The following is a 72,089-nucleotide window of genomic DNA, read 5'->3' on the forward strand; positions in this document are numbered from 1 at the left end:
ATCATCATTTTACCAATGAAGAAACTGAGGCTCTGGCAGACTAAAGGAGAATACAGTGTCTAAGTAAAATAGGTCATATAAGAAACTACATTTCTCCCAGCCACAAAGAGAGCAGATTTTCCAGCACACTGGACTTCCGTGGACTAGACCTAAACACCAGACTAGTGCTTATCCACCATTATGCCTAGGGCACAATGTACATCCCGCAGTGAACTTTAGAAGAGATAGAAGAAAACTGGGGATGGCTCCTGAATGCCCGAGGGGCTTTGGTAAAAAACTACTCTTAAAAAAGCATATGAAGGGAAGATGTGTGTGGTAGAAGTGAAATTTCAACAAAAATCTAACTATTAACCAAATGCTACCCTACATTTCCTAAAATTACCAGGGGAGGTGAAACAGAAAGACAAAAAATCATTCAATCCTTGGGTCTATTATATTAGGACTCTTGCTATTTTAAGGTTTTTCTCATATTTAATTAAAAGAGCACCATCTATCAAAAACAATGAGATACGCAATTCCATACTGAAATTGAAGAAGCTGTGGAAATAATTCTCTATATGTTTGTGCATGTTTGAATTTCCTAAATAGTTCTAGACTTTGACTTGTCCTCTGATGATTACACAAGAATTAATGGGTTAAAATAATGCATCAGAAGATGGTAGAGTAGAAGCAGATACCTGCTTGGGCTCTCCTCCCAAACCCATCAAAATACCTGTAAAGAATGACTCTATAAACAAATTCCAGAGGGCTTTGAATCACTGGCACCTGCAGTGGTTTCTGGACTTCTCAACCCACAAATGCCAAAGACAGCTTTGAAGGTCACTCACAAAGGTCTCTCACCTGCATGAGAGAGGAGCCTTGTCTGGTCATAGGCCCAGGACAGTGGCAGTCACTGCTTCTGGAGATCTCTGCCTACAGACTGTGAGAGAATCAGGCAGCTGATCAGGGTCAAAGTCCTGGGTGGCAGTCATGGGTGGCAGTCCTGGGGTAAGGAGGAGCGCTGGCAGAGAGAAGCCTCCTCACAGGTCAAAGGAATAAAAGTGTTTGTGATTGCTCTTAGAGCAGAGCACAGGGCAAGAGAGGAGTAAATACCTCTCCTTTGATCTTACCACTTTGGAAGAACTGAAAATTTGCAGGTCCCTAGAAATAACTGAAAACAGCTGAACAAAACCCCTGAAAATTGGGGCTGTTCACCCTCCACTTAACAAAGAGCTCAAAAGTCAAGTAATTGACTGGGTAAATGAGAAAATGGGGGAAAAGACTATAGAAGGTTACTTTCTTGGTGAAAAGGTATTTTCTTACATCCTTGATGAGGAGGAAGATCAAAGCATGCAACCAGAGGAAAACAAGGTCAAAGCTCCTACATCCTAAGCCTCCAAGAAAAATTTGAAATGGTCTCAAGCTATGGAAGGGCTCATAAAGGATTTAGAAAATCAAGTAAGAGAAGTAGAGGAAGAAATGGGAAGAGAAATGAGATTGATGCAAGAAAATCAGGAAAAACGAGTCAACAGTTTGTTAAAGGAGACCCCCAAAATGATGAAGAAAATAACACCTTTAAAAATAGACTAATCCAAATGACAAAAGAGGTCCAAAAAGCAAATGAGCGGAAGAATGCCTTAAAAAGCAGAATTGGCCAAGTGGAAAAGGAGGTTCAAAACTCACTAGAGAAAATAATCCCTTAAAAATTAAAATGAAGCAAATGGAAGCTAATGACTTTACGAGAAATCAAAAAATTATCAGACAAGACCAAAGAATGGAAAAAAAAACATAGTCTTCTAATGTGAAATATCTCATTGAGAAAACAGTTGACCTGGAAAATAGATCCAGGACAGATAATTTAAAAATCATTGGACTATCTGAAAACCATGGGAAACAAAAGAGCGTAGACATCACCTTTCAAAAAATTATAAAGGAAAACTGCCCTGATATTCTAGAGCCAGAGGGTAACAGAGAAATGGAAAAAAAAATCATACATCACCACCTGAAAGATATCTCAAAAGGAAAAGTCCTAGGAATATTGTAGCCAAATTCCAGAGTTCTCAGGTCAAGGAAAAAATATTACAAGTAGTCAGAAACAGTTCAAGTATTGTGGAAACACAATCAGGATAAAAAAAATTTATCAGGTTCTACATTAAGGTATCAGATGGCTAGGAATATGATATTTCAGAGGTCAAAGGATGTAGGATTAAAACCAAAAATCAACTACCCAGCAAAACTAAGTATAATAAATTAGAGGGGGGAAATGGAATTTCAGTGAAATAGAGGACTTCCAACCATACTTGATGAAAAGACAAGAGCTGAATAGAAAATTTGGCCTTCAAATACAAAAATCAGGTGAAACATGAAAAGATAAACAGCAAAGAGAAGCCATAAGGAACTTATTAAAGTTAAACTGTTCAAATTCCTAAATAGAAAGATTATATGTATAACTCCTGAGACCTTTCTCAGTATTAGAGTAGTTATTTTTATATTATATATGTATAAATGTGTATATGTATGTGTGTATACACACATATATACATGTATATATGTATACACATATGTGTACATATATATAAACATTTATACACACATACACATATACATAAACACACATACATATGCATATGCACATATGCACGTACACATATACACACATGCATGCACACACGTGCATGTATACACATGTATGCATATATATACCTCTTTATGTGTTTATGTATGCATGCATATGTATATGTGTATTTGTGTATATGTGTGTATGTGTGTGTGTGTGTGTGTGTGTGTGTGTGTGTGTGTAGAGAGACAGAGTACACAAAGTGAGATGCATATGAAGGGATGATATCTAAAAAGTTAAATTAAGTGTTGAGAGATATGTATTGGGAGAAAGAGAAAGAATGTAGTAAAGCATCTCACATAAAAGAGGCAAGACATAGCTTTTACAATGGAGTGGAAGAGGGGGGAGCTGAGAGGGAATAAGTGAGTCTACCTCTCATCAGATTTGGCTTAAAGAGGAGATAACATGCATATTCAATTGGGCATGGAAACCTATCTTACCCTAAAAGAAAGTAGTGGTAAAGGGGATAAGAGAGGGGCGGGGGTAATAGTAGGGATGGCAGATTGGGGGGAAGGGATAATCAGAAGCAATCCACTTTTGTGGAGGGACAAGTCAAAGGAGAGAATAGAATAAATGGAGGGAGGGACAGGATGGAGGGAAATATAGCTAGTCTTTCACAACATGACTGTTATGGAAGTGTTTTCCATGACCACATCTGTATAACCTATATCCAATTGTTTATTTTTTCAGTGAGGGTGGGTGGGGAGGAAGGAAGGGAGAGAATGTGGAATTCAAGTCTTTAAAAATGAATGTTAAAAATCATTTTACATTCAAATGGGAAATAAGATATACAGGCAATGGCATATATAAATCTATCTTGCCCTACAGAAAAAAATAGAAGGAAGGGGATAAGAGAAAGAGGGGAGTGATAGGAAAGAAGGCATATTGGCAGAAGTGGTAATCAGAATGCTCTCTGTCCTGGGGGTCAGATGGGGAGAAAGTTTGGAATTCAAAATCTTGTGTAAGTGAATGTTGAAAACTGAAAATAATTTTTTTAAAAAAATAAAATAATAGAACAAATTTAGGCTTGCTTTAAGTAAAATCATTGCAGAAATGAATGGTTTTCACAATTGGAATGGCCAGCCTTGGGATGTTGTGTGGTAGCCTTCTCTTAAAAGGCATTATGGCAAAGCTGTGATGACTATTTATTGGATATGTTGTAAAGGAAAATTCTTTTTCAGCATTCAATCAATTTTCCAACTCAGGGATTAAATGAATTTGTGATTTCATGAACATGTTAAAATGTACGTGTTCTGACAGAACAAGAAACATGGGTCAAGAAAAATATAGCATATCTGGAATAAGAAAAAGCTGGGCTCACATGCTATGCCATTTAATGCTCATGTGTCCCAAGGAAAGTCATTGAACTTCTGTGGCCTCAGATTCTCATCTGCAAAATGAGGAGTTAAACTGGAAGACCCATAAGGGCCTGTGTAGCCTTAAATATCTGATCTTCATTTTTAAAATTACTCCCAGTCCAGATTTTGACTTGTTGGGAGTGTGTGTGTGTGTATGTGTGTGTGTGTGTGTGTGTGTGCATGCGCGCATGTGTGTGTGTGTGTGTGCACACACATGTGTGTTTCTTTTCCTTGTGTCTACTCAGAATTTAACAGTATCAGATGCCTGAGAAAAGCATCCTTGAAATCATTGTATTACTTTGCAATCTTCCAATTTGCAGTTATTCACAGATGCATCAAGTGTAATGCGATCCATTTAGCCAGCCATCCTCCTTTATTGGCTGTGTTTTTGATGGTCAAGGACATACACTCATATTCTTGGAATGCTTCCCTCTTTCAATCACCATGCCGATGATCACTCAGGATACAAGTGGATTCTTTTTATTCAGAACAACCAGGTGGCTGAAGAGAGTTGGTTAATAAGCAATCACTGAATCAAATGCAATAATGAAGTGCCTTGAGCTTTTGTACTGTATTGCTTCATGCATAATATCTATTTTGTGAGTAAATATACAGCATGCTTCAACATTCAATGACTTTGCTGATGCCACATTTCTCTCTTTGTGGGGCGATTCAGTTTCAAGGCTCTTACTTCCAGGAGAGGCCCAGCATCTGCTAGAAGGAGCTGTGGGTCTCTGGTTGTGCAAAACCCTCACAACTACAGTGTTGAGGTCTCTTCTAACATTTAACTATTTATAATGGTGCTGATAAATTAATAGTCACAGGGAAAAGAACAACTATCAGGGAATTAAGTTTAAAAATACATTTGCCTTTATTATCTATCCAGGACAGAGAGAGAGACAGAGAGAGAGAGAGAGAGAGAGAGAGAGAGACAGAGAGAGAGAGAGAAATAAGCAAGTATACAACTACAAAGAAAGAAAAAGAAAGGAAGGAAAGGAAGATAAAAACCCTACAACCTTTGTAAGAAGCGAAAATAACAAAAAAGCACAACCCTTGAAACAAATATGAATATTCACTAAAAATCCCCATATTGGCCATGTCCAACAAAGTGTGTTTCATCTGTATACTTAGTCCATTACCTCTCCTTTAGAGGCAGGGTGATATTCTTTATCCCTGGTCTTTAATGGGGGTTGTTCGTTGCATTAGTTAGAGTTCTTAAGTAATTTAAGTGTTCATTTTTACTCTTTTTAGTATAAATTGTTCTGATTCTGCTCACTTTGCTCTTTATCACTTCATACACATCTTCCAAGGTTTCTCTAAACCCTTCATTTGATGATGTATCATAGAATGATAATATTGCCACATACCATACTTTATTGATTCACACCAGAGGTTCAGAGGAGGCAATTAGGATGGGAAGGTTTCCAAGTTCATGCCACATGAAGATGAGCTGAAAAACGGAGAGGTGTATCTTAGAGTGGGGAAGATTTTAGAATCTATATTGTTTGTCTTCAAGGATGTGAATTCAACTTTTCTTGAGAACAGCAGTGCCCAAGTGTTTTTTTTTAATTTATTTGCATCCATACTTCCTTACATAGTTTCTGGAACATAGTTGAAAAATTGATTGCTTTTGCTTGGCAGCTGTGGGCTCTAATATGAAAAAATAGTGGAAAAAAGGGGAGATTGAAAAGTGGCAAATGAATACTTGATGTGAAAGGCAACAAAATCCCCACTAAACTAAACTACACCAAAAAAAATCCATTCCATGTGTACCATTTCAAAGTCCAATGGGATATTTTAAGATGGCGTTGAAGATGAGGTGGAGAGCGTGCTGTGTCTCCTTCAGAGTCTTGAAGTAAAGGGTAGATGATCGTTTACTGGAGTTTAGGACAGAAATAATTTTAGGTATAGTTTCAGCTAGATGAAATTGTGTATGAAAGTTCCTTCTGACTCTGAGATTCCACAATTCCAATATTGATGGTAAAGTACTGGTAGTATCGTTAGAGGATCCGAAGACACATTTTGGAATTCCAAGACATTCTTATAAAATTTTATTTGCTCAACAAATTCTACTCCTAAACATATTTTTTTTAAAATGAGCTGCTTTGATATAAGATGTGAAGCTATACACACATGTATATATACACATACATATTGTGTTCATATATAACATAGGAGAACATCAGAACCTCACTTACATTTAATAAAATCTTTTAAACAATTAGTATAGACATAGTGTCCTCACTCTGGGCCTCCCCGTACTCAGACCTTCAACCAGCATTGCCACTGGCCACTTGGGACCCCACAGAGGAAGTCTACTACTACTTACAGAGTTCTAGGTGTGAGCCTCTGGGTGCCTATTCTCTTGACAGTAGCTTATGAGTCCTGAACGATGTGCTACCCCTTTACACTCAGCCAGTAAATTCAACTTCAACAAAAGCATTTACTCAAATGCAATAGCAAGAAGAGTACTTCCAAAATGTTTTCCATGAACTATGGATTCTTTGTCCCATGAATACACAAATAGACTGGGAGAGAGACTAGGCACCCATTTCAAGTACATTAGTACTGATGCTGAAGCCTAGGGAGGTTAGGGAATTTAGCAGAGGGAACCCACATCTCCAGACCACATGGCCTCCATGGTTTTTTCTTTATCCTTAGGTTTCTTGCAAACTTTGATGCCAGCTAAGACATTAATAATGGGCAAGTGACTCCATTGCTCCGAGGGGCTACTTTCTCACAGAGTACCATGTCTCCACTGTACACGCTCGCCTGGCATTTTTTGTCTATCAGGCAGTTTTTCTGTGGGTAGACAGTGTGTTGGTAAACAAAATGAAGTCAGTTCAACCAAGTTCCCTTGAAGAGTTTGTCCTTTGTTTCCTTGATGAGATTTGGGAGTCCTTGGTGACCTCCTTGTCTCAGGTGAGAGCCTAGTTTACACATGAGTTTGAGTGACATGTTTGGTACATCAGAAACTTTTAGATCATGTGGGTTTAAGTAGCCTCTTTGTGACAATTCTAGGTCACATGGGTGTGTGACGATTCTAGGTCACGTGGGTGAGTTGCTGTGGGTGGGTGATTCGCATGTGTGACTCACCCTTGACCCTGAAAAAGATATAAAACCAGGGGTTGGCTTTCTCTTTTTTGGAGGTCTTACCCATACCATGATGGTACATGTCACTCTAGGCCTGCCCTTGTTATGAGCTCCCGGGCTGAATCTAGATTTTGGTAACTATGAATTGTATTTGGTCTGTCTGTCGATGTTTGTAATTTGCTTGTATTTGCTCTGAAGTTCAGGGTACTGGCTTTTTCCCCTGAACTAAGTGAATGGTATTTGTATGCTGAACTAAAGCTTGTTAATCCCTTAGTGTTGATTTCCTTAGTGAAGTAGATCAAAAGAACCTATGCTGGCAGCGTTCTTGTTGTTCAGATTGTGTTGGTCTTTCACCCTCACAGTAGCTGCTAGCTGGATTGTTGAAACAGTCAGGTAATCCTTTGTTGGGCTATCAGGGGTGTTGTGTGCTTGATGAGCTCATTCTTCTCTGGGCTTAGCAGCTCCTGGACTAGATAGATAGGTTTGGTTGACACTGGACTGTGGCTAGGCTGGGCCAGTTAAGTCACTTGCCCATGAATGCCAGGTTGTACTGAGAAGGCTAATCTGCTTCTGGGCACGCTGGACACATGCCACATGATATCACCAGCCTCTCCCCAAAACAAAACTACACACACACACACACACACACACACACACATACATATATAGACACACACACATTTATATACACATATATACACATATGGCATGACAGCATACTTAAAATCTTATACTAAATATACATGTTTAAGTTGTTTGATTGTTAGTACTTTTCATTCATGATAATTGGCCTGAAATCCCCAAACAATTCACACCTTAATCGGAAAGTTCTCGCAATCTGTTCCCATTGGCCTTCTTATTTACTGCATTTGGCTCCTTATTAACTGACTGTCCTTGTCTTTGAAGAAACCTTTCATCCCTTTCAAAGAAAAGAGTTCATATATCTCTTCCCAAAGGTGTGCATATTTGGGCAGGAATCCAACTGTCCCCTAAGGGTATTTTGGATATTTTCTTTCCCGGAAAAGCTGTTGCCCTATTCTCACTAAATAAACTTGGCCAGATTTGGAGCCCACATTTTAAGTCTCTCATCTTGCTGTTGAAATCCCAGAAGCAGGATCCCCTTGACATTGCTGTGAATGCACCATCTTGAACGTTCTCTAAAGTTTAAAATATTTTAAAAGCTAAATAACTGGATGGAAAATAAGGAGGGAAAGCATAATTTTCAGAATCACAGAATCTCTTTGATTCCTCCTCCTCTTCCTCCTCCTTCTCCTCCTCCTCATCATCATCATCAACATCGTCATCATCATCCTAATACCACCTACTGGCCAGTTATCTCGTGATGAACCCCTCCGAATATATTTGAATAGGTGCTCGATTCATAAATGTACTGGGGATAAAAAAAAGAGATAAATGATTGTCCCTGTGCTCAAGGAGCTTCGAAATGAATGGTAGAGACAAAACACGTACAAAGCAATACACACACACACAGAATAAATAAGAAAAATTAACAGGGAAGGTACTGATATTAGGAGGGGTTGGCAAAGTTTTATCATAGAAGGTGGAATTTCAGTTGGAAATTACAAAGAGCAAGGTGGGAGGTAATCAGAGTTGAGTGCAGGGAGCATTTCAGCCTTGAGGGGGCAATCAGAGAATGCCTTTGTGGAATAGTCAGGAGGTAAGGGTCACTAGATTGAAGAGTACATGTCAAGGAGTAATGTGTAGGAAGACTGGAAAAGCAGGAGGAGGCTAGATTATGAAGGTCTTTGAAGGCAAAATAGAAACTTTTGTTATATGTTCCTGGAGGCAATAAGAAATGACTGGAATTTGCTGAGCAGAGGGTTGAAATGACTGGAAATGATTTTTTGGAAAATCACATTGGTGACTGAATGGTGGATGGATTGGAGTGGGCAGAGAATGAAGGAGGTTGGCCCCCCAGCAGGCCATTGCAATAGTTCAGGCATGAGGTCATAGTAGCTGCACTAGGGTGGTAGGAGTGTCAGAGGAGAGAAGGCGAGATGTTTAAAGATATTGTGCAGGTGAAGTCCATGTGCATTGGCCACAGATTGGATATCATAAGGGTGAGTGATGGGCTACAAGCCTGGGTGATACTGTTGACCTCTATAGTAATAAGAAAGGTAGAAGGGGGAGAATTTTGGGAGGAGGTTAATGAGTTCCATCTTGGACATATTGAAGTTAAGATGTCTACTGGAATCCAGCTCAAGATGTAAATATACTGGAGTTCTTCAGAGAGACTGGGGTAAGAAAGGCAGATTTTGAATCATCAGCACAAAGATGGTAATTAAATCCATGGAAACTGATGAGACCACCAGGTGAAATAACATAAAGGGAGAAGAGGAGAGGTCACAGAACCCTGAGGGACACCTATGGTTAGAGGGCATGATCTGGAGGAGGATCTAGCAAAGGAGATAGAGAAGGAGCTGTCAGATAGGAAGCACAACAGGAAAGAATAGTGTGCCAAAAACCTGGAGAGGAAAAGAAGACTTTGTTAAGGAGAAGAGATAGATAAACAATGTCAAAGACTGCAGAGGGATCAAGAACAATGAGGGCTGATAAAAGGCCATTGAATTGGGCAATTAAGAGATCGTTAGTAACTTTGGAGTGCAATTTCAGGAGAGTGATTAGGTCTGAAACTGAATTGTAAAGAGTTAAAAAGAGAATAAGAAGAAAGAAAATGTAGGGAATCTCTTCTAGATAGACACACACACACAGACACAGAGAGACAGACAGAGAGAAAGAGACAGAGACAGAGAAAGAGACACATACACACACACAAACACAGACAGAGACAGAAAGAGACAGAGACAGAGAGAGACAGACAAAAAGAGAGAGGATGAAAATAAGTGAAAGTGGAAAATAACAGAACAGTCAATTTGGAGAAGATACAATAGAATAGAATCCCTTGAACAAGCTGAGTGGTTAGCTTGGTTAACAAGTAAGGCCAAATATCAATGAATGTGTAGAATTTGCAATATTTAAGCTTAATATAGATATCATTTATCATTATTATCTTTTCTCATTTTCATCATCATGAAATTTGTAAATACTCTTTCATCCAAGCCATTAAAAAAGTTTAATATAGCCACAGCTAATAATGTTGGTTCCCAAGAAGCCCAGATCACCTGAACGAGGCTGCATGAGAGTGCCCCTCAGATTACATGATTATGCATAATCTGCCAGTCACTGTGGTTTTTCTATCTTTGTTTTGTTGTTGTTTTAGATCAGAGGACTTATTTGTCTGGGGGATCTCCCAGACTTGAAATGTCTTCATCCTATAGAGATTAGCTGTTGTTGCACAAATTATAATCTTTGTGGAGATGTCTCTAGGGTTACACTGCTAGTGTGCATTAAAATTAAAACTTGAATCCTAGTGATTCTGATAACAAACTACCTCACTATTCACAAACTTCAAATCTTCTCCTTGGCATTTATATAATTTATATCTCATTATATCTATATCTATTGTCCCTTCAGTTGTTTTTCTGTCCAACTCATCATGACCCCATTGGGATTTTCTTGGCAAAGATACCGTGGTATTTCTTTCTCCAGCTCATTTTACATATGAGGAAACAGAAAAAAAACAGGGTTAAGTGACTTGCCTAGAGTCATACAGTATGTGTTTGAAAATAGATTTGAACCTATCTTCCTGACTCCAGGTCTGTTGCTCTATCCATGGAGCCACCTAGATGTACTAGGTCTATCTTTATGTCCATGTCTAAATCTAATTCTTTATCTCTATCTCTACCTATATAGCCATCTCCACACTTATATCTATATAATCTGTCCATACATGCATATATACATGGATACATGTATGTAGGTATGTATGCATATACGTATCTATCTATCTGTCTATGTTGTATTGAATGCAGGTGGCTATTCAGGGGACTGATGTCATTCTGACAAGCATGGGAGCTTTTATTTAATCCGATTCTTCCCTGAGTCAGTTTGTGCCTTCTTAGTCCAAGTCTACTCTCAGAGATGCACAATATGATGCCAAATTTAGTGCACACACTTGATCTTCATAGCCTCCTGCAGCTCAGAACTTAAGAGCTCAAGCAATCTTCCAGCCTCAGATTCTCTGGTAGCTGGGATTGCAGGTATACTCCATGACACCCAACCCCTTTGAGGAAATATAAGATTTATTTAAGCCATAGTCAGTTCAGTAAGAAAGGTCAATTGTTGTTACTTTTTCAACATTATTGTTGTGGATAAACATTTTGTCTGTGTGTGTGTGTGTGTGTGTGTGTGTGTGTGTCCTGGGACACAGCACTGTCTACTTTACCACACTTACAACCCAGGATGAAAAATAATGGTTCAGGGAAGGATTCCAGGCATACTCTGGTGAAAAGCCATACTCTACCACAAAGTTAGGCATGGAATTTGGACCTTTAAATGAATAATTTCTTTATTCAGATAGAAAACATTTCAGGTATAACACTGGTTTGATGATAGAAGTCTCAAGCAATGGTTTAGTGAACTTTCTGGCTACATTTCACAGTTTGTGGGTATTTTTGAAAAACAAAAGTTTCATAAATCCTCCCTGAACAGATCCAGGTAAATGGCCAGAATTCTTTTGTAGTCATGACTTCTCCAAGACAACTGAAGAGCCATGGTAAAAAGAACACAGAAAGTTAACCCAATCTGTGAATTGCAGATTTTGTTTTGGCCCTGCTTCATGGCAGTGATTTATTTGAGCACATGACAATGTCAGCTCAGTGACAAAATGAGCCCAGAGCGATGGAGCCAAAGACTGGCATCACTATTTTCCATTGCTTAGGACTCACACAGAAACTGACATCTTTGTTGTCACCACTGGGACAGTGGCAGGAACTGTGAAGTGGCATTTGATGAACTACATGTGATAAAACTAGTGAAGGAAGAAGAAAGAAAACTGAGTTAGTTTACATTTAAACATGCACACAGAGGTAGAAGAATTCTCCCAGATACTGTCAGTTATGTTTTAAGACTCAAGTGATACAATGCCCTATTTGAACTCTTTGGGGAGAAATATTTTTATATGTCATCCAATGGATAGAAAGCTGGCCTCTAACCAAGGAAGAACTGTATTAGTGTAGGCAAATCAAAACTTTTCAGTGCTCCAGCCTCTGAAACTAAAAGTTTATAAGATGCAGAGAAGGTATCCACCTCTATTACTAAAGAGACTTTCCTTATCATGGAGTTCACTTTGCCAGTGAAACTGCAGGTTCACTCAATATCATTCATTGATAATCTTGGGACTATCTCACTTAAGAAAGAAAGTAGGTAGAGACAATGGATGGGCTGGTGGGCTACTTACTCATCTGAAATATTGCCACAAAAGCCAGAGACATTTAGCCCTGTTGAAAAAATCTGAACATTTTTATTTATTTTAAATAATATTTTCTGAATCGTAAAACATTTAATATTCAATTTAAAATTTTGATATCCAAATTCTCCTCCTCCTTCCTTCTCTCTCCCCTAGCTGAAACAGTAAGCAATTTGACATGTTTAACCTGAAAAAATATGCAAAATATATTTCTCTATTAGTTATGTTGTGAAAGAAAACAGGCAGAAAAAACACACACAAAATTTTAAAAAGTGAAAAAAGGCATGTTTCAATCGGAATTCAGATTCCATCAGTTTTTTTTCTCTAGAGGTGTATATCATTTTTCATAGTGAGTCCTTTGGAACTGTCTTGGAACTTTGTATTGCTGAGAATAGTGAAGTCATTCAGAGCTGATCACCCTAAAATATTGCTTTCCAGTTTTTTTTTTTTCAGAAATCATTCTGTTCATCCTTTCTTATAGCACAATAGTGTTCCATTAAATTCATATTCCACAACTTGTGCAGCCATTTCCCAATTGATGGTCGCCCCCTCAATTTCAAATTCTTTGCCACCATAAAAAGAGGTGCGATATTTTTGTACAAATAGATCCCTTTCCATATGTTTTTTTTAAATCTCTTTAGGATACAGACCTGGTAGTAGTATTGTTGGGTCAAAGGGTATGCATAGTTTTATAGCCCTTTGGGCATAGTTCTCCAGAATAGTTGGAACAGTTCACAACTCCACCAATAGAACATTAGTGTTTGTGTTGGCAAGCAAAATGGGCTCTTAGCACTCAGTTCAACCAAGTGCCCTTGAAGAGTTTGGCTTTTGTTTCCCTTGATTAATTCAACGTATTTCATTGAGTCTTACTAGGTGCTAAGCCTCAGGCCCAAACCCCTATTAGGTGATAAGCCTATTTGGGTGTGAAGATCCCAGGGTACTAAGGGGAGGTGCTACCTCCAGAGCCAATCATAGGAGCCTAATTTTCCTTTTCAATCATATTAGCCAATCTGAGGTAAGACCTCAAAGTTCTATTAATTTGCATTTCTCTCATCTCTTGCAATTTAGAGTAGTTTTTCTTATGATCATAGATAGCTTTGATTTTTTCAACTAAAAACTCCCTTTTCATATTATTTAGCAATTTATCATTTGGAAAATGACTTATATTCTCATAAATTTGATTCAGTTGTCTACATGTTTAAAAAATGAGGCCTTCATCAGAGAAACTTACTGAAAAATTTTCCCCCAATTTTCTTTTTTTCTTATAATCTTGCCTGCATTAGTTTTGTCTATGCAAAATAAAATGTTTAATGTAATCAAAATTACCATATTATGTTCCATAATGCCCTCTATTTCTTTTTGCATTATAATTCCTTTCCTTATCCATAGATCTAACAGGTAAATTTATTCCATGCTACCTTAATTTGCATATGGTATCACCCTTTATGTTTGAATCATGTAATATATTCTGCTATTTGCTTACATTGCATAGGTGGGCTCATCCCATTCATATATACAATTACAATTAATAACTGTTCATTTCCCTCCATCCTACTTTTCCCCACTGTTAATCCTTCTCTCTGTCTCCTCTCACCTGTCCCTCCTCAAAAAAATTTTGCTTCTGACTGCCATCTTCCCCAATCTTGCTTCCCCTTCTATCAGCCCATTCCCCCTTTAATTTCCCTCCCTTCCTACTTCCCTGAAGGTAAGACAAATTTCTATATCCAAATGCATTTGCATGTTATTCCTTCTTTGAGCCAATTCTGATTAGAGTAAGGTTCAAGCAATTCCCAACCCTTCCCCCAATTTCATCTCCAATGTACAAGCTCTTTGGTGCCTCTTTATGTGAAATAATTTACCCCGTTATGCCTCTCCCTTCTCCCAATACATCCCTTACTCTTGCCCCCCCCCATTTTTTTGGATATCATCGCATCATAGTCAACTCACACCTGTATCTTCTTATATGTATACTCCTTGTAAACTGCCCAATAATGATGAACTTCTTACAAGTATTATCTTTCCATGTAGGAATATAAGCAGTTTGACCTTATTGAATCCCTTATGATTTCTCTTTCCTGTTTGTCATTTTATGCTTCATGTCAGTCTTTTATTTCAAAATTAAATTTCCTATTCAGCTCTGATCTTTTCATCAAGAATGCTTGAAAGCCCTCACTTTCATTGAATATCCATTTTTTTTTTGCCTGATGGGACTTCAAAATCCTGAAACTGCTGCTTCTACTACTACTAATACAGCTGCTGTCTCCACTGCAGCATGTGAAGGCTCCAGACAGAACACCATCCCCATATCACAGGGTTTTCTCAGATCAGAAAAAATGTCTCATCCTGATCTGTTGTTGGCTCTAAATTTTGATTCAAGGCATTATTTTAAAGTTGTTTGGAGGGGAATGTTGGGAGACCTCAGCTGGGAGGCTGCCCCTAATCCAACATAGAGATTATAATTCTTTTTTTTTTAGATTTAAAAATTGTGGAACATCTTTTATTATTATTTTTAATTAATTAATTTAATTTATTTAATACATTTAGTTTTCAGCATAGATTTTAACAAGAATTTGAATTATGAATTTTCTCACAATTTCTACCCTCTTGCCCACTTGAACACGGCGTATATTCTGGTAGCCCCGTTCCCCAGTCAGCCCTCCATGCTGTCACCCTACACCCCTCCCATCCCCTTTTCCCTTCCTTTCTTGTAGGGCAAGGTAAATTTCTATGCCCAATTGTCTGTGTATCTTATTTCATACTTGTATGCAAAAACTTTTTGTTTGAATATCTGTTTTTAAAACTTTGAGTTCCAATTTTCTCCCCTCTCCCCCCCCCACCCATCCTCCCTAAGAAGACAAGCAATTCAGCGTAGGCCACATGTGTATCATTATGTAAAAGCCTTCCACAATACTCATATTGTGAAAGACCAACTACATTTTGCTCCTTCCAAACCAATCCCCCTTTATTGAATTTTCTCCCTCGACCCTGTCCCTTTTCAAAAGTGTTTTTTTTTTTGATTACCTTCTCCCCCTATCTGCCCTCCCTTCTATCATCCCACCTTTTATATCATTTTCCTCCTTCTTTCCTGTGGGGTAAGGTACCCATTTGAGTGTGTATGGTATTCCCTCCTCAGGTCAAATTCAATGAGAGCAAGATTCACTCATTCCCCCTTACCTGCACCCTTCCCTTCCTAGAGAACTGCTTTTTCTTGCCACTTTTATGTGAGATAATTTACCCCATTCTGTTTCTCCCTTTCTCCATCTATCAATATATTCCTCTGTCATCCCTTAATTTGAATTTTTTTTAGATATCATCCCTTCATATTCAACTCACCCTGTGCCCTCTGCCTATATATATATATATATATATGTCTTATGAATTATAAACATCATCTTTCCATGTAGGAATGTAAACAAAACATTCAACTTTAGTAAGTCCCTTGTGATTTCTCTTTCTTGTTTACCTTTTCGTGGTTCTCTTGATTCCTGTATTTGAAAGTCAGCTTTTCTATTTAGCTCTGGTCTTTTCACTGAGAAAGCTTGAATGGTCTCTATTTTATTAAAAATGCATATTTTGCCTTGGATAATGATAATCTGTTTTGCTGGGTAGGTGATTCTTGTTTGTAAGTCTAGCTCCATTGACCTCCAGAATATCGTATTCCAAGCCCTTCAATCACTTAATGTAGAAGCTGCTAGATCTTGGGTATTCTGATTGTGTTTCCACAAAACGCAAATTGTTTCTTTCTGGCTGCTTGCAGTATTTGCTCCTTGATCTAGGAGCTCTGGAATTTGGTGAAATTATTCCTAGGAGTTTTGTTTTTGGGATGTTTTTGAGGAAGCGATTAGTGAATTCTTTCAATTTCTATTTTGTCCTCTGGCTCTAGAATATCAGGGCAGTTCTCCTTGATAATTACTTGAAAGAAGATATCTAGGCTCTTATTTGATCATGGCTGTCAGGTAGTCCAAGAATTTTTAAATCATCTCTCCTGGATCTATTTTCCAGGTCAGTGGTTTTTCCAATGAGATATTTCACATTGTCTTCCACTTCTTCATTCCTTTGGTTCTATTTTATAATATCTTGATTTCTCATAAAGTCACTAGCTTCTACTTGCTCCAGTTTAATTTTTAAGGTAGTATTTTCTTCAGTGGTCTTTTGGACCTCCTTTTCCATTTGGGTAATTCTGTTTTTCAAGGCATTCTTTTCCTCTTTGGCTTTTTGGAGCTCTTTTGTCATTTGAGTTAGTCTATTTTTTAAGATGTTGTTTTCTTCAGTATGTTTTTCAGTATTATTTTGGTTCTCCTTTAACAAGTCATTGATTTCTTTTTCTTGGTTTTCTCACATCATTTTCATTTCTCTTTCCAATTTTCCCTCTACTTTTCTAACTTGCTTTTCCAAATCCTTTTTGAGCTCTTCCATGGCCTGAGATCATTTCATGTTTTTCTTGGAGGCTTTTGATGTAAGTTCTTTGACTTTGTTGACTTCTTCTGACTGTAAGTTTTGGTCTCCTTTGTCACCAAAGAAAGATTCCAAAGTCTGAGACTGAATCTGAGTCTGTTTTCGCTGCCTGGCCATGTTCCCAGCCAGCTTACTTGACCCTTGAGTTTTTCATCAGGGTATGACTTCTTGTAGGGTAAAGAGTACTTTGTTCTAAGCTTAAGCAGATGAGCTGTTGTTTTCAGAGCTATTTCTATAGAGCAACTCTGCCACACCAGCACTCCTCCTTCCCCAAGAACCACCAACCCAGAGCTGACTCAGATCCTAAGCAGGCTCTGCACTCCCACTCTAATCAACCACTTAATTCCTCCCACCAGGTGGGCCTGGGGCAGGAAGCAACTGCAGCTGTAGTTCTGTAGCTGCACCACCTCAGGTGCCCCCGAGGCGGTAGCTGAACTGGGAGCTCCTTTCACTCCCAGCAGCTTTTCCCACTAACCTTCTCTGTTGTTTTTGGTGTTTGTGGATTGAGAAGTCTGATAACTGACACAGCTCACTGATTCATGGCACTATGGCCTGTTCTGCCCGGCTCCTGGTCTGGTTGGTCCTGGCACCACCCAAGCTGGGCTCTGCTCCCCTCTGCTCCCAGCTCTGTGTGTGACAGACCTCACCCAGTGACCATCCAGGCTGTTCTGGGCTAGAGCCCTGCTTCCTTCGACTATGTGGGTTCTGCCATTTTAGAATTGGTTCAGAGCCATTTTTTATAGTTTTTTGGAGGGACTTGGTGGGGAGCTAACGCAAGTCCCTGCTTTCCAGCTGCCATCTTGTCTCTGCCCCCAAACATCCGAGATTATAATTCTTAACAGTAGTTCCAGTGAAAAAAGACTTACAAGCATTCCTGCAGCAGATGAAAATATCAACATAGGTCTAAACTGGAAGCCACAAGGCCTGTAGGATTTGAAAGTAAGATCAGAAGAACAATTGTGCTAATGGTTACCTTATCTGTTGTTCCGACCAAAAGGAAGTGAGCTATGAGAGAAGGATCAACATTGGTGTCCCAATCCCTCACTCAAGGGCTTGTCTTGAGACCTCCATTATTTCTGTGTCTCTATCTCTATATCTTTCTCTGTTTCTCTTTCTGTCTCTCGGTGTCTCTCTCTCTCTGTCTCTCTGTTTTTGTCTTTCTCTGTGTGTCTTTGTGTCTCTGTCTCTCTACTGTTCTTTATCATCCTTTTTGTGAAGTACTGACAAATATGTATATATATATATATATACATATATATATATATATATATACATATATATACATACATATTTTGTGCCTTCATCTCTCTATCTCTGTCATCATTGCCAGCTTCCTCCTGGATATCTCCACAAGTAAATCTCACTGAAACCCATTCCCCAAATCCATCCATCTTTCAAATTTTCCTTTATTCTGGGAGGGTACCACTTTATTTCCAGAAATCAGGTTTTCAAATATGCTGATATTTTCCTTTTTTGCCTCTCTAGGTCCCTTTCCCATGACTGCCAATCAGTTGCCACAATATCCCTTACATCTCTACCCTTCATTCCACTCCCACATCTATCAGTTTAGTTCAGGCTTCCTCACCACTTGCTAGGTTATGAAAACAGCCTCTTAGCTTCTCTGTGTGCCCTGAGTGTCACTGGATTCTCTAATCCACCCTCCACACAGCTGCCAAATTGAGTGTCATAAAAATCTGATGATCTTTCCTCTTCTCAAGACATTTTAGTATCTCCTCCTCACTGTACACACTCATTCTTTGTGTGGCCCTCAGCTCCTCAGTTTTCTGAACCTCGTTCTTATTACCTATAAAATGAGAAGATAATAATTGAATTTATCTCACAAGGTTATGGTAAGAATCAAGTATGATAATGTATGTGAATTTCTTTGAACACCCAAAGAAAACAAAATTATATCAATAACTGATATCCTTCTTGAATCTCAGCATATCTCAGTGGGAAAAAATAGTATGATTTCCAGTATTGAGAATGACAGACAGTTCAAACTGTAGGTTGCTGATCTTGCTATTCTAGCATGGTATCTGTTAAATATTTTTGAATGCCCTACTTTTCCTTCAGGGGCTTCTACGTGGCCCAGTGGGATAGACAACTGGGTCTGAAGTCCAAAAGACTCATCTCTTTGAGTTCAAATCTGGCCTCAGACATTTACTGAACAAATGACTTAACGCTTCTTTCAGTTTCATCATCTGTAATATGAACTGGAGAAGGATATGGCAAACCACTCTAGTATCTTTGCCAAGAAAACACCAAATAGTGTCACAAAGAGTCAGTCATGACTAAAAATGACTGAACTGCAGTTAGCCTTTCAGGTTTTGATGCCATTGACCTCCTTTTCATTCAACATGTTCATTTTACATCTTCTAGACACTGGTATCTCCGCTTCTCCTGTTATTTATTTATTTATGATTTTGTTGAGTCATCATCCTTTCTTAATATCTATTCCTTAATCGGTGTGAATATGCCCCAGGGCGCTTTTCTAGACCATCTTCTTTTCACTTACAGATCCATAAGTTCCCTCTATGTTTATTCTTGTTGTTTAGTCATTTTTCAGTCATGTCCTACTCTTCATGATCCAGTGGAGTCTCTCTTGGTCAAAATCCTGCAGTGGTTTGGCATTTCCTTTTTCAGCTTATTTTACAGATGAGACAACTGAGGCAAATAAGGTAAAGGGCCTTGCCCAGGGTCCCATAGCAAGTAAGTGTTTTAGGTGGGCTTTAATGTCAGGCAGATGAATCCTCCTCACTCCAGGCCCAGTGCACTATACATTGTGCCACCTACCTGCCCCAATATCTTCATGCAAATGACTCCAAATCAATATATACAGCCCTATTGTCCTCCAGTCCTTTGTTATCAACTACTGGTAGTATTTATCCTCTTGGATATCCTCAGCAGATCTACAATTTCGACTCACTATGTTCCCCTCTAAACTCATTACTGCTCCAAACTTTCCCATTTCTATTGAGGACACATCATTCCCTTAGTCGCCTGTGCTTGTACCCTGACTCTTCCTCATTCCTCATCCACTATAATTGATGTTTGTGACCTTGTTGTTATTCTTGACTCTTCACTTTTGCTCAGCCAACATATGCAATCAGTAGCGCCTTCCATCACTTCTGCTTCCTCAAAATCTCACTGACATCTGTCACCTCTCTACCCACACAACCACCCCATTGGTGCAGGCCTTCCTCACTTCTTGCCCCACTCCGTCTATTATAGGAGTTATTTACAGATATTATTATTAGTGGAAGTTATTGCATGTTCTCTTTTGGTCTCTTGACCTAGTCTTGTTCCTCCATAACGCATTCCTCCACATAGATGAGAAAGATTTTCTAAATAGTCTATTCTCCATCTAAATAAACTTTAAAGGCTTGTAATCAGGTTCAAGAATAAATATGGACTCCAGTTTTGTATTTAAAGAACTTCACCACATAGATTATACCATCTTTTACAGCCCTGTGACATATCAGCTTCCCCATCCAACACATGTACACACAAACACACACACATACACACACAGACACACACACAGAGATACACACACACTGTAACAACAATGCTGTTTGCAGCTACTGTGGAGGTGTATGGCCAAAAACACCAGCATACAAGCTAGCTGCTAGCATAAGTTCTCAGATCTGCTTTTCTAAGGAAAACAACTTTAAGGAGTTTACACTCTCACTTTTAATTAAATATACATATATTACTCACTTCATTCAGGGGAAGAATGCAGCACACTGAACTTCACAGAAAACACAAACAGAAATTATAAGCACAAATTATATAAACAGAACAAATAATACAAATCAGCAAACAGGGCTTCTGACTGTCTGTCCATCACAATACATACATGGATACCATAGAGAGAGGCACCAACATCTGGGTTTTCAAAGCCAGAGAAGCTCCTTAAGTGCTACGCAGAGTCTTCTCTGGTCAAATCACATGACACTCTTCCAATGAATGAGCCCCCTAGCACAATGCTAAACTCAGAGTATATATACACTTCTTCATGGTCAGATGGCATTACAACCATGTGACTCAAATTCACGTGAATTAGGCTTTCTTGTTACTTAAGCAAGTCATCAAAGACTCTTGGTTCATTCAAAAGCAAAGCTCAGTAAAAGGCACCTGATTGCCTTAGTTCTGAGGAGCACTCCAAAAGAAATAAAACAGCCAAACATCCCACTTTGCTTGTCATTCCACTTTGCTTGTCATTACTTACACACACACACACACACACACACACACACACACACACACACACACACACACACACACACACACACAAATACTCTCAGACTCCAGTCCAGTCACACTGTCCTTCTTATGGTCTCTTACAAGCTTCCCTTGATGCAGACCATCTCCTCATACCTGGACTATGGCAAAAAGCCTGGTAGATGGTTTTCCTCCCTCAAGTCACTCTCCATTCTAGTACATTCTGAACTCAATGGTAAAATTGATCTTCCTATATCTCAGATGTGACCATGTCACCTCTATGTTCGTTAAACTCCATTGGTTCCCTGACTTCTTCAAGATTGAATATTACATCCTCTCTTTGCTATTCTTATCCCTAGACCCTCCTATGTTTCCAGTCTCCTTTCAACGTCCCCTTCTCCACAAATACCCACAAAAACTCTGCATTCAGAGATTTTGTTTTTGCTCAGTCATTTCAGTCATGTCAGACTCTTCATGACTCTATTTAGGGTTTTCTTGGCAAAGATACTGGAATGGTTTACCCTTTCCTTCTCCAGCTCATTTTACAAATAAGAAAACTGAGGGAAATAGGGTAAAGTTGCTTGCCCAGGGTCACATAGGTAGTAAGTATCTGAGGCCAGATTTGAACTCAGGAATACAAGTCTTCCTGATGCCAGGCCCAGATTTACACACTATGGCACCACCAAGCTGCCCACATTCAGTGATTCTGGCCTCCTTTGCTATTCCTCACATGAGATGCTCCATCTTCCAGCTCCATGCATTTTCCCTGACTGTGTTTAAAGCCTAGAATTCTTTCCTTCCTCATGTCTTTCTCATGGTTTCCCTGGCTTCCATCCAGTACAAGCAAAAATTAAATCTTTGGCAAAAATTCCTTTCTGAGCCCCCTTCATTCCAGCATCTTTCCTCTCTTGATTATCTCTAATTTATCCCATTTCTAGTTTGTTTGTACCTGTTTTTTTCACATTGTTTTCCTCATTGGGATGTGAGCTCCTTGAGGGAAGAGGCTGTCTTTTTTGGATCCTCAGCCCTTAACATCATACCTAGCAAACCATAGGCAATTAATAAATGCTCACTAGTTGATATAAAGATCAAATTAATCAATCAAAATTGACATATATTAAGTGCCTACTATGTGCCAGACACCATATTAAGTGTTGGGGATAAAAAAGACAAAAATGAATGAGCACCCTCATGAAACTTACATTTTTTTGGGAAGTATAACATGTGGTTAAAGAAGTATATCTAAAAATTCTAGATTTTTAGGGGGAGAGTGGCAATATACCAATAGCGAAAGGCATCTGAAAAGAACCAATATTAGGTCTTTCTTTCAACATTATCTCTCACATCTTTACCCTTTCTGACCACATCCCATCAATATTCAAAATCCATCAGTGGCCATTGCTTATCTGGACTTAGAGGTTAAATAGAAATTCCTCTGACTTCAATTTTTTAATCTTTTAAAATCTTGTTTCCACTAAGTTTTCCAGTGGGAAATTGATAACATTACTGCCCTCCATGAATACCGTATTTTTATTTCCCTGGATTTCTGGTTAAGTCATGATGTTGATATTATTCATATATCTAGGCTTTCCATAAACCATTCAGCACATTCAGAATGTACTTCCTCCTTGTTTCCCCAACCCCTTCAGAATCTTTATCTCATTTCAAAGCTCAGCTCTCAGAACACATCCTTTGTAAATATTGTACCAGTCACATGGTGCTTAGTACTCTTGCCTCGCAATTTCCCTAACCCTGTTTGAGGTATCAAGAGGTTCAGTGGAGTTTGAAGCTATTAAAGTTTAGAACTACACTAAGTTTTGGAGATACCCTGTATTTCCTGTCTGCACATGATCTCTTTCCCCCAGCATAATAGAAATTTATGGAGGACATTACACGTTTTTATATCTCCCACACCAAGCCTAGTGCCTTATACATAGTAGGTACTTAATAAAAGTTCGTTAAATTTAGTTTACCTGTTTCTACTGGTGTTCTCTTTTTCTTCATGGTTGTAATATATATCAGTGTTTGTTCTTCTTGTTTCTTAGTTTACAAAAAGCCCAAGATTTCTTTTAATTAAAAAATCAAACTGTCCTCCAAATGTAATAATGATGATTCTTTCCCTTATGTTGAAATTGTAGCATAAAAGGTCAATACATATTAGATATAGACACGGATATGTGTGTATGTATATATGCATCTATATGTATCTATATCTATATATATCTATATATATGGTGTGTGTGCATATGTATACATGTATATTTGTGTACGTGTATGTGTGTGTATAATGTCTGATCTTATTACCAAATCCTCTACATGAAAATGACAATGGACAAACAACTAAATACTCATGCTGATTTAGTCTAATCTGAAGAGCAGCCTCTGAAAAGTCTTCTGCAGGTATTGCAACCTCTGGGAAGCAGAGACTTGCCACCAGTGTTTGCTGGAACTCATTCCTTGGTGATAATGGGCAGTAAAAATATTACACACATTCACTCAGCTCCCTGATTCAAGACAGCCTGAGTGCCTCGTACAAGACTTTGAAGTTTCATTTCTTCTTGTCAGCATGCTTCGCGTATAGGTATTGACATTTATTTCCTCATTTTTATCTGTATAAATGCGATGGGAAATGCTACATGCTGAAATCAATAAGATACCCAGTACAAGTCTCCATTCAAATGGGCTTGTGCAACAAGGAATTCCTTTGTGATTCCTGGGACTGTCACTGTTTACAAGAATAGGCTTTTCTCTGCTGGCAAGTCTTGCCATACATACAAAACATATTGACAGAAGCCAACCCTTCTAGAGGTTGTCTATTGCCCTGGGGCATAAGGCATTCACCAAAGTTAGATTATAATGTTGGAAGCTGTGGGATTACACATGAGAATCGCTACTGAATGGCCCTGTTGCTTAATCCTAATGGTGATTGCTTTCCACTGTACACAGAAAAGGTCTGTGTGACCAATAAAAATCCATGCAGGGACATTAAACTTTTTGAAACTGAGGGCTGTCATTCTTATTTGACAAGAATCAAAGGGCTGAGGCTAATGTAAGTGGATTTCCTCAAATGTGTAAAAAAGCAAGTTGACATTCTCACTACTTGCCTGTAGTGGCTTCTTCCATTCATGTGGAAGTGGAGTGGAGAGGGAATACTGCTGCTAAGCAAATATATCAGCAGTCCAAACCCACCATTCATCATCTACTTCTTTAGTCTCTATTTGCCAAAGAAGAAGGGAAACATAATATCTTAACCATGTGACTATAGTGTTTGTTATTAAATCATTTCAGTTATGTCCACTCTTTGTAACCTCTTTTGAGGTTTTCTTGGCAAAGATACAGCAGTGGTTTGTTTTCCTTCTCCAAATCATTTTAACAGATGTGGAACTGAAGCAAACAGGGTTAAGTGGCTTGCCCAGGGTCGTACAGCTAGTAAGTGCCTGAGGCTGGATTTGAACTCAAGGGGAAGAGTCTTTCTGACTGCAGATCCAACACTCCACTGTCCCACCTGGCTGCCCCTCTCTATAATATGCATGGCTTATTATTCTATTTAATTTATGGAAATTTATACTCAAGAAATTATTCAGAAGATAGGTATCTAGTTTCCAATGATTAATGATTTTTCTTCCTCAATTATAATCTTCCTTTCTACCATCTGTTGTAACAACAACCACTAACACCAACCTCATCATCATTGTGCATTTTTACCATATTTATCTCCATTATTATTTTTATCTTGTTCCATCCTTATGATAATTTTGGAAGGTAGATATTGTCATTATCTTCTTTTTAAAGATGAGCAAAATGATACTGAGAATTTAAGCTCCCTGGTTGTGTAGCTCAGAAGTGTCTTTGGAAGATTCCAACTCAGCTCTTTCTGACCCCAAGTATGGGAATATTGTTTACTCTACCATATAGCTTATTCATCTTGTCTTTGGTGATTGAGATTGATACAGTTCCACTTACACACCAGGATTAAAATATGTATTTTAAAGGAGACATGGTTTTATTATTAAAGTTTTCTGGTGCTAAATGGTGTATTAGATGAGGCAGTTGGAACAGGGGACCAAACATGCTCTCATCAAATATTGCATTTTCTTTGAAAAAAAAAACTCATAGTTAAACATAACACATTCTCTCTCCCTCTCTCTCTCTCTCTCTCTCTCTCTCTCTCTCTCTCTCTCTCTCTCTCTCTCTCTCTCCACTACTTAACATAAGGGAAAAAATAATATACTTTCATTGACTCTGCTTTCTTTCCTACTGAATTATTCCTCAAATGATTGCAATTAGACTTCCATTAACTATCATTTTTATTTTCTTCTTTCCAAATTCCTGTAGGGCCTCCTAGTCAACAAAAGTTCTTGCTGTTTTCCAGTCTATTTTGACCCTGTCAGCATTTCATATTATTGAACAACTTCTTCATTTTTTGCTCTTCCCTTTGATTCTATGACATTTAACGTTCTTACTTTTGTGTCATGTCTTCTCTTCTCTTTGCAACATATATATATATATATACATATATATATATATGCATACACACACACACACACACACACACACACACACACACACACATATATATATATATATATATATATATATGTATGTATATATCACCTAGGCCTAGGTCCTCTGTCCCCTGACTGCATTGTCTGTCTCTGTATGCTTGGAAAGCCTATGTAATCTCATGTTTTCTATTATCAATACTGTGCAGAACTCTCTGGAACTAATATACCTTAAAAGCAAAGGTCCTCAACCTGGTATATCTGAATTTAAATAGGTAAAATTGATTTCAGTATTATTAATTCCATTTGTAATACTATGGGTTTAAATAAATCATTCTTAGAAAAATTCAGTGTCTCACCAGATGGGCAAAGGGGTTCATGACAAAAGAAAGACGAAGAACCAACCCCTGAATTAGCTAAAATCTTATTTTAGAGAGAAGAAAACAGTCGTCTTGAGGCACCTCACAACCTGGATCCAGCCTATTTTTTCCTGGTTTATTATTAATTTATTATTATCCTTCATTCACTCTATGGTCCAGTCAAATGAGCCTTTTTTTTGGTTCTTCCCAAACATGGTCGGTGATTAACCAATGGTGGCAAAAGTGGATAGCTGATAACAGAACACGTACATGAACCAACATTTCCTGCCTGCTAGTCTAGAACTGTAGTTGCTATATCTCAGCTAGGTTTACTTGGGATGATTTACATTGAAACTATAATCTGATAGATAAAAGAAAGTCTATATGTCATCAGATCACACTTTACTACTCTTTCTGAATGGTAGTGAATGAAAGAATTCCTTATTCCCCTTTCTGAAATGCTTATCTCATCAAAAGGAAAAGGGTTTCCATTTCTTCTATTTCTAAATTTTTGAGAAGCTTCTCCTCCCAAGGATCTATTCTCTCTGTAGCCATATTAGACAGAAAGAGACAGTACTATATACACAATATATACATGCACATGTATACCTATATGCATATCACACACATGTGTATGTATGTGTGCATGTATATACATACATGTGTATGTATATATGAATATGTGTGTATATATGTGTATGTGTGTGAATATATATAAACATATATATTGGGAAAACTGAAGCTAAAGTATCTTTTATAATACTTTCTGCTGGAGCATCCTTGGGGGGAGGAACTGATTAGATCCAAAGATGAATAATAGGTTTCATTACTACAACCAGTTGAAATCCAACCCAACCCCGTGTATTCCCTTACTGGTAAGCATCTTATAAAAAGTAGATGGTACTTTTATCTCCACTTTTAGAAATTTGCAAGATTTGATGCTAAAACCAACATCAATTGAATATGAATTATCTCCCCGAGGAGTAGTCTTGGCAGAGACCTCAGGCTGGGTTAGAATGGAAATGAAAGTGGGTGACAGCCTAGGTCTCTTCTAGCTATGAATTCTATGATCCTTTGATCCCATGGCCTTCCTATATGTTTAGCAATAACTAGGTTTGGGGAAAATATACTGCTATGTCTATGAATTCTCTGAATTTTAATATATTAACCAATCAGTCTACGAGGAATCATGAAGCTCCTAGTGCATTTCACTCACTGTGGATCCAAAGTGGAGAGAGCAAGAAAGAGCTTGTTCTAGTTCAGTACATAAACTTTCATTGTAGTGAAGATTATGAAAGTATTTAATATATGTTGAATGAATAGAAGCTAGTTTTGAAAACCAAAAGACCATTATGAGGGTGTAGAGGAAAAGGCTTCCTGTAGAGAGTGATATTTCACCTTAATCTTGGAGGAAACTGGAGATTCCATGGGGTGGAGACAAGGAAGAAGGACATCCTGTGGATTAGGGAAAGACAGTTAAAAGACAGAGAAACTTTATTTGTGTGGAGAATCTAGTAGGCTCATGTGGCTAAGCTGCAAAATTTGTGGAAGAAAGTAATATGTTAGAAGAATGGAGAGTTAAAAAGGAACCAAGTTGTAAAGAAATATAAATGCCTATGCATAGATTTTACATTTGTCCTAGAAGTAATATGAAATTACTCTAATTCATTGAGTTGTAGGGAGGGAAAAAATAATCAGGTCTATGCTTCAGGGAAATTTTTGCAGCTCCATGGAGAGTTGATTGCAGTGGGGATAGGAACCGATGCATTGAGCAATAGAGACATAATCAACATTTTAGTAGAGTAAGGTTGATATAACAGAATGTTGGTCTTGTAATTAAGAACATTTTGGTTCATATCCCATCTCTGTCACATACTAATGCTATTATCTGACCAGAGTAAAATCATATTAATGTCTCAGCCTCAGGAAGATTTCTAGGACTATAAATTTGAGGAGAAATCCACAATTTTGGAAAGAGTCTCTGAATCTTGGTGGGGGGAGGGACAGATACCTGATGGTGACATTAACCATAGTTACAGTCATGGACTTTATAACCTTTAATAATTAAAATGATTAAAATAATTAATTAAATAATTCTATAATTTTTAAAAATTAACTATGTTCTCAGAGAGCACCTAGTCTATCCCCCTTCCCTTACACTATTAGACACAATATATTTGGAGAGCAAATGTTGCATACTGGATAGATTGCTGGCTTGGACTCAGGAACATGGGTTCAATTCATAACTTTATCTCTTACTAGCTGTGCGTGGCCAGAGACAAGGATTTTGTCTTTCTAGGTGTAAATTTCCTCATTAGTAACATGGCTAGGGTTGGACTAGATGATTTTTTAGGTCCCTTCATTGTCAAAGTTTACAATTTTATGATCTTAACACTACTATAGAGGAAAACCAGAACCCAGAAAGTTTGAGATAGTCACAATGTCCAGTTCTCCTTTATGAGTTGCAGTGTGAGATTAGAAATACAAAGAAAAATTAAACGTGTTTATTTTACAGAAAATAATGTACATAGGTGTTTGTATATTGTATCTCCTGTAAAATGTAAATTTCTTGAAGATGCATAATCTTGTTTTTACATTACATAATATCCCTAGTGCTTAGCCCAGTATTTAGCACATAGTAAGCACTTAATAAATGTTTCTGACTGATTTACTAAAAACACTATCCCATATCCATATGCTAAGTCAAAATTGATTGGTTCATATGAAGCCATCTAAGGTTCTGACAAAAAAAAATCCTTGATTTTGGAAAGCTAACAAATTAGAAAGCGTGTTTGTGTATTCAGTCATTTTCTAGTGAATTATAACACTTCACATAGTGATTTCATTAAGACTAAAATTTAAGATTGAAAAGGGTAGAAAGGGGCCAGGTTGTGGAGAGCTTCATTTGAAAAAAATCAGATTTTAAGATTCGTCTTGGAGCTAATAGAGACACTTATGATGTGTAAAACTTGGTATTTAGTAGTAGGGAAGATGTAAAGTTAAAGTAGACACATCTCTTGTCTTAGTGAAATTTGTAATCTGCTGGGAAGGGGAAGAATGTGACATAGACAAAGATTTGATTTGAAATCCATCTTTCAAAGGATCTTCTTTGACTTTGAATATGTGCATAAGTAAAAGCTTATTGGAAGAGATCCTTTAAGAAGACTTTTTTTCTGCATGAAATCATTTCCTTTTAGAATTGAAATACAATAAATTTACTGTGATCTAAAATTTTCCATACCTTTCCCTCAATTATGTGATTATGAAGACATGATCCTATGCTCTTCCTGTTTCCTTCTCATGACTTCATCAAAAATGCTTTCACTATATAGTGAGATTATTAAAAAAAATTGTAGAAATGGGAAAATACAGAATTATTGGTGGTTTCTCTTTTGTATTTTGGGGAACAGTGATAATTCTCTTTCTCTGAATTTATCTTTTCTTCTTTCAAGTGTCTTGAAAATCTGGACACTTAATGTACCTCAGTTCTTTAAATTGCATTGCTGTTATCTTAGACCTGGTCTATGCATGCTTATTCCATTCCAAATGTTCTTCCCAGATCTGTTGTCTTTAATCACCTTTGCCTACAGAACACTGAAGACTTTGAAATTAGTGTCCAAATGAAGTGACTCTGTGGCCATTGATGAAGAAATGTTTTGTTATAAAAGTACTGACAAAGCTTTTTTTCTTTCTTTCTGTTTTTGACTGTTGTCCTTATTCCAAGTTGTTTTTAGATGTTCTTTAGATGATCTGGCTTAATTAGAACTCTTTAATACCTTCATATACACTTTTATTTTCTTATATTTTTCATTCTTGCTGCCCATATTCTTCTTCCATTTAAATTTTTTACAAAATTGTTTATGGTCTAAACTGGTATTGCCCTCAGCAGCTATATTTCAGCTTGACAATTAAGTGATGCATTAATTGGTTAAGGTTATATTTAAAAAGAAATTATTATGTCTTATTTAGCTGGAGACAATCAGGATCTACAAGGTGTAGAAGACAGATTCAAATTAAATGGAATCTAGAACCTTGTAATTTAAAAATAATGGAAAAAAAAACATTTAAAAAGGGAGAGAATTGAAAAGAAACATGGGTCGTCATCTAAACATTTTATATTGCCAACAAAGCCCTTTTATACTTAAGTTTCTATTATGGAGAATTTCCACTTTTTTTTTGATCCTTAGAAACCATCTTAAAGAGCATGGTGGAAATCACATTCTTCCTTGAATTCAATTAAATAACATTCATGACATACATTTACATTTTTTTCTTTTATATGCCAAATGTTCAGGGATACAAGAATGAGTAATATTCTCTTTTCCAAGGATCATAGAAGCTTGTAGGGGAACCAAACATGTCCATAAATAACTATCACATGAGGTAGACTACGATTGCACCAGAAGAGAGGTACAAACAACTGCTGTAATAAATAAGACAAGGGGAGAACATGTTGGAATTGTAGATGTCAGTAAGTATAATGGAGAAGCTAGTATTTCAGTACAATTCGTGTATGCCCAGCCAGTATATAAACAAAGAAACAGGAAAGAAAATTTGGGAAATTAGAATTTCTCCATATGATAGGTATAATGTGGTAGGAGAATGCTAGAAAAGAAGTTATGTACTTAAACCTCTAAAATCTACCGTGAATTTGTGGAGGAGTCAAAAGTAGATGATAAAAGAGTATAAAGGGGAAAACAGTCAAATTGTGAAAGATCTCATGATGATGAAAAGTCAGTTAAAATATCTTGAGCACAGACAAATGAAACAAAAGAAAGAGTTACAACCAAATTTGCGATGGCCTCCAGGGTATCTAAATAATTACAAACATTTCTTAATATATATTTCAAGAAAAAAGGAAAATGAATCATTACCTATTGAAATTATCTGGGGATTTCCAAGAGAGCATGGAAACACCAGGATTTTCCGGAATGATTCAAAAGAGAATAAAAGTTGTTAAGTTAGAACTCATACCATGCACAGGAGATAGACTAAACAGAAAAAAAAATGTTGAATCCACCATGGCCAGTCTACCCAAAGAAACAAAAGAGAAAACCACTGATTGGGAATTGAAATACACAGATGTAAAGAACAACATCACTAACATTAAGTGAACACATGATCTCTCTCTCTCTCTCTCTCTCTCTCTCTCTCTCTCTCTCTCTCTCTATCTCTATCTCTCTCTGTCTCTCTCTCTGTCTCTCTGTCTCTCTGTCTCTCTCTGTCTCTGTCTCTCTCTCTCTCTCTCTCTCTCTCTCTCTCTCTATATATATATATATATATATATATATGTGTGTGTGTGTGTGTGTGTGTGTGTGTGTGTGTGTGTGTTTTCAAAACAAATATTGTCTTTAAAGACAGGATGCATACAAGGAAATTAAAATGAAAGGTATCCCAGAAAGAAAAACAAAAAATTCAGACAATCTGAATACCATCAAATAATAAATTATGGAAGAAAATAGAATGAAACTTCTGGACACAGAAAGCAAAGTACCAACTGAAAGAATCAAAAATCACTACATCAAATTAAAAAAAAATAAACAAAACTGTACGAAAATTTCAAGATATATACTGGCTATGTTTTAGAATTGCAACAAAAAACCAGCAAGTTCTGCAAGCAAACAGGAAAAAGACCTTAAAAATAAAGCAAAATAAGTTTTAACTAATGTAAGACTATTCTGTACCATTCAGATGCTGCAGAAGTTATTGGGAGGGAAAAGGAGCTTACCATGCCTCCCAATGTGACATACCCTGAAAAACTCTGAGCTTAATCATCAATGAAAAGAAGAGAGAGAGATAGAGTCAGGAAAAAAAAAGATATAAATACGTTATTTATTTTGAAAAAAACCCGAAACAATAGAAAGATGTAAAAGATAAATACAGTAAAAAAAAGAAAACAGAAGAAATGAAATAAAGAGCTATAGAAAAAAAAGAAAAAAAAAAGAAAGAAACCAATAAGGTTCAAAAATAACAAAGAACGGAGGGACCATCAAGAGATTCCTTTCTGATAGTATAAAAGTGGACAAAGGAATTTTAATAGAAGCGATGGAGGAACAGTTCTGAAACACAACGGTCTAAGCTTCTTTCCACTCCACCTACAGCTTTCTCTCTCTCTCTCTCTCTCTCTCTCTCTCTCTCTCTCTCTCTCTCTCTCTCTCTCTCTCTCTCTCTCTCCCCTTCTGTGTGTGTGTGCGTATGTGTGTGTGTGTGTGTGTGTGTGTGCGTGTGGGAGAGAGAAAGAGAGAGAGAGAGAAAATCATTGAATAAGAGGAAGAACAATCATTTGGGGAGTATAGTAATAACTAAGTTTATCTAGCACTTACTATGTACCATCTTCTGCTCTAAAAACCTTAAAATTTTTAGCACATTTCATCTTCCCAATAACCCTGGAAAGCTGGTTCTATCCTCACCCTCATTTTATAGATGAGAAAACTGAGACAAACAGAGGTAAAATGATTTGCCCATTGTAACATAACGAGTAAGTGTCTGAGGCTGGATTCGTCTTAAGGTCTTGATTTCAGGCCCAGAGCTCTATTCACTTCAGCAGGTAGATGCCACAAAAGGGAAATGTGCGACATAACCAAAGAAGTCAATAGTAAACAATGAAGGTAATGAAGATAAAATAAACTGCTCATGTCTCTTAGAAAGAAGGGGAGTTACCAAAAATGTCAGATATGACAAAGTGATGATAAAAAGCTTGGGGAAGAAAAAGAAAGGTAGAAATCATGATTCCTCGGTGTGATGGAGCTCCACTACAGAGCACTCTCATGGTTGGAAAGATATTCTCATGGAAGATAGGGAATTCACAATGGCCACAACCTGCAATTTGGTGATGCATAGAGACACTCCAACCTCTGACAGAGTTGTGCTTCTATGGACAGCACCCCATTTCAGGAGAAAAAGAAGCAGAGCCACTGAGGGGCAACTGAAATTCAGAAGTGTGTGAGAAAAGGTTGTTGTTGTTCTTGTTCAGTCATTTTTCAGTTGTTTTCAATTCTTCATGACCCCATTTGGGCCTTTCTTGGCATAGATGTTGTAGTGATTTGCTATTTCCTTCTATAGCTCATTTTACACATGGGAAATAGGGTTACTGAGGCAAATAGGGTTAAAAGACTTGCCCAGGGAAACTGAGCCAAACAGACTCAGGTGACTTGCCTGGGGTCACACAGCTAGTAAATGTCTGAAGCTAGTTTTGATCTCACAAACATGAGTCTGCCTGACTCCAGTCTTGGCAATTGACAGTGCCCCATAAGTGTTCCTATGTTTAATCATTTTTTTTCTGCAAATATTTTGCATTCATTACAGTAAAACATAAATTTCATGAGTAAAATTAGAGACATATTTCAGGTGGTGAACACCTCTAGCATGGAGAATTCTGTTCTTCCAAAGTGGTCCTAGTCCATACTTAGACATTTTTCCTATCTCCAAAGCAAAAATAAACTTGATAAATGAAAATATCCTCCCTTAACTTATACTATATTTTACAAGCCAAGGCTATGCTACTCAATAATTAGAGTATTGGGTGCTTCAGTTTAACTTGATAGTTTCTCCTGTGATCCTTTGGGTGAGGGTGTTGAGTGGGAGGTACTTATGTCTGCATAACTCATCCGTCTGATGGAGACAGAGTCACCAAAGTAGAAGATGAGATTGGAACTTGGAAAGACGAAGCAGATTTTGACATTTTTTCTCATCAAGTAGTCATCCAATGTACTTTGGTTTTCATCGTAGACTATTGAGTCATGGAATATCGCAGAATGAAGAATACTTTAGAAGGAAAGAAAAAAAAAATCTTTGACTCAGAACTGACTACGTTTTAGCCATTATACTGAGTAATAGAGGTACAAATTTAAGGAAACAAGACATTGCCTGCAATCAAAGAGGTGCTATTCTAGTAAGGGGAAAGACTATATGTATAAAAGTGGTGTACAAAAAACGTATTTGTATGGGGTGGGGGTCAGAGAATGGGGATTTGAGTTATGGCATAATGTTTGTGCTTTCTTTCCAGGAAAACTAATGTTGGTTTTGTTAGTCTTTTCAGAAGTAGAGTTGGACAGCCATGTGAGCGAGGAGAACAGACACCCTGGGGATTGACAAGCCGATGACTAGGGAATTGCTGTGATGGGTTTTGATTGAAGAAAGTAAATATGAGTAGTCACCAATCACATTCCTGTTGTAAGGGTGGAAGCTTGGGTTCTGGGCCCATCATTGAAGCTGGAAGGAATATATATATAGCATGGATATGGCCAGGAAGTGTCAGGGTGTGTCTGAGAAAGATAAGGTGATTGGAAGAGCTCATCTAGCTTTACCATTTCTTTTTATAGAAGAGGAAACTGAAGAAGAAAGCATAAATGAATGGACCCAGGCTACATGGCTATGAATTGGAAGACTCAGATTTCAAACTACACATTCTTGGTTCAGTGGGGAGCGTGGGAGGGAGAAGGAGAGATATAGAAGCAAATGAAGGGAAAGGAGATCCAGGCAGAAGAGAAAAAGTGGCAATTCCTGAAGATTGGAAGCCTTGAAATTTCTATAAAGAAACTTCCAGCAACTCCCAGGCTTGAAACCAGCAGCAAGAACATTGGAAGTCTAAGAAAGTAGAGGACCTTGTTCTTATTGCTCCATGAGCCAAAGTTTTCTTATAGTCAGAAAGGCTACAGAGCACTTACTATGAATTTTCTTAAGGCTTAGAGGCCAAGAGAATATTCCTTGTTTAAATAGCTTTATTAATGTTCTTGAAGCTGGCTAGGGCTTTACATGGCTATAGGTTCAGAGGCAACAGGTCAACATGTATATATTTATTGTGTACTATGTACTACCTGCTGGGGACACAAAGAAAGGCAACAAAAACAAAAAAGATCCCTGCCCTCAAGAAGCTTACAATCTAAATAATCTGAAGGTAGAGATAACATGCAGATATACAAATGTGATACAGGAAAAATTGGAGATAATCACCCAGGTAAGGCATGAGCATTAAGCAGGAAAGAGAAGTGGCCAGTAAGCTGAACCTGTTGTCAGCATAGGAGTTGTAATGAAAAATTCTACAAGTTGTGGTACATGATTGTGATGAAATACTACTGTGCTATAAGAAATGATGAGCTCGATGATCTTAGAAAGACATGGAAAGACTTGCATGAGATAATGAAAACAGAAAGGAGCAGAAACAAGAAAATGTTGTGCACAGTAACAGCAATATTGTTTTAAGAATGACTTTGGACTAGTAAGTCATTTTGAGTATTATAAGTACCTAAATGGACTATAAAAGACATATGAAAAAGACACAATCTGTATCCAGAGGGGGAAAAAACTGATAAATAGAAATATATAGAGAATTTATGCTTGTGTATAATTGAAAAATAAAGAAAAGAAAAAGAGAAGTTCCTTTAGCAATTCATATTGTCACTCTCTTTGCAACTAATTGTCTTAGAGAGTCCCGAAAGTTCTGAAGGCTTAAGTAACCCTGTCCTTACCCAGTGTTTCCCATATCTGAGAGAGGCAGGGAATAAATGTAGTGTTAATGGACTTGAGGCCAATTCTCTATCCAGCAAACTATGCAAACTCTCACAACAGCCCCAAATCCCAAGAGTTCTATCCAGCCTGTGACACTTAGCTCTATCAGCTCAATTACCATGAGCATGTGAATAAGCTTGAGGTCTAAGTTTCTAGACAGTGCCTTCTCTGGTTATCATGAAGTGCCAATGTCATTATGCATTTTCATCTCTATACAATGCCAGCTATAGCAAGAGGATAAGCAGAACGCACACTGCATTCACAGCAACAACGGAAACAGGATTAATCCATTTGAACCAACAACTTAGTCCTCTTTTTATGTCCATAATACAGGTTCAGCCATGCTCAGTTTTCAGGTCTGTGTGAAAGCTGTCATTGAGATTAGTGAACTCTATCTCCAAGTCAATCAGTTAAGGAGCTATTATTAGGTTTATGGTGTGTGACTGACACAGAAGTTCCAAAGACAACTACAACACACTCTTACCTCTTAGGAGCCCATTTTAGATTGGGACAGAAGGTATCATGTACCATTTCTAACCTGCCCAAGTTATGTCCCATCTAAAGGGTTCACCACTAGTACCCCATCACATCATGCATGACCTACATCCAATCCCTGAGACAACTGGCTCTCATAGGTCAGATTTTGATTTAATTTGCCTGGGTCCAGACTGCCATGTCACTTCCATATAACCTCACCTACTAAGCCCACTACGGTTTTCCAGATCTTTAGCTATTACCTTCTTCCATTAGAATGTAAGAACCTTGAAGGAAAGAGTTGTTTTGATTGCTTGTAATCTATACCTAGAGTATAGATTACAATGAATGGAAACACTTAGTAAACACTTGGTGAATACTTATGCTCTCTCTCTGTCTCCCCCCCCCCCTCTCTCTCCATTCTTTTCTTACTCTCTTTGGCTTTCTTCTCCCTTCCTTTTTGTCTTCCTTCTCTTTTGTCTCTCCTTTTTTCTTTATTTCTCTCTTTTGTTCTCTTTCTTTCAAAGATTAAAACAAAATAAAGGTAATATAATTGGCAGAGTTTAGGCGGGGAGATACTCCAAAGGCTTCATTTAAAAAATTGATTATGAGCTGTGTTTTGAAAGAAACCAAAGATCCGAGGAGGCAGAAGTGAACAGACAGTGCATCCAAGGAATAGGTGTTTGGACTGGTGACAGTACTGGAAAGGCATGGAGACAGGAAATGGAATGTCCTATATGAGGGGTATCAAGAAAGCCCTTTTAGTAAGACTATAGAGTAAATGAAGGAGAGTGATGTGTAATAAAGCTTGAAAGGTAGTTTGGGGAGAGGTTTATGTAAAGGACTTTAAATAGCACAAAGAAGAGTGGGTCTGGGACAAAACAATCCCTAAAATAAACAGCGCATTGTAAAAAAGAATCTTTTTCCTCCTCCACTTAAATGGTTGAGGAAATGTTTATAGTTAACAATGTCCTCCAAACTGTTATGATCTCTACTTGTTCCTTGATAGTCATTCCTTTTATTGAGGGTACTGAAAGACCCATTGGGTTATAATGATGAGCAGACCTAAAACCACAATCAATACCTGTGGCAAGACCATTTAGAAATTCAAACTGGGCTCTTCCAACACACACACACATACACACACAGCATGCCATAGACACATGAGCATACATACACACATGTATGTACACAGCATGCAATACACAATGCACTCACATACATGTATGTACATATGTGTACACATATAGTTAAGAGTCAATAGACCTAGGAGGCATAACTGAATATATAGCATAAGTTTCCAGTGTCAAAAATAATTAGTGTGGCCTATGTTTATGTGGTTTATGTGATATATGTTTAACATTATCTAGGCATGGATTATGGTAGCCACTTGTAAAGTCAAGGGTTTGGAATGCACCGCTACCTAATCGGTCTGCAGACATTCATATGATCCAAGGCTCTCTACCTCAAATAGCGATTTTATTTTTGTCCATGAGCATTTGGGGGGCAGGAAATACTTACTGGCATTGTCATCATTTTCCAGAAGCATTTAGCAGGTTCTTAAAGTATACCAGGAACTGTCCACTGTTCTGGGGATAAAAAAGAATGGCAAACATAGGGTACCTCCTCTAAAGACACTTACAGTGTAATGGGGGAAGTTACATGCAAACCATGCTGTACATGCAAAACCTACATAGGGGAAAGGAGGTCATCTAAGGAAAAAAGGCCCAGCAGTGGCCCAGCTAGTGGAGAGGGACATGCATATTGCACCCAGGAAGACAAAAATGAGATGGCATTGGCAGTGTTTGTATTTTCACGTGAATATCAATAACTAAAATAGGTCACCAGGTGACCTTATTCTTACCTCATTCTCACTGAAAACCTCAGAAAAATCCTGAGGGAACTAGGTTTCCACCCCTGAACCACCACTACTAGTGAAGCAAATCTATCTTATGACTACAAGAAAACCAAACAAAACAGCAACTTTATACCAGGTCATGAATGATGATTGTTTTTTGAATTTTTATTTTCAGTTCCAAATTCTCTCTTTGCCTGCACCCTATCCCTCACCAATTTAAAATGCAAAAAGTTTGACATCATGTACATGTGAGGAAATACAACACATGTTTTCATACTACTGATGTAAGTAAGGGCAAAATATGCTTCAAAACTCATTTAGTGTTTATCGGTTTGCTCTCTGGAAGGGGATAGATTTTTTCATCATGAGTTCTTTGTAATTTTCCTGGATTATTGTACTGATCAGAGTAGCTGTCTTTCAGATTGTTGTTACTTACAGCAAAATATTAGTCCATCATAGCAATAGACCATGACTTCTTCAGCATTCCCCAACTGATGGCCATCCCATCAATTTCCAATTCTTTGCCAACACAAAAAGAGAAGCTCTTTATATATTTTTCACATAAGGGTCATATTTATTTTTCTTTAATATCCTTGAGACATAGACTTAGTAATGGTATTGCACTATGGGCAAGTTAGGTGGTGCAGTAGATGGAGTGCACAACCTGGAGTAAGGAAGACCTGATTTTAAATCTGGCCTTAGACTTACTAGCTACGTGATCATAGGCAAGTCAGTTAACCCTGTTTGCCTCAGTTTCCTCACCTGTAAAATGAGATGGAGAAGGAAATAGCAAACTATTCTAATATCTTTGCCAAGAAAACCCTAAATGCGGTCACAAAGAATTGGACACAAATGAAAGAGACTAAACAAATGTTATTTGTTGGGTCGATGGGTAGGCACAGTTTCATAGCCCTTTGAAGATAGTTCCAAAATGTTCTCCAGAATGGTTGGACCAGTTCATTGCTGTTTTTCCACATTCACTCCAGAATTTGTCATTTCACTTTTATGTCATGTCAGCCAATCTGATAATTATGAGGTGGTGCCTCAGAGTTGTTTTAATTTGTATTTCTCTAATTATGAGTGATTTAGAACATTTTTCAAATATCTACTTGAATAGTTTTACTATTTCTGGCTGTAACTTTTTTCCTTCAGGATTTCAAATGTTATTCCATTTGGTCCATATATGTTTAGTATTGATATTAATTCATTGTTTATGGCATTTTTTAGCAAAATGTAGTTTCCCTGATTATCTCTTTTAATTAGGTTCATTTTTTCTGTTTTCTGTGTCTGAAATCATGAATATTTTCCCTGACTTTTTTATATCAGTTGAAGCATAATAGATTCTGCTCCAGCCACTTAAATTGTGTGTATATCATTCTATGTCAAATGTGTTTCTTGGAAATAACAAACTGTTGGACTCTGCTTTCCTATCCATTCTGATATACTCCTCTACTCTGTGGGTGAATTCATCCTATTCACCTTCACAATTATGATTGTTCACTGTTTATTTCTTTCCACTTCATTCTCTTGTATTTAGTTTTCTCTTTTTTAACTTCATAACCTTCTCAAAAGTCAGTTCTGCTTTTGGCCACTGCCTACCTTTATCTGCCCTTCATCTAGTTCTTCCCATTTTACTTACCTGTTGGAAAAGATGAATACCTATACTCAACTTTCTGTGTGTGTTTCTATACACACACATATATAAAAAATATCAGTGAGGATAATATATATATATATATATATATATATATATATACAAATGTGTGCTTTTACATATACATGCATGTATGTGTTTTATACATGTATACACATGCATGCATACACATGTGTGTGTTACCCTCAACTTAGTTTAGTCTGTCCAAAAAGGTTATACTGGGATATGTATGGACATTAAACATAGTATAGCTTTTTGGAGCCACAGATTAGAGTCGGGTGGCAGGTAGACACCAAGGGCAGATGAGCAGCCTGAAAATAGCTCAGCAAGTTCTCACACCAGAAGTCCTAGTCTTCCTTGAATACCCCATACACCAACAGGCTTCAAACCCATCAATGAGGTAGGATGATGTTTGCCCCCAAAATGTGAAGATTTCTCCTAGTGGAATGGGTGGATGAGAGCAATTTGTTCCAATGACCACTGTGCAAGTGAAGCAGGTGCTGTCGAGCACTTAGTGCTTATTCAGCCATCAAAGATGCCAAGGTCATCCATTGTATCTTGGGCCATCACCAGTTATCCTGACTTTTGTCCTGCCACGGGACTTCGACGACTCTGGAAGGGGGAGTGAGGCTGACAACTTTGTGCAACTCTGCCTCCCTTAAATCCAATATTTGTATATATGACACACAAGAAAGACTTTTCACAAGGGAGGTAAAAACGGTGACGAGGGAGTAGGCAATGTTGAATTTCCCTCACATCTATACCAGTTCAAAGCGGAAAGCATATTTTTGAACAGAGTTGAAAGGGAGCTTCAAACATTACGTACTCCCTCGTCCTCACTTCCCTGCCATTGTAAAACCTCTTCCTTATGTAATTCTTTTATGAAAGATTATTTTCCCTCTTCTTCTTCCTATTGCTCCTAGTATATTCCCCTTTTGTACCCTTCCATTTTACTTTTGTGATAATCCCAACATAGTAGACTTACACCTATATTCTCTGTCTAAGCTGAGACTTCTAACTGCCCAAATGATTATAAATTACTGAAATGTTACTTGTTCAATTATCCCATTTTGGGAATGTAAACAGCTTAACCCTATTAAGCTCCTCATGATTTATTGTTCGTTTTTACCGTTTCATGCTTCTCCTGAGTCTTACATTTGAATATCAGATTTTCACTTCTGGTCTTTTCATCGGGAATGCTTGGAAGACCTTTATTTCCTTGAATATCAATTTACCTCTGTTGGATTACAGTCTGTTTTGCTGGGCAAGTTATTTTATTTGTTATCCTAACTACTTTGGCTTCCAAGATGTCATGTTCCAAGCGCTCTGCTCCTTTATAGTCATATCTGCAAAATCATGTGTAATTCTCATTGTGCCTCCATGGCATTTTTTTCTTTCTGGCTGGTTCCAATATTTTATCATTCACTTGGCGGCTCTGAAATTTTGCTATATATTCCTGAGAGTTTTCATTTAGGGATTTATTTCATGGGGTGATCAGTAGTTTCATTTCTATTTTGTCTCTTTGGTTCTAGGATGCCTGTGAAGATTCCCTTTATAATTTCTTGAAATATATTGCCTCTCCATAATGTTCAGGTCATCCAAAAAATCATAAGTTATCCCTCTTTGATCTATTTTCCCGGTCACCTTTTTTCGTATAAGATATTTAAAATTTTCTTTTATTTTATTTTTATAGTTCTGATTCTTTGATTTTGTTTCTTGATGTCTCATTTAGTCATTAGTTTCTATTTGATCAATTTTAAATTTTAAGGAATTACTCCCTTCTAAGAGGTTCTGTACCTCTTTTACCCTGTGATCAATTCTGTTTTTTGAGGGATTATTTTCTTCAGTAAGATTTTTGTATTTCTTTCATCCAGTTGTTAATTCCTTCTTATTTAAAAAATAACTTTCTTTCATTGCACTCACTTCTTATCGCACTTTTTCCTATACCATTTTTACTCTGTTTCTAAAATCTTTCTTGTCCCCTTTTAAATCTCTTTCAGAGTTTATGATGAGCTTGTATACAATCTATATTTTTTTTCTTTTAGGCTTTGCCTGTAGATGTTTTCAAGTCATTGTCTTCTGAGTTCGTATTTTGAGCTTCCCTCTCACAACACTGATTTTGACGGTCTTGTTCTTTTTTGGCGTTTGCTCGTTTTTTTGTCCTGCCTATTTCTTGATTTTGGACTTTATTCTACAATTGGTTTTGGTTTACCTCTTGGGTGGAAGAGGATTATCCTGAAACATCATGCTTTAGGCCCTCCCTGTAATTTTCGTACTTTGTTTTGGAGGCCTTTAACATTCTGTTGTTTCTAAGATAATGTGATCACAGAGAAGTGTCATCACTTGTCTGGTCCTTAGCCCAATAGGATCCCTCTTCTCTTCCAACCACAAATGCTCCTTACTGACTTATCACTATATCCTAGATCAACATAATGGGTGATAGATTTTCCAAATGGTACCAGATGACACAAGCTAGAACAGGGGTCCCTGGTATTCTCTTTCTGACCAGGGGTTTAAACCCTTTAACTTGTCTGGGCACTGAGCACTCCCAGTAGCACTGCTGCTGTTGTAACTTCTGCATCCAAAGCCCACTGATACTGCTACTTTCACTTTGCCATGCTACTATTCAGCTCTGATCCCAGTATTCCCAAATCTACCTTTGGACCTCCTGGTATTCCTGGGCTGGAATGACATGATGATATACTTAGAGAAGCCTAGAGAATCAAATTTTAAAAAAAAAACTACTGAAAATAATAAAAAAACTTTAGCAAAGCTGCGTGATATAAAATAAACCCACATAAATCATCTGCATTTCTATATATTACTACCAAAGCCCAACCACAAGAGATAGAAAGAGAAATTCCATTTAAAGGTACTCTAGACATTATAAATATTTGGGAGTCTGCCTGCCAAGACAAACCCAGGAACTATATGAACACAATTACAAAACACTTTTCATACAAATAAAGTCAGATCTAAATAATTGGGTAGGAAAGCATCAGTTGCTCATAGGTAGGCTGAACTAATATAATAAAAATGACAATTCTACCTAAATTAATTTATTTATTCAGTTCCATACCACTCAAACTACCAAAAATTATTTTATAGAACTAGAAAAAACAATAACTGCAATTCATCTGGAAAAAACACAAGGTCCACAATATCAAGGGAATTAATGAAAAGAAATGCTAGGGAAGGTGGCCTAGCCATACCAGGTCTTAAATTGTATGAGAAAACAGCAATCATCAAAACTACTTGGTACTGGCTAAGAAACAGAGTGGTGGGTTTTCTACCCCACACCCTCCCAAACTGGCAGCCTCCAGTCGAGCACAAGTGTTAGATCTCTACCAGGTGATGCTGACAGAGAGCAGCAAGTTCACCTCCTACAATTACCAAGTTATGCCATTAGAAGGATAAGAGACGCCTTCAGAGAAAATAAGAATGTAAAGGATTCCGCACAAATACAAATGCTAGTGAATAAAGCCAAAAGAAACCTAGAAATAATTCGGTGATAGATCCTCATTAATGAAATATATTCCACCGACAAGCTTGTCATCAAGAATATGAAGATGCCCAGGACCTAATCAATGGTATGTGGCTCTAGTAGTAGCCATGGACCATCAGCAGCAGTCTGTGCCTCAGGACATCTCCCAGCATGTTTTCTTTTGCCTCTTATATCACCATTAAAAAGGCTTTGTTCTCTGCCAATAGAAGCTGAAAAACTGAAAAATGTTTCCAGTCTTTTTCTGCCTTAGTGGTAGATGATAATTCCTAAGGTTCATGTGCTAGTCAGTACAACTGGAGCTTGATGAAAATTGTCTGTTATATATTTTTACCTTCATGTTGTAGTTCATCACTTCTTATGGAGAATATTTCAAAACTGTGTTTTTTGGTTCTTTTAACAATAAAAAAGTATGTAAAAAAAAAGAAACAGTGGTGGAGTAGTGAAATAGATAAGGTACATAAGACACAGTAGTCAATGACTATAGTAATCTGCTATTTCATAAACCCAAAAACCCCAGCTTCTGGGGTAATAATTTACTAATTGACAAAACTGCTGGGAAAAATGGAAAATAATATGGTAGAAACTGGGCGTAGACCAATATCTTATACCATATACCAAAATAAAATCAAATTGGGTGCACAATTTAGATATAAAGGCTGATACTACAAGCAAACTGTGAGAGCAAGGGATAGTTTACCTGTCAGATTCATGGAGAAGAATTTATGACAAAACAAGAGACAGAGAACATTATGAAATACAAAATGGATAATTTTGATCACATTAAATTGAAAAGTTTTTGCACAAACAAAGCCAATGCAAACAAGATTAAGAGGTAGGCAGATAATTGGGAAAGAATTTTTAAAACCTGTCTCTCTAATAAGGGCCTCATTTATAAAATACATAGAGAACTGAGACAATTTATAATAATACACATTATTTCCCAATTGATAAGTGGTCAAAGGATATGAACAGGATGTTTTCAGAGGAAGACATGACAAAAATTACATATATATATATATATATATATGATTAGAAAATTTGAATATTATCGCATTGTTGGTGGAGTTCTGAGCTGATCCCACCATTCTTCAGAGCAATTTGGAACTATGACCAAAGGGCTATAAAACTGTGCATACTCGCTTTAACAATCTGGCTAGCAGCTGTTGTGGGGCTGAAAGACCAACACAAGCCCAACAACAAGCATGCTACCAGCACGCTGCAAAAGCCCAGGTTCTTTTGATCTGCTTTACTAAGGAAAGCAATGTTAAGGGGTTAATAAGCTTACTTTATTTCAGCATACGAATACCATTCACTTAGTTCAGAGGAAAAAGCCAGCACCCTGAACTTCAGAGCAAATAAAAACAATTTATAAACATGGACAGATAGACCAAACACAATTCATAGTTACCATGAAAACCAAGTCTAGACATCCGGGCAAGCTGGAGGGCTCTACAGCTGCCCGGAGTCTCCACATCAGCACGCCACCAAGAGTGAGAGCCCCTGAGCAAATAGCTCTGTCTTCTCTTCTTATACCATTTCAGATGTCATCAAACATCATCTGAATGACCAGAACTTAGGCTGCTATGATTGGTTCTTGAGTTAGCACCTCCCCTTAGTACCCTGGGAGCTTCACACCCACATAGGTTTAGTATCTAATAGGGGTTTGGGCCTGGGGATTAGTATCTAGTAAGACTCAATGAAATACACTAAATAAATCAAAGGAGACAAAAGCCAAACTCTTCAAGGGCACTTGGTTGAACTGAGTACTAAGAGTCCATTTTGTTTACCAACACAATACCCTTTGATCCAGCAATTCCACTTCTCAGACTGTATCCCAGAAAGATCATAACAATGGGAAAAGGACCTGGATCTACAAAAATATTCGTAGCAGCCTTTTTTGTGGTGGCCAAGAACTGGAAATTGAGGGGATGCCCATCAATTGGGGAAGGGCTGAATAAGTTGTGCTATATGAATGTAATGAAATACTATTGTTCTATGAGAAATAATGAGCAGGTGGACTTCAGAAAAACCTAGAAAGACTTATATGAACTGATACAGAGTGAAGTGAGCAGAACCAGGAGAAAATTATGCACAGTAACAGCCACATTGTGCAATGACTGACTTTGATAGACTTAGCTCTTCTTAGCAATGCAAGGACCTGAGACAAGCCCAAAACTCATGATGGAAAATGCCATCCACATCCAGAGAAAGAACTATCAAGTTTGAAGGCAGATCAAAGCAGACTTCTTGATGTCTTTTTTTGTTTTGTTGTGTTTTTATTTCTCATGATTCCTCCCATTCCTTCTAATTCTTCTATATAACACGACTAATGTGAAAAATATGTTTAATATGAATGTATATGTAGAGCCTATATCTGATTTCATGCCATCATGAGGAGGGGTAGCGAAGGGAGGTGGAGATAATTTAAAACTCAAAAGCCCATGGAAGTGAATGTTGATAACTAAAAATAAATATATTTTTTTAAAAAAATTCAACTTAGTGCTTAAAATAAAACATTTGGATGAGAAAGTTTGGAGAGGTCAGGAAAAATATTCCCTTTACTCTGCCATCTTGCTTCCTCTATAATTAATTTTGACTAAGAATTCTCATAAATATCATTATAAACTACACAATGTTGTGTCCTTGAGGAGCTTGGAGTCATTAAGACAAAACACCAACTGCTACTAGTTATCATCAAACCAAACCTCTAGATGAAACAAGAAATTGGTTATACACAGACTTAAGTATCTGACCAAATGATGGAACAGTTACAGGTTCATTAAGCCCTGCTAGAATGGCACCTCTCCAATAAATACATATACAAGTGTAAATATTTATATATGTAAACATGTATAAACTATAATATATAAATAGATACATACATAAACTAAATACATTTTATGCATACCCAATCACATACATAAGTATATACATGTGTATTGTGTATGCATGTGGTTTTGGACATAGCTTCACTTTTCTTCATAATAAACTCTAGTCTATGAACCAGCATTTATTAGGCAACTCTTATGTGCTAGGCCTAATACAGAACTTCCTTGAAAGGGAGATTTTGCAGCTATTAGTCCTATTTTAAATATGAGATCAAAAAGTCAGAGAAATTACGAGTGACTTCAATAAAACCACAACATATCAAACTAGAGTGAAGACTCCAGCTCAAACCTCCTAGGACCAAGTCTGGAGATTTGAGTTGATTTGATTGTTTTAGATCATGCTATGATGCATTTACAAAGACATTTCACACAAAATCGTTCTTCTTTCAACATTAAGCATCCGACTTTGTTGGTAAAACAGGATGGTGGAGGCAAAGCAGCCCTGAAACCTGGGCCTTAAATCCCTGCTTGCCCTAAAATGTTTGCTGTGAAGATCAAATGATGATGAGCTAGGCCCAATGATCCTGGACTCCTTTATCCTGGAAGAAACCATCATTCTTGACTGTCTTTGAATGATCAGAGATATAGAGCTATTGGGAAAAGTATGTGTTTCAACAAAGAATTACTCAGGAAAATAGTAGAACACTTCCAATGACCTAAGCTTATCCCTAAAACAAACAAATAAACCCACATTTCAACACCATTTTTTCTTTTAACAACAAACTTCTTCCAGGGATTCTATATGGTTAGGGATAATACCAGCATCTTGGCAGAATCAAAACTATGGGTCACCCAAAATGAAAGATGAATATTCAGGTTAAAGAACTGTACTAAATATCGTATGCATGGTCACTTATGTGTAAGATGTGAGAAATCATGAAATAGAAATGTTAGAAGAGAAGTGAGGAAGGAATTCCAGACCAACCAAAATGTTCTAGGCAGGCTTTTTCTTAGCCAGCATGAGTGATGTCAATCACCTCATAATTTCGAGTTATATCGATTTAGTCCTGGAGGAGAACATGTGTCCTCAAGGCACTTGTGTTCATTCAAAGGGCCACACTTGAAGACCAGAGGGCTACTTGGAGCCCCCAGGCCACAGGCTCCCCACCTCTGGTTTAGGCATTTCAGTCTATGGGAGTAAACTCACTGAAGGACAAGCCCCAGCTTAAAATTGAGCTTGTTTCTTGCTTCCTGAAATCACAAGGACAGGCCACTTTGGGAACACTCTTTTCTTAGGTGGATCCCTTTGCAGCTTGTGTGCTAAAACTTTAGTCTTCCTTGATGTATATCATAGCCACTGGGAATCTCCAAGTCTTCTTGTTAACATTTTAAACAATAATAAAGATAGCTAACGTCTATATAGTGCTTACTCTGTGCCTGGGACTGTGCTAAGCTCTTTACCATTGTTATCTTATTGGATCCTCATAAACACTATGGAAGGTAGGCATTGTTATTATGCCCATTTTACAGGGGAGGAAACTGAGGCAGAAGGAGGGTAAATGGCTTGCCAGGATCATGCAGCTAGTGAGTGTCTGAGGCCACATCTGAACTCAGGTCTTCCTGACCCCAAGAATCCTCATTGTTTATCCTTCTACCACCTAGTAGCCTTCCAGGCTTCTTTTCTGATGTTCATTCCTTAATGAAAAAGTAAAGAAGCAAGAGTCTACATAGGAAATATTAACTGAGGCCTCAAGTTTACAAACAGAGGTGGCCAGCATCTGGACCCAAGAATCAGGAAGAAGGTTTATTTGTTATATAGATGTTTTTCCTCTAACTTATGATCCTGATACGAATAACCTTTATTAGCTTAGCTTTCTTTTTCTTAAACATTTGGGTTTACCATATTTTGGTTTTCTCCTGGGTCTGATGTTTAAGAGTGAAACATTGGGAAAAGTCGAAGAATTGCTCCTTTACTTTTTCCGAAAGTCTATGAGGAAGAATCAGGAACAAGGACTAGGGTTTAAGGACAAAACCAAACCCACCTGACCCACGTTTAAATGTTTACATTTCTGAGCCTTCTTCCTGAAACAATAATAATTCCTGAAGCCTCAATTTCATTGGCAAAGGGAAGTAAATTCCACTACCATGTATTAGGGAGCTGCCTCAGGCACCAGCAAATTCAGTGATCTACCCAAGGTAATTCAGTCACCAAAGGTCAGAAACAGAACTAGGAATCAAGGTGGGACTCCAAGGGCAGTGAAAAGCTCTCTTTTTCTTCCAGGTGCCTCAGTTTCTCCCATGACAATGTTTGCCTTCTTCTTTCCTAATCTCCCAGAATCTCTGTATCTTCTGATTCTCACAGTATCACAGACTCTCAGAGCTGGCAGCCATCAAGCCCCACGGAAGTGCCCAAATAGCCCTCTGCAGTCCAACAAGGCAGCTGTCTTCTGTTCAGCCTTTGCTTGGAGAGGAAATCCAAAGCCTCCTGAGGCAGCTCATTCTACCTTTCTCCCAATTGCACAATGTCACCGCTGATGGTAGCTTGGGTTCAAGGAGGGGCTGGCATGAAAGACTGGGAGTCAGATAGAGAAAGAGGAAGGCAAAATAATCAGTGCCCACTAGTCCCTCATTCATCATGCTTTCTTCCCCATCCTCCTCCTTCTTCTACTCCTCCCTCTCCTCCATCTTTGTTTTCTCTCCCCATCCTCCTCCTCCTCTTCTTCTTCCTCCTCCTCCTCCTCTTCTTCCTCCTCCTCCTCTTCTTCTTCCTCCTCCTCCTCCTTCTTCTCCTCTTCCTCTTTCTCCTCTTCCTCTTCCTTCTTCTCCTCTTCCTCTTTCTCCTCCTTCTCCCCCTCTTCCTCCTCCTCTTCTCCTCCTTCTCCTCCTCCTCCTCCTCCTCCTCTCTATTTTTATTTCTATTTTATCTCTCTCTTTCTACCTCTTTTACTGCCTATCTTTCTTTGACTCTATCCCTTTCTATCTCCACCTCTCTGCCTCCCTGCCTCTCTGTCTCTCTGTGTGTGTCTCTGTGTCTGTCTCTCTGCCTGTTTCTCTGTCTCTTTATCTCTGTCTCTGTTTCTCTCTGTATCTCTGTGTGTGTGTGTCTCTGTCTGTCTCTGTCTCTCTGTCTCTGTCTCTCTCTCTCTCTCTCTCTCTCTCTCTCTCTCTCTCAATCGCTCTCTCTCTCTCCCTCCCTCCCTCTTTGTGTCTCCTATTAGGCCAATGATAGGGAAACTTCCTTCACTTTTCTTAAGCAATGTCTTGAAAGCTCTGACAACTAAAATGAATTCAGGGATATGAAAGCTCTTATAGGCCTGTTTGTACAGAGCACGTGCCCCGCCCCCTCCAGCCACTGCATTGCTTTACCGTCTTTAGTATCCAACAGTACCCTGGGGTTAATAGACCTAATGTGAGAAGTGGAGAAGTGAAGGCCTCCCAGAATCCTTTTCTCTTGGCTCACAGAAGCGCGGCCCCCACTCTTCAGGTGGAATCTAAGCAGCTCTCGGGATCCTCTTTTTCTTTTACTCTCTCCACGAAGCTTCATCCTCACTTCCATCCTGCCCATAGCTCTGTGAAGTGTCCTGTTTCCCAAGGATTCTCTGCTCCACTAGTCATTGATGTTACTTCCATTCCTCCATGAAAGGCAGAGGACTTTGCTGGTTTGAAGGCGTCTTTGCTTTCTCTTCCATATAACGAGGCAGCCCTGTGTACTCCTTAGAGATCCAGCTTCAGCGTCAGGATCGCCTGGATGGAGGCCCGCCTCTGACACATCCAGAGCTCCATGCTCTTGAGCAAGTCGCTTAACGTCTCTGTGCTAAAGGAAAGTCTTTAAGATTATAAGTTGCAAAGGAAGCAACATCCCGCACAACCCAGATCCACATACAACTTCTAATACTTAGCTGCTATGGGACATTAGGTCAGGAGTGGGGAAGCTGTAGCCTGGAGGTCTCCTATAGCCCTCTAGGGCCCCAAGTATGATCCTTTGACTGAATCCAATTCAGTCTAGGCCACAAGTGGCCTTGAGGCTGCAGGTTCCCCACCCCTGCATGTAACAACAATGTTGCAATGTTGCTAGCAGCTGTTTTGGGGGTGAAAGACCAACAATAAGAGCATACAGAAGGCTGCCAGCACAGGTTCTTTGATCTGCTTTTTTAAGGAAAGCAAACTTAAGGGGTTAACAATCTCAGTTTAATTAAACATACATATATCATTCACTTAGTTCAGGGGGAAAAGACCAGCCCTCTGAACTTTAGTGCAAATACAAACAGAAATTACAAGCATACATTATAAACAGAGCAAATAACACAAACCAGTCTCCATAGCAATACATAGTTACCAGAGAAGCACCAACATCTGTCTGGGTTAGCAAAGCAGGGGCGGGAGATCTGTTTCATTGGCTTGCCCAGAGCCTCAGCCCTCTGTCAATGAGTGTACACCCAAAAGTCAACAGGCTAACCTTCCAGTACATATAAGGTGTTTAGGACCTAGAGGACTGGGGCCAACTTAGCATTTGGGGTGTGGGAAACCAAGGTGTGAGAAAGTTTCTCAACCACCAGCAACACATTATATACAAATCAATGACTCTTGACTGCCCCAGTGCTGAGAAGCATTCCAAGACAAGAAAGATCCCACTTCACCTGCCCCATTCAACCAAAGGCCAGACTCATTAAAGTCACTTGATGGCCTTAGCATCCCAAAAGAGAAGAACAGCAAAGAGTCCTGTGCTGATCACCATTACACTGAATTAGGTCCATCCCTTCACCTCTCGGAGGCTCCTTATCATCTTGAAAATGAACACAATAGGATCTTCCTTGTGGGCTTGTGAAACTCCAAGGAGATGTTGTATGTGGAACACTTGGTGAAATGTTAAGGGCTCCAGGCTTTTTGGTTACTGTATTATGAGGTAAATGTCTTTCCATTGGAAAGGTGATGTCGATTTATTTACTCCATCTAGTCATGGGCTCTCTCAGAGGAAGTGTGAAGATGCCCAATAACTCAATCTTAGGTGTAGGTTTTACACTTAGAGAGAAAATCTGTGGAAGTTGAGTAACTTGGCAGAGCAGTTATATTCCACTAGGTCAGAGAATGCAGTTGTGGTACAGAAGTCAGGTGTCAATTATCTAACTAGTTTAGAAATGAAATTATTCAAGAGCCTAGAGCAAGTGTGAGACAAGTAAACCAGAAAGAGGAAGCACATGGAGAGTGAGGTGGGGCTGTTGGGGAGAGAGGCCATAGCTTCAGACTTAGGAATGTCTCCTTTCCTCTGTTAAAGAAAATCTCAGTTCTTAGTTTGGGTCTTGCCCTCTTCCAATAGGGCAAACTGAGGAAAGAAAGTTAAAAAGCATTTTATTTAATACACTAAGGCACATTTGCAGTTCAATCTGACTGGCCAGAGTTCAATCTGCCTGCTGCTTTTACAGACAGGAGTAAACAATTTCTATATTATGGCAAATCATTTTAATTGGTAGGGCAGCTAATTGGCACAGAGGTGATAGGGCTGGCTAGGCACACTCCTCTTCCTGAGTTCAAATCTGGCCTCAGACGTGTTGTTGGGCAAGTCACTTAACCCTATTTCCTTCAGTATCTTCCTCTGTAAAATGAAGTGGAGAAGAAAATAGCAAACTCCTCCAGTATCTTTGACATGAAAACCCCCAATGGGGTTATGAAGAGTTGTGCACAACTGAGATGACTAAACAACAAGAACTCTTTTGATTGGTGCATGTAATGAGGAGAAGATGGGATTACTGCCACCTCAACTTCTCTGCCATGACAGGATCACAAGAAGATGGGATCAGTACACATGTGCAGGCCAGCTGACTCACTGACTAGCTCTGCTCCAGTGGCTGACTTCGCATACCTCTCTCCTTTCTTTGAATGGAGGAAAGCCTTGAGCACTCAAAAGAACATGAGGAAAGTCACAATTTCATTCTTCTCAACCAGTTTTAGCAGCATCCCTGCATCAGCTAAGTGTAGCACCAACATCAGAAATCAAGGATAGATTGAAAATAGATTCTGGGTTACATTAGGAACCTTGAAAAAAAAACCTGCACTATTCCTAATGAGGAACTTCTTGAGCACCCCACAAATGGAAGCAAAAGGCCTCCCAGTAACCAGGATTCAAGTTACTCTTGGCCACATGTGCTCTCTTAACTTAGGCACTTTCCCCTGGTTGTAGGAGAATGTCAGAGACTTTTCGAAGCATATTTTATACCAATTATTTCTATTGTGGTACTTCATTTAATTTCCCCTTTCAAAAACTTCCCTTATGATTCTCAGTTGATAATTTTGGGGGATTGTGGTAGAAGCCTGAGCTGATGCCATGATAGAATTATTGCTGACTTTGCAGAGAGCCCTAGAGTCTAGAACAGATTCCTTGCTCCAGGACCAAAGACATAGTGATTATCAGAATAGGAACTCAAGAATTTATTTGAGCTCCATCATGCTGACAAGAAGTCAGTAGTCACAGAGAAAAAGAAAAACAAGACTTGGCCAAGATGAACTTGTGTCACTCAGTTGTCTGCAGGTTATAATCTGCAGGGCCTTCTTTCAAGTTATATTGATGTTAAAGGTTATGGGACTCAGTTATTTGGTAATTCCTTTGTTACTTATAATCTTCTACCAGATCTCTAATGATCATAAAAAATAATGAATCTTCTTCTTCAGGGAGACGTGGAGACAAGAAGTCCTTGTTACCATCTTACTACTGATACACACAATGTTCTGGGCAATTCTTTGAGGTTAAGTTTCCTTACTAGGGAAATGAGAATACATATACTACCAACTTGAAAAATCTGTTGTGACAGAAAACAATTTGGAAAAAATAAAGTTTCATATGCATGCATACATACAATTATGTATTTGTATGTATTTATGTACAGATATATATGCATGCATATGTGCATATATATGCATGTATGCAAGTTAAACGACGTGCCCACAGTCGTACTAAGTATCTGAAGTAGGCCTTGAATTTATTTCTTTTTAATACAAGACCAATGCTTTCACCATTATGATGGACAGGAAGCTTCTTGAGCATTGAGCACTTCACAAATAGAAGAAAAGGACTTCCAGCAACCATGTTTTTATTACCTATTTGCCATATGTATTTTTCTCTTTTATTTTCAATTTATGGAATAAAATAAGGAATTCCACAAAATCATACAATAAAAAAGATGATGGTACAAGAAACTACAAATCTACTATGCACAAATTGCTATTCCTTTCAAATATAGAACAAAATTATCATATAAGTTTCATTTTTTTCTTTACTCCCCATCCCCCCACCCTTGAGATAACTATCATTAGACACTCATAGGTAAAATTATTCTATACATGTTTCTATTTATCAGTTCTTTCTCTGGATATAGATAGTGTCTCTCTTCGTATGTCTTCTATGGTTAATTTGGATATTTATGATAGTCAAAATAACTTATTCACTCAAAGTTATTCTTAAAACAATATTTCTGTTACTGTATACCATGTTCCCTTGGTTTGGCTCATTTCGCTCTTCATTATTTCATCTAAGTCTTTCAGTGTTTTTTTATAAAATCATTGAGCTCTTCATTTCTTATAGTACAATAGTATCCTATCACAATCATATACCACAACTTGCTTAGCTATTCCCCAATTGATGGGCATGCCTGTAATTTCACGTCTTTGCCACCATAAAGAGAGCAGCTATAAACATTTTAGAACCTGTACGATCTTTTATTTTTTCCCTAATCGTCTTAGGAAATAGATCAAGGAGTGGTACTGCTGGGTCAAAGGGTACAGGTAATTTAATAACTTTTTGAGCGTAATTCCAAATGGCTCCAAAACCTTTAAATCAGTTCACAATTTCACCAACAATCAATTATTGTACCAATTTCCCCACAACTTCTCAACCAATTGTCACTTTCCCCTTCTATCATTTTTAGCCAATCTGATAGTTGTAGCATGATATCACAAAGTTATTTTAATCTCCATTTCTTTAATCAAAAATAATTTGGAGCAGTTTATATAACTATAACTTGTTTAGATTTCTTAATTGGAAAGCTGCCTGTTCATATTCTTTGACCATCTATTAATTGGGGAATGTCTCATATTCTTATAGATTTAAGAAAGTTCTAAACATATTTGAGATATGGCCCTTATCTGATAAACTCTCTATATTTTCCCCTAATTTTCTCCTTTACTTCTGATCTTGGTGAATTTTTTTAAAAAATTAATGTAATTGCAATTATCCTTTTCATACCTAACTTTGCTCTCTATTGCTTGTTTTGTTCCCACATTGTTCATGTAAGAGTAAGCCTGACAAATAAGATTTTCCATGTTCTAATTTTCTTATAAAATCTCTCTTTATATCTAAGTTGTCTATCCAGTTTGAAATTATCGTGGTAAATGGTATAAAATATTGCTCTATGCCCAGTTTCTGCCATGCTGTTTGCCAGTTTTCTTGACATTTTTTGACCAAATAATTAACTCTTATTCCAATATCGTAAGTCTTTATGCTTGTCCAATACAAGGTTATTATGTTTATTGCTGCTGTGAATTGTATGTTTATTTCATTGATCTACCTTTCTATTTTTAGCCAGTACCAGACAAATTTGATAATTACTGCTTTGTAACATAGTCTAAGGTCTAGTACTGCTAAACTTCCTTCCTTTAAACTCCTTTCATTATTTCCTTTGATATTCTTACCTTTTTGTTTTTTCCAAATAGATTTTGTTATTATTTTATTGTAATTCAGTTAAAATGGTAATTAAATTTGGATGACATTAAATATATAAATTATTTTGGGTAAAATTTTTATTTTTATTATACTGACCCTGCCTACCCATGGAAAATTAATATGTATCCAATTATTTTAATCTAATTTTTTTGTATAAAACACTTTTTATTATTTTCTTTATTTAGTTCCTGGGTTGGTTTTGGCAGGTGTAATCCCAAGTATTTCCTGCTGTCTAGTTATTATATGTGAAGTATCTTTTTCTATCTCTTTTTGCAGAGTTTTGTTTGTGACATATGGGAACGCTAATGATTTATATGGATTTACTTTATATCTTGCTACTTTGTTAAAAATTATTGATTGTTTCTATTGGCATGTGTTTTCTAAGATTGAACTCACTTTCCTCTGGAATCTGCTATTTTTTGATCACATTCAGAGATAAATGGTTCATTAATAACCTGCCACTATTCTTTCCTACTTCCTTACTTATTCTTATCTTATTCTTCTCATCTTTTTGATAAGTTTCAAACATGTGGTGTATTCTTATATCGATCCTGAGTTCTTAAAGGTCATGCTAATAGTGTATAATACATTATATATAACACAGAACTAGAAAGGCTTCTTGTCTGGACCTCTTGATGGATGTGTGAACCATTCACCTGAGGATTTACCCAACTAAACTGAGAGAATCTCATTACCATAATGTTGGCAGTCAGAGAATGATATTCTTTGTTAGATCCAATTCCACTTGTATCGTGATCACAACTGCCATGCACCTGTTCCTTGTACACCATGTAATGGCTGTCTTTAATTGGTCAGAAATACTGGTAATCCAAGCCTTGCTATCATACAGTGTACCAATAAAAGTTAGTATTGAAAAAAAACACAGATTTTTAATTTCACAGCAAGCTTTTTGTCATCAAGAAAGTTTGGCAATTTATGGAAAACAATGCAGACTGTTCTTCTTTTCCTCTTTCATTTTGGGCCCATCTTATTGTCCATCTATATGGTCTCTCCCAGATGAATTATACATAATGTTGGATAAGCGTTCTAGGGTCTTTACAAAAACTTGTGCTAAAATCTGGGTAATAGGCATTCTTCATCTACTTGGTCTTTCCTGAGGTGTGGACCAATCAGATTCCTTTGAATGATCATGCAGCTTTTCCAGGAAGTCTTACAGTGTTCTTAGGCTGGAGGCAATCAGAACACCATTATGTGCAAATGGGCTGCTTTGGACAACCTCACCATTTCTGGGGAATTCCTCTTTAACTTAGATTCTCTGCTAGCTCTCTTCTGGCACAGTTCAAGTAGGTCAAAAACTGAATAAGGCTCCCTAATAATGTAATGAGGACTGTCACATTGGGGTTCAAGCATAAATAGTATGGTTATATTTCAGTCTTATCTTAGTGCTGATTAATGGATTCAGTAGGTCTTTGGACTGCATGTCCAAACCTTTTACTTAATATAAAATTCTATCATTTGACCACAGGAATGTTTGCGTCCCATCGGAACCCTGTTTTCCACAGCATGACTTGAAAGTTTGTCTTCAGTGCCTCTATGTTGGTCATCACCACTCCACAGCTTCTTATTCTAGCTTGATATGCTTATTCTGTGCCCTGACCCTGAACTGTCTCTGGGCATCACTGCCAGGTATGCTATCATCTGCCCCTTTCTACTTCACCCTTCAAATGTCTCTGTTGTTCAACTCATATGTTTAGGGATCAAAATCCCACTGCATATTTAGATAAGTAAATATATATTGCTATCATACTGTATATAGGTGTATTTTACCTCAAGCCAAGTAGATGCAATATGCTTATCTTTCTTATCTGAGTGCTTTTATGAAGAAGTTGTATAAGTGCTTGGCAATTTGCAAAGGGCTTTAAGCAAATGATCTCATTTGAGCTCACAAGAAATCCATAAGGAAGATACTAGGGGTGTTTTCTCTCTTGTACAGGCAAAAAAAAAAACCAAACTGCTGCCCAGAGATGTTAAGTGGCATACCTTTCAAGCTGTATTATACATCACTCCTTGTAATGAATCCTGTACTTTATACATACTTGCCTTCTTGTTATCCTTCACCCCGATTACTCCATCTTTGATACCCCTCTATTTTAATTGGTGGTTATAACCAGAATTCACTCCCTCCCCCATTGCCACTCAATTGAAACTGGCTGCCCCAATGTAAGTGCTTAAAAATTGGCTTAATAAAAGACCAGATTTGTCTTCAGGAGGCAGCTCAAGCACTAGACTCTTGACACCTAGAGTTCATTTTCCCTCCCTCAACTACTTTAATTCATTTTGTACTCATGATGTACTTACATGGGCCCATAATTTAACCCTACACAGAATATGAAATTTGGGAGAAGGATTTTTTGAGGTTTGTCTTTTTATCTCCAATATGGACATATTAGCTCTTTAATAAATGTCTTTTGCTTGGTTGATGAATTGATCAACCTGTGACACAATGTCTAAATATCAGAGATTTAACCTCAGGCTTTCCTGATTCCAGGTCAATTGCTCTATTCATGGCCCAGAGATTAATTAATTATGGTCCATATTCTTAATCAGTTTTACTCTGGTATAGGGCAAAATGTTGTTGTTTGTTGTTTATCCTTCACTCTTGAAGAGGACCATGGCATCAGGAAGGTGATACTATGATTTGCCAGTGAATGGGGCTTAATCTAGGGAGACCTATGCAAAGTCACCAGCCTCACTCTCTCCTCTAGAGCCATCTGGGCCCAATGGCAACATATAGATCAGGATAACTGGAGATTATTCGTGAAGCAGCGGGAGTCCTTGGCCTTTTTAAGCTAAGGTCTTCCCAAGGTCTCAGTTTTACTGAGGCAAGACCCACTCAGTGATTAAGGCGAGGGAAAAAATTAGGCAAAGAATGGCCTTATCTACCCAGTAAGAAAAATAAAATCAGTCTCAGAGGGGAAGACCCTCAAGGTTTCTGCTCTAAAATAGAAAGAATTGATATTTACATTCTCTCTGAGCCATCAGGGACCAAGGAATGACCAGGTGGAGCTTGGGCTAGTATTCATTGTTGACCAATCAATGAGAGCCTGAGTGATTTGTGTTTAAGGCATGGCTCTTAAGAAAAAAATCTAACCCCCGAATGCCAAAGTATCTTGGAGGTTTAAGGGAAGGGGAGGGGAGGAAAGGAGAGGGGATAGGAAGAGAGGGGAGGGGAAGGAAGTAAAAGCTGCACTGTTCAACTGGAAGTGGACAGTTAGGTCCCCAGTTGGGCAGCTTGTCCTTCTCATAGGTTCTTGCTTGCCCTTTGCTTTTGAAGAGGACCATGGAAACAGGAAGGTGATGCCATGACTTTCAAGTGGATTGATTTAATTGGAGTAAGGGCAAAAATATAGATATCTCTAAAGCAAAGTGGTATAACTAAGTAGTAAAATATTGTATGTCATTATAATGGGATAATATAGAATACTACAAAGTCTATCATAGTGTGCCATTATACTATATTTATACTTGATAATAATGAAGTGTGGTGATATCAGGAAGGTCAAATAGTGTAATAAAGAGTAGCAAACTTACAATTGACACCTGAGATCATTTTAAGATTCTTCAACCTTGGATAAATTACTTTGCCTCTCTCTATCTCAGTTTACCTTTCTGTAAATTGAGGGCAATAGATGAAATGACCTTTAGTGGCTCTTCATGCTCTATATCTATGAGCCCCTATGCTCAGAGATCAGAGATCCCATGAGAGTGGAATATTGAGTTTCAATAATTCAAACAGGAACTTCTCTATTAGCTCAAATGGGAAAGGATTACTTCTGGATGATGTGAGCAGGGAAAGCTTCATGGAGCTAGATCTAGAAAGGTGATGATGTAAAATCTTCACACTTAAGTTAGTGTTATACCTTTAAATCCCACCCCAACCACAAATGAGTCTGAAAAATAGATAGTAAACCCTACTGTAATGCTGTGTGACTTTAATCCATTCCTTTGAACTTTATAGCTCTCTGTGACTTCCTTAGCACAATGGCAGGGATGAATATAGATAATCTATGATTCCTGCCAGGCCTCACATTCAATGATTCTGTAATATAATAGGCAAATGTTTGTGCCATGCTGGAAACACAGGGTAGCATTTTAGAGTCCCAAAGTGTTCTGATAGCCATTGACGTGTGAGCTTGGACAACTCACATTCTCTTCCAGAAAGTGTGGACTTTATCAGGAAAACAAAGCAATCCAAGTTAACTTTCTCAAACAATTCTTCTCCATGCACAGTTCTCCATCTTTTCAGATATTGGCCTTTTTCCAGATGTGTTACTTTTGGCAACAGAGATACAATGGAATTATGATAACATTCATTTTTACTAACAGGAAAGGCGTGCTAACTCTTTCATAAAGACATCAGGTTGTGTGTGGGTGAATCTCCCCCACCCCTTTTTACTAAGGTTATGGAGGACCCAGATGCTTTGTTTTAACCTCAAAATTTATCGGGGGAGACAATGTGAAAACAAGTATGTACAACCACTCCGCAGTCAGGATAAATTGGAGACAATCAATAGAGGGAAAGCTAGAAAGTCCTAGCTCTTCAGCCAATCAACTGTGTCCATGAGCAAATAACTTATAGGACCAAAGAAGACTGAATTTAGGATGGTAAGGGAACTTAGCAGGCATCTAATCAAGGCAAACTTCTAGTTATAAACAAGCAAACACATAAATATGTATATGTATATATATATATATATATATATATATATATACACACATTATATGTGTGTGTATGTATATAATCAAACCCTTCATTTTACAAGTTAAAGAAAAACTGAAGGCCAGAGGTTAAATGACTTATTCAAGATCACAAAAATTACAATTCCAAAACATTTTCCACTGTACTACTCAGGGCTCCCTAGCTCTTTCCCCCAACCCAAGGCTCATTTTACTCATGTGTAAAGTGGGATAAATAATTATTAGCAATAAAAAGTAGTAATGAGAAATCTTAATGGTGGTGTAGCAAAAAAGGTATATTCAGGTAACTCAAGGTCTGACATGGAGAAGGAGAGATTAGATTTTTTTCCTGAGAGTGAAGAATTAGGAGCAATAAGAAGATATGATAAAGATGTCAAATGAAGCTTGATAGCACAAAAGCCTTTGGAATAATTAAATCTGCTCCAAAGTTGAATAGGCTCCCTTAAGAGCTTGTGGTTCCCTTTGAGCAATTACCTTAAGAAGAGGCTGGATTCCCAGAACTTCCATCATCATGGTACAAGGAGGGCCTTGATAAATTGTTGTGGATTGATTATTGATTGGCTAAATCAAACAGTCTTTCCACTTGAATATATCACCCATCTTTCCTCTCAGTGTCATGGATGTACCATACTTTGTATGAGTTAAAAAGGATCAAGTCCATTGGAGAGAATACATGGCCAATAACAGTTCAGATGGTGGGAAAAAACCAAACAAAATCATATCTGTTAGAGATTTCAACTGAAAAGCAATTCTGTCAATGAACAACCTGATCTGGCTACCAGAATTTTTTTTAAAAAAATCATTCAAAATTGGACAAAAAGGAGGATAGTCCAAAAAAAAGAGAGATTCTCCTCCCATTATACTCTGGCCCTGAGGAATGGAGACTTGTGTTTCCCTGTAGTAGGCACATTTTAAGACAAAACATTAACTAATTGGGGCATGTCCAGATATGGAATATAAAGATGTCAAGGGAACTTGAAACCATGTCATATGAGGATAAAGAAACAGGAGACGTCTACAGGATCATTGAAGGGTCATTACAGATGGCCTAGTCCAAACTTTTAGCCCATGTATCAACCCCCAGGCCAGTAGTACCTTGGAATTCTAAGAAGAAATATGATTAGCACATAGTGCCTGTTTTTACAAATGTAAAAGTGTTTCTGTTGAAGAAGAGTTAAAAATGCCTCATAGTACCAAAAAGCAGAATTAGCAACAGATGAAAACTACTGGAAGAAAGATTTCAGCTCAACAGAAGAAATGGCTTTCCAGCAGTATGAGGTTTCTGAAATAGATGTGGGGAGGGGTACTGCCTCATGAGGTACTATATTCCTTACCACAGGATATCATTATATTTAGAGCTGGAAGGGGCCTTCAAGGTCATTTAGTAGAAAACTATGTTAGACATTATGATAACACATGAGCTATTTTTATTACAAATTCCTCAATTTAAAGATAAAGAAACAAAGGCCCAGGGAGCTTGTACAACTTGTCCACGTCTGCACAGAGCAAGCATAGAAATCACATTTCTCTCTTCTCATCCTCAGTATTCTCTATACTACACACAGCACTTCTAATTCAATCAAATTTGGATGACTTTTTTAGGATATTTGAGATGGGGGTGATACATGGGCTAAGAGTTTGTACTAGACCACATGTAATGACCCTTAAAGAAATGTTAAAATGATAACCATCTTAATATTTTCAACCCTATAAAGACTTCAGTTATCGTGAAGTGGGGAAAGTATGGGACCTGAAATCATGGGACTGGGGATTAAGTTCTGCCATGAACATTTACAAGGTAAATGTTCTTAGGCGGGACATTTAACCCTTAGAAGCCCAAATTTCTTTATAAATCCAGGAGAAAAAAAATAGACTCTCTGCCTCCTAAGCTCTTTTTAACTTTTTAATTTTATTTTTAGTTTCAAATTATCTCCATTTAGACTCTCCACCAACCATTCTGAAGGAAAGAAATACATTACCCATTATATATATATGAAGTCAGGCGAAACATTTCCACATTAGCCATTTTGGAGAAAAAAGGAAGAAAAATATTAAGGAAAAATGTATCACTCTGCATTCAGAGTCCATAAAAACTCTCTTTGAAGCTAGATGTCATTTTTCATCCTGAGTCCCTTGGCACTGGTGTGGATCATTGCACTGACCAAAGTAGCTAAAAATTTCACACTTGGTTTTCATTACTGTATTACCGTTGCTGTGTTACAATGTTCTCCTACTTCTGCTCACTTCACTTGGTATTAATTCGTATTACTCTTTTCATTTTTTTTCTAAAACCATCTCCTTCAACATTTCTTCTACAAAATGGTATTCTTTCACAATCATATGTCACAACTTGTTCAGCCATTCCCAAATTTATGGCATCTCTCCACTTTACCCTTCACTTCAAGCTAGCTAGGTGGTGCGTGGGTGGTGCAGTGGATAGAATGCTGACCCCTGAGTCAGGATGACTCCTATTCATAAGTTCAAATCTGGCTTCAGACCCTTATTAGCTGTGTGACCATGGGCAAGTCATTTAACCCTATTTGTCTCAGTCCTTCATTTGTAAAATGAGCTGGAGATAAAATGGCAAACTACTCCTGTATCTTTGCAAAGAAAACACCAAATGGGGTCATGGAGAATTGAACACAACTGAAAACAACTGAACCTTCAGTTTCCAGTTATCCCCATTACAAAAAGAGTAGAAATAAGTATTTTTGCACATCTAGTTGCTTTTTCATTTTTGTTGATCTCTTTGAAGTAAAGATCTAGTAGTGATATTGATGTGTCAAAAGCTATGTAGTTATTTTTTTTTGTTTCTTTTTTTGCAGGGGGGAAAGGCAGGGCAATTGGGGTTAAGTGACTTGCCCAAGGTCACACAGCTAGTAAATGTGTCAAGTGTCTGAGGCCGGATTTGAACTCAGGTCCTCCTGACTCCAGGGCTGGTGCTCTACTCACTGTGCCACCTAGCTGCCCCAAGGTATGTAGTTTTATATTCTTTTAAGCATACTTCCAAATTGTTCTCCAGAGGAGCTAGAACAGTTCACAACTCCATCAACAATGCATTAGTATAGAATTTTTTTTCCACATTCCCCTCCACCACTTATCAGTTTCCTTTTCAGTCATGTTAGTCAATCTTATGGGTGTGAGGTAGTACTTCAGAGTTGTTTTAATATATTTAATTATTAATAATGTGAGCATTTTTTCATAGGATTATTGATAGCTTTGATTTCTCCTTTTGAAAACTGTTTATCCATATCCTATGAAAATTATCATTTGGAGAATTGCTCTTATTTTTATGAATTTGTCTGACTTCCCTGTATATTTAAGCAATGACACTTTTAAAAGACAAGTTAGTAATATTTTCCCAATTACCTGCTTTCATTCTAATTTTGTCTGCACTGGTTTTGTTTGTGTAAAACTTTTTTTGATTTAATGTGAGAAAAAATTAATCTATTTTGCCTTTTATAATAATCTCTATCTCTTGTTTGGTCATAAATTATTCCTTTATCCATAGTTCTGATGGACAATTCCTCCCCCTACCCCTCATGCTACTATAATTTGCTTATAACATCACCCTTTTATCTAAATCATGTACCCATTTTGACCCTATCTTAGTATATAGTGTGAGATGTTGTTCCATGCCTAATTTCAGCTAGACTACTTTCCAGTTTTCCTGATAGTTTTTGTCAAATAGTGAATCCTCGCTACAATTGCTTGGATATTTGGGTTTATCAAATCCTACTTTATTGGGGTCACTCACTTCTGTATATTGTGTACCCAATCCATTCTATTGATCAACAACTCTATTTCTTAATCAGTACCATACTGTTGTGATGATTGCACTTTGTAGAAAATTTTGAAATTAAGTACTGTAAGTTGTCTTGCTTTCCTTTTTTTCTTGATTCCCTTGATATTTTGAACTCTGATCTTGCCAGATAAATATATTTCTTTTAATACTTTATGATTTCTTTTGTCCTTATTTTTTTTATTCTTTTGAGTCTTGTACTTGTAAGTAATCTATTTCATTAATTGTCTATTTTCCCCCTGTAGGATTATATTCAGTTTTCTGGGTAGAAAGTTCTTACTTGTAATTTTATCTCTTTTGCCTTCTAGAAGAGCATATTCTTAGCCTTTCAGTCCTTTAGCAGGGTACCTAATAAATCTTTCATGATACTGACTCTAGTTTCATAGTATTTGAATGATTCATTTCTGCATGCTTTAAATCATTTCTTTTACAAGGGAATTCTGGAATTTGGCTATAATGTTACTTAAGAATTTTTATGTTGGGGTCTCTTTTAGGAGGTGATCAAGTGGATTCCTTCTTTTTTTCTATTCTGTCTGCTGGTTTTATGATATCTGGGCTGTGTTCCTTTATAATTTTTTGAAGTATGATATCCAGGCTCTCTCTTTCTCTCTCTCTCTCCCTCTCTCATTATAACTTCTTTCAGGTAATCCAATAATTCTCAAGTTATCCTTCTCCATTCAATTTACTAGGCCATTTGTAGGTTTTATTTTCCTATGATGTTGTTTTTCTATTATTTTCCTTTCATTGGCTTATTTTTATTATTTCTTAATGTCTCATGGAATCATTACTCTCCAATTGCATAATTCTAATTTTTAAGAAATTATTTTCTTTATTAACTTGCTGTGACTCTTGTACCAAGCCAATGATTCTCTATTCATTATATTCATGCATCACTCTCATTTATTTTTTCCAACTTTCCCTCTACAGCTCTTACTTCTCTTACTTGATTTAAAAAAATGCCCTTTTTTTCTCTTTTTCTCTTCTAGGAATTCTTGTTGGGCTTACGTGCAGTTAGCATTTTTTTCCTTTGAGTCTTTGCATATAGATATGGTTAAGTCATTTTCTTCTTCAGAGTTTCTTTCTTTAACTTTCCTGTTACCATAATAGCTTTTTATGATTTGGTTCTTTTATTGTTATTGGTGTCTGCTCATTTTCCAGCCTATTTCTTGACTTTGAACATTACGTTAAAGTTTGGTTCTGTTCATCTATGCGTGTGGGGGAATGGTTGGCCTAAGTTTCTGTAGCTTCATTGATGGCCTTGTAGCTGTTCCTAAGTGATGTGATCTGAGGAGAGTTTTGGTCACTGATCTCCTGCTCTGCTCTGCTCATTTCTCATGTAGCAGTTCTGCTCTCTCCTGACTGTAACCACTCTTATCCATCTTCTCTACTCAGAACTTGGTAATAGTCTACAGAGCTGCCGCATGACATGGGATCATAAGGCCAGTCTTTGCTCTAGAGTCCCTAGAATCTCTTTCAGGCCAAGTGTTCAGTCACTTTCCATTGCCTGTGTGTTTGGATTGCCTGGTTGTCCAGTTGATCTTGACACAACTATTGAGGGCAACAGGTGGAAATCTGAGCCCATCATAAGCTGTAGTCCTGGCCATCTCTCATCTAATGTCTTCATACCTCTGTTTCTGTTTGTCTAAGCTTCCCTGGACTGGAGTAGTGATCCATCAAGGGGTTTTTGGCTTTTTCACTCAGAAGGCAACTTGGCATTTTTTGTGATCATTGTACAAGCAAGGTTTTAGGGTTAATTCGGTAATTGTGACCCTTAACTCTGGTAGCTTCACTATGCCTCCCAGATTTTTTGTTTTGAGAATAAAATGATAACATAGGATAAGGTATTTAGAGCTGAGCAAGTCAGAAAACAACAAATATAAACAATGATGATGATTACACTAAAACCATTATGTTTTGTAGTAGGATTTGAACTCAAGTCTTTTTGAATCCAGAATCAGCATAGTACCTATGAAATAACCTCTCTGTGCAAAGACAGGCTTGGTTTAGATGACTTCTATTAATTGTATGATCATGGGCAAGTCAATTAAACTCCTAGCTTTAGTTTACTCATACTTAACATTGGATAAAATAACTTCTACCTTCTGGGCCCTTGGGTGTAACAAATAAAATATCTATCTTGCTTTTCAGAACTTGCAGCTTTTTTAACAAATGCTACATTGTTGCTGTTGCTGTTGCCCAAGGTCAAACGGATTGCTGTTGTGAAGTCATTTTCAGTCATGTTCAACTCTTCGTGACTCCATTTGGGGTTTTCTTGGCATGGATATGAAAATAATTTACCATGTCCTTCTCTAGATCATTTTAGAGGTGAGGAAACTGAGGCAAACATGGGGTTAAGTGCCTTGCCCAGGTTCACGTAGCTAGTAAGTGTCTGAGGCCAGATTTGAACTCAGGAATATGAACCATCCTGACAGTAAGCTGGGACTCTGTCCACTGCAGCATCATCTATCTGCCCATGCCACATAGGCAGTAAATTGCAAAGCTGGATTTAAGGCCAGGCTCTCTGAATGCAAACTAAAGTCAGGCCCCTTTTTACTGTATCATTCTGATGCAAGCAAAATACTCTGTGTGCTTTAAGGTTTTTAATCTTATTTTCTGGACTTGACTTTAGCTACAATTAAAGTGTGCTTGATTTTACCATAGCCTGTTTCTTTTTTTCAAATGCAAAATGTTAACTTTAACCTTTTCCCTCATTTCCACTTCATCTGCATTAACTAAAAAAGCCAGCATCAGTAACAGTCTGTAAAATGAAGACCCTGATTTCAAATTGCCTACCAATCAATACCTTTACTGGAATAAAAATCACTACAGTATACAATCAATTTAAAGAGTTAACATGAGCCTTTTCCAATGTGATGGAAGATTTTTCCTTTCCTCTTACCCCCACCATATTGCAGGCCCTTAGTCTTTGTATTCTAATAAAGATAAATCAATGGAGAGTTTCTCTACTGAGGTTAGTGCTTTCCATAAAAGAAATGACAGCACTTAGGAAGGATTTCTTTTTTCATTTTCTTTCATCATGCAACATTTTAAATAAAAGATAAGTCATTGTTTAATGCCATGTCACTCTCTTTGTCTTCTCTATTTTATTTTATGAGAATAATAATATGAAATAAAAATATGGCTCCCTTCATAATTAGAGCTCCATTATTGCCTAGTGGGTTGCCCAGACACAGATATTACACCAAAATCATAAAGAGACTAAAATCTTAAAGGTGAGGGAATTAGAAATTTTTCTTATAATTTATCAAATTCAACATAAACACATTGTTCATTTTTTTAATAATCCATTCATTGTTTGTACTTGTTGTTCAATTTGGATTTCCATGTATGCCACTTGTTGAATATGAGATTACAGTGGTGTAAAAGTCATCTAAGCTGATGGTTTTCATTTAAGTTTCATAAATTTTAAAATGTCCTTCCTTTCTCTCCCATTAGATTGAGAACTCCTGTAGGGTGACAACCATGGGTTTAACTTTCTTTGGTTCTCTACTGCTTAGCACAATGTCTGGAGCATGGCAGGTATTTAATAAATCCTTGTTGACTTATTAAGGGCTTTTAAAAAATCATTTATGTTATGCCTACATCAAATTATTGACTCAAACAGTTTATTTCAAAATTCCTGCCTCCATTTTGGACAGAAAGTATTATCTGGTAGATAAAATGTGCACCCTGTCATTGAGAAAAAGTTGGCTTTAATGTTATTTTATACTCACTGCTTTACCCAATGCAAGCAAATTCACCTCTTAAGTAACAAATTCCTGGAGAAAAAAAAAAAAAGAAAGCAATTGGTTGAGGTGGACCACTGGATAAATTGTGTGTGTGTGTGTGTGTGTGTGTGTGTGTGTGTGTGTGTGTATTACACACACAATCATTATAAGTATAAATATTTCATTTTTGGCCCTGTTTTCAGGCTAATTTGGGGTTTCTGAGACAGTTATTAAGCCTGAAGGAGCTTAAATCTTTTCTGATAGGACAAGTAAAGCCAGTTTTCACTTTTGCCTCTTTCAATTCCACTGGAGATTTCATTTACCTTAGCTTAATGAATAACCACACATCATTTCCTTCCATATATTATTTGTTTATTCATACCTTTCTGCACAGGGTAATGTGACCTAAGAGGAAGACTCAAGAAACATTGACATATATATCTTAGTAATTCACCAAGTAGAAAATTTGAAATTAAAAACAAAAACTTTCCTGATCATGACTATTTTGGTTTCCCTATGAAATGTAAATCTTATGATGAGATCTTACAAAGGTTTTTGTTTGTTTGTTTGTTTGTTTTGTAGCATTTTGATATACATAGCTTTTGTATCTTTCACTATTAGTTGCATACACAGGTATTTTGTTAAGAAAGCTAATTATTTTTGGAAGTTATTTTCAGTATTCTGAAATCTGAGGACTTTCATCAGTTTGATAGAGGACATAAAATATAGGGGTGAAGAATGCCAAATAAAATCAAAGACTTTCATTGTAGCAGTGGTCACATCCAGAAAGAAAAAGTAAAAAAAAAACCCAACTATATATTGTATTTAGCCTGCATCAGATTGTGTACTGGAGCACAGAAAAATAGCCAATGCATAGAAAAAGGCAGAAAGAAATAGATTCTTAACCTAATGATAGATGTCATGGAGTCCATGAACTTGAAGGAAAGAAATATTTCATCATTCAATATAATCAATTGCTTTTGTACTCCTATATTTTTAAATTATACATATGAAAATATTATTCTGAGGAGGTGTTCAAAGACTCGATCAGACTGCCAAATATCAGATTGTGTTTATCCATGAGAAATGCGCGCGCGCGCATACACACACACACACAATAAGATTGCTTGCTTAATGAAATACAAGTTTATCAATTTCTAGATCAGAATCAAAGAAGACAAATGCAAGTAGTTAATAAAATTCTATATAATGACCAGTTCAAAGGTCAAATCACAAAAGCAAATTTTTTGTATATGTATATATGTGTGTATATAAACAAATTCTAGAGCTACAGAATCCACAAAATAACAGAGTGGAAGAAGTCTCCAGCTCAAGATGGTCTGGATGGTCGCTGGGAAGAGTCTATCACAATGTGCTGGGAACAGAGCACAGGACAGACTGGGCAGAGAAGGTGTTAGGGTCCTGAATCATGGAACTATGGTGATTACCAGCCTTCTCAAACCACAAACACCAAAGACAATGTATCAGGTCAATGTGAAAGCTGTTAGACCTTAGTGAGAGAAAGGTGCAGTCTGGCCCCAGCCCCAGGGTGGTGGAGGTGGCTGCAGAGTTGATGGCAGCAGCAGCAGCAGCTACTTCTGGAGCTCCAGGCCCACAGACTCTTGGGGGGTGGTGGTAATCAAGTGGCCTGTCAGAGTGGGAATGCAGGAATCTCTTTGCCAGAGCTGAGGTAGGGTTCTCTTGCTTTGCCCTGCTTGGATCTGCATCACATTCCTTGGGAGAGGAGGAGCGCTGGTGTGGTAGAGCTTGTGTTAGCTCTGGAGAGGGAGTCAGCTGTGGTTACACAGCAGAAAGGAGTGCTTGCACTCACAGGCCAGAGTACAGGCCAGGAGAGGAGTATCAAAGCACCTTAGAATAGAAGTAGTTCTGAAAATAGCAGCACAAAACCCTTGACGATTGGCAAAGAGCACTCTCCACTACAAAAGCAGTCACACCTTGACAAATAGCTCAAAAGTCAAATAATTGGCAGGGGAAATGAGTATACAGTGTAAAAGGATTCAGACTCTAGAATCTTACTTTGGTGACAAAGAAGATCAAAACATACAGCCAGAAGAAGTCAACAAAGTCAAAGAGACTACATCAAAAGCCTCCAAGAAAAAAAAAAAATTGAATTAGTCATAGACCATGGCAGAGCTCAAAAAGCATTTGGAAAATCAAGTAAGAGAATTGGAAAAAAAATTGGGAAGAGAAATGAGAGAGATGCAAGAAAATCATGAAAAATGAGTCAACAGCTTGCTAAAGGAGAACCAAAAAAATACTGAAGAAAATAACACTATAAAAATACACTAAATCAAATGGCAAAAGTGGTCCAAAAAACCAATGAGAAGAAGAATGCCTTCAAAAGGCAGAATTAGCCAAATGGAAAAGGAGGTCCAAAATATCCCTGAAGAAAATAATGCCTTAAAAATTAGAATGGAGCAAGTAGAACCCAGTGACTTTATGTGAAATCAAGGAATTATAAAACAGAACTAAAGGAATAAAAAAAAAAAAAACATGGAAAACAGTGTGAAATATCTCATTGGAAAAACCATTGACCTGGAGAGTAGATCCAGGAGAGATAATTTTAAAATTATTGGACTACCTGAAATCCATGATCAAAAAAAAAAAAGAGCTTAGACATCATCTTTCAAGAAATTATCAAGTAAAACTGCCCTTATGCTCTAGAACAAGAGGGTAAACAAGAAATTGAAAGAATCCACCAAATGCCTCTTGAAAAACATCCCCCCCAAAAACTCGTAGGAATATTGTAGCCAAATTCTAGAGTTCCCAAGTCAAGAAAAAATATTGCAAGCTGCCAGAAAGAAACAATTCTAGTATTGTGGAAATACAATCAGGGTAACATGAGATCTAGCAGAGATCTAAGGCATTGAAGAGATTGGAATGTGATTTTATGGAGGAAAAAAGAGCTAGGATTAAAACCAGGAATCACCTACCAAGCAAAACTAAGCATAATACTTCAGGGCAAAATATGGATTTTCAATGAAATAGAGGACATTCTTTTTTAAATTATATTTTATTATTTATTTAATATTTTTTAGTTTTCAGCATTGATTTCCACAAAACTTTGAATTACAAATTTTCTCCCCATTTCTACCCCCCCCCCCCCACTCCAAGATGGCATGTATTCTGATTGCCCTGTTCCCAGTCAGGCCTCCCTTCTGTCACCACACTTCCCCCTTGCCCTTTTCCCTTAGTTACTTGTAGGGCAAGATAGATTTCTATGTCCCATTGCCTGTATATCTTATTTCCCAGTTGCATGCAAAAACAACTTTTTTTTGAACATCTGCTTTTAAAACTTTGAGTTCCAATTTCTCTCCCCTCTTCTCTCCCCACCCACCCTCCCTAAGAAGGCAAGCAATTCAACATAGGTCACAATGTATCATTATGCAAAGCCCTTCCACAATACTCATGTTGTGAAAGACTAACTATATTTTGCTCCTTCCTATCCTGTCCCCCTTTATCTAGTTTTCTCCCTTGATCCTGTCCCTTTTCAAAACTTTTTGCTTTTGATTGCCTCCTCCCCGCATTTGCCCCCCTTCTATCATCCCCCTGTTTTTATCCCCTTCCTCCTTCTTTCCTATGGGGTAAGATACGCAATTGAATATTTATGTTATTCCCTCCTTAGGTCAAATCGGATGAGAGCAAGATTCACTCATTCCCCCTCACCTACCCCCTCTTCCCTTCCTAAAGAACTGCTTTTTCTTGCAACTTTTATGTGAGATAATTTACCAAATTCTATCTCTCCCATTCTCCCTCTATCAATATATTCCTCTCTCATCCCTTAACTTGATTTTTTTTAGATATCATCCCTTCATATATATATTTTCCCTTCATATACCCTAATATTGAGGTCTCATGAATTATAAACATCATCTTTCCATGTAGGAATGTAAACAAAACAGTTCAACTTTAGTAAGCACCTTATGATTTCTCTTTCTTGTTTACCTTTTCATGCTTCTCTTCATTCTTGTATTTGAAAGTCAAATTTTCTATCCAACTCTGTTCTTTTCACTGAGAAAGCTTTAAAGTCCTCTATTTTATTGAAAATCCATATTTTGCCTTGGAATATGATGCTCACTTTTGCTGGATAGGTGATTCTTGGTTTTAATCCTAGCTCCATTGACCTCCACAATATCATATTCCAAGCCCTTCAATCCCTTAGTGTAGAATATGCTACATCTTGTGCTATCTTGATTGTGTTCCCACAATACTCAAATTGTTTTTTTCTGGATGTTTTCAGTATTTTCTCCTTGTTCTGGGAGCTCTGGAATTTGGCAACAATAATCCTAGGAATTTTTTTTTTGGGATCTTTTTCAGAAGGTGATTGGTGGATTCTTTCAATTTCTATTTTACCCTCAGGCTCTAGAATATCAGGGCAGTTCTTGATAATTTCTTGAAAGATGATATGTAGGCTCCTCTTTTGATCATGGGTGTGAAGTACTTCAATGGTTTTTAAATTATCTCTCCTAGATCTTTTTCCAGGAGAGTGGTTTTTCCAAGCAGATATTTCACATTGTCTTCCATTTTTTCATTCCTTTGGTATTGTTTTATAATATCTTGATTTCTCATAAAGTCACTAGCTTCCACTTGCTCCAATCTAAATTTTAAGGTATAATTTTTTCAGTGGTTTTTTGAACCTCCTTTTCCATTTGGCTAATTGTGCCTTTCAAGGCATTCTTCTCCTCATTGGCTTTTTGGAGCTCTTTTGCCATTTGAGGTAGTCTATTTTTAAGGTGTTATTTTCTTCAGTATTTTTTGGGTCTCCTTTAGCAAGTCATTGACTTGTTTTTCATGGTTTCCTTGCATCACTCTCATTTCTTTTCCCAATTTTTCCTCTACTTCTTAAATTGTTTTTCCAAATCTTTTTTGAGCTCCTCCATGGCCTAAGACCAGTTTATGTTTTTTTGGGAGGCTTTTGATGTAGTCTGTTTTACTTTGTTGACTTCTTCTGGTTATATATTTTGGTCTTCTTTGTCACCAAAGACAGTTTCCAAATTCTGAGTCTGAATCTGAGTCCATTTTCGCTGCCTGGCCACATTCCCAGCCAACTGCTTGACTGTATTTTTTTTTGTCGGGGAATGGCTGCTGGTAGGGTAGAGAGTACTTTGTCCCAATCTTGAGTGGCTGCACTGTTGTTTTCAGAGCTACCTCTATCCAGTAAGCTGTGCCACACCAGCGCTCCTCCTCCCCCATGAACCACCAATCCAGACTGCCACTAAGATCTAAGCAGGCTCTGTGCTCCTGCTGTAATCTGCTGCTTAATTCTCACCACCAGGTGGGCCTGGTGCCAGAAGCAACTCCAGCTATATTTCTGGAAGCAGCCTCAGAGCTGCACCACCGCTGCCACCCTGGGAGAGGTGGCCA

At 37.6% G+C, this 72,089-nt stretch overlaps 1 pseudogene; it reads left to right on the top strand.

Moving 5' to 3' along the window:
* The first annotated feature begins 9,065 nt into the window (after positions 1–9,065).
* Positions 9,066–42,996, top strand: LOC118846031 (annotated as a pseudogene).
* The last annotated feature ends 29,093 nt before the right edge of the window (positions 42,997–72,089 follow it).

The sequence above is a fragment of the Trichosurus vulpecula genome, chromosome 4, assembly GCF_011100635.1.
Source record: "Trichosurus vulpecula isolate mTriVul1 chromosome 4, mTriVul1.pri, whole genome shotgun sequence".
NCBI classification, from domain to species: Eukaryota; Metazoa; Chordata; class Mammalia; order Diprotodontia; family Phalangeridae; genus Trichosurus; species Trichosurus vulpecula.